Source organism: Coturnix japonica, chromosome Z (assembly GCF_054131305.1).
Source record: "Coturnix japonica strain WE chromosome Z, WE-NBRP24, whole genome shotgun sequence".
NCBI lineage: Eukaryota > Metazoa > Chordata > Aves > Galliformes > Phasianidae > Coturnix > Coturnix japonica.
The window spans coordinates 35,868,389-35,940,477 of NC_140702.1; the positions used below are offsets into that span (position 1 = coordinate 35,868,389).

General features: G+C 39.6%; 1 protein-coding gene across 2 annotated transcripts; it reads left to right on the forward strand.

The window, feature by feature from the left end:
- Nucleotides 1-3,588: 3,588 nt before the first annotated feature.
- Nucleotides 3,589-45,042, forward strand: SLC28A3 (solute carrier family 28 member 3). 2 transcript variants are annotated; one of them, XM_085530322.1, is made up of 18 exons: nucleotides 3,589-3,758; nucleotides 9,533-9,634; nucleotides 15,145-15,227; nucleotides 19,959-20,050; nucleotides 21,509-21,698; nucleotides 23,623-23,767; nucleotides 24,934-25,047; nucleotides 26,461-26,538; nucleotides 30,344-30,424; nucleotides 31,580-31,660; nucleotides 32,642-32,767; nucleotides 34,144-34,274; nucleotides 35,081-35,249; nucleotides 37,190-37,387; nucleotides 40,439-40,520; nucleotides 41,550-41,648; nucleotides 43,286-43,409; nucleotides 43,535-45,042. In XM_085530322.1, the coding sequence occupies exons 1-18, from the start codon at nucleotides 3,702-3,704 to the stop codon at nucleotides 43,635-43,637; spliced, it is 2,055 nt and encodes a 684-aa protein (XP_085386448.1). In that variant the 5' UTR covers nucleotides 3,589-3,701; the 3' UTR covers nucleotides 43,638-45,042. The 2 variants fall into 2 exon arrangements, with proteins under 2 accessions (XP_085386448.1, XP_085386449.1); XM_085530323.1 differs by lacking the exon at nucleotides 15,145-15,227 and having other exon boundaries at nucleotides 3,625-3,758.
- Nucleotides 45,043-72,089: the final 27,047 nt, after the last annotated feature.

Below are 72,089 nucleotides of genomic sequence, written 5' to 3' on the forward strand. Positions count from 1 at the left end.
GAAAGGATACTAATGAACCACAAGCACACATAACCTGCTGTGTGAAAACATAATAAACATGGAAGATGAGAGCTCTGGATTTTTTTGAAGCAGAATAGAACAAGATGTGCAAAATAGAGTTTGCAAATCTAAACTACCCATGGAAAGATTAGCTGTGGAAACACAGGTTCTGCTGGCAGAAGGATTAATCCTCTGGGTGATTATATGCTGTTGATTTTCCAAATCCACTTATGTTCTACTACATCATTCACCTTGACAGGTGAAATACTTAATGTGTGGCAGGAAGTGGCAGCTCCTTATAGTAAATTGTGATTGGAATATATATTTATGCTTTTTTTTTTTTTTTTTTTTTTTTTTTTTTTTTAACTCTTAGGCATAGATACAAGTTTGGCATCTCAGAAAAGACAGAAGACAGGCAGAAAAGTGAGATAGGTGAAACAGTGCTTTGTTGGAGCCTCCACAGTGCTTTGTCGGAGCCTCCAGTCTCCAATGTAAGTTTCATTTTAGCTGACAAAACTGGTCCAGCAGCAGTGCTGAGAATCTGAGGCACCTGCAGCTGCCCTACAAATGTGCTCCAGGCCAAACCCTCCCCAGAAAGCCATACTCAGCTTCTTATCAGGATGATAACAGCTTTTGCTGTGTTAAGAGCAGTGTGTTAACAGTGGAATTTAGCCACTGTTGGCTTCTTCCTCTCATCAGCCTCTGCAAAGACTCGAATTTCTAAACAGCTATTAAAAATTGAAAAGAACATTCTAAATGGTGCCTCTCCCTCCCCAGGCATTGGTAGTTAAATAAATAAATAAATAAATAAATAAATAAATAAATGAAAATCCCTGGAGTTCTGACTGAGTGAACATGTTGTTCTTGGCTGGTGTAGAATTTTACAACCCTGGGAATTCTCTTTTCTTCTGAGGCATATTTTACTTCAACTCTGCATCTGGTCAAAATGCGTAAAGCATACAAATATGGAAAATACCAAATTATTCTTTATCATGCCTAGGTGTTTCAGTGAATTGATTCTCTGATATTTGTAGGAAAAGGTTCTTTCTTTCTTTTAAAAAGTTTTTATGTTCATCCTATTTCTTTTAAGTTGCCTTCAGCACTTTATTTAAAAGAGATGACCTTTAACAGGATCATACCAGATGTTCTCATTACATCATGCTGAGAGACACTACATTTTTCTCTAGTAGATCTAGAGAACCAATACAGGCAAGAGATTTAGCTCAGTCAATTCAAGTAAATAGGTTATATTCAAACTCATTTGTCTTCAAGACTTCATTTCCTCACTGGGCTTATTTGCTCTTGCTGTAGACACACGGAATATCTATTAAAAACTACAACAAATGCATATTCTTTTTCAAATTTATTCATCATATTGATCTTGTGACATGTAATTAAAGCAAGACTGCTAATGAAGATATATGAGAAATAAATAAATAAATAAATAAATAAATAAAGAAAGAAAGAAAGAAAGAAAGAAAGAAAGAAAGACAAGTGGGTAAGTAATTTGCCCCAAAATAACTTTCACTGTTTTGGTTCTATAGCCTTATTAAAGATCTTCTTCTACTTCCTCTTTGAAAGCACACACAACTCAAGTCTTTTTGCAGGCCTAGTTGGATGTATTAGATGAAAAATATTTCTTATAGCAGTATGTTATATGAAGAGTACTGTACTTAAAGAAAAATACTTTGGGTAAGATACATTCCATTCCTTTTTTCCCTACTAAATTTATTATGATAGTAAGAAGGCTGTGAGGCAAGAGGACTGGAAGCTGGGGGTCCTGGTCTAAGAAGTAAATCAGGGCACAATCCAGAGCTTTACTGTGCTGAAAACATAAGCCTGAGTAAGCAAAAATAGGTGGAACAATACAAAGATTTAAAAAAAAAAAAAAAAAAAAAAAAAAAAGTAGAGAGAGAGATAGGACATCCTTTCATCCTTTTTGCATACACTGCAAGAGTAAATCTCCCACCAGGTGCTGAGATACAAGAAGCTGGAAGATGCCTTGCAAATAAAATCATTTACACAGAGGCTTGCAAATGAGATGCCCTTGCTCTCAAGCTGAGCAGAAGCTTGCAAATTTCTTTCCACTCAGTCTGTACACTCTCACCAGATAAAATTTTAGTTACAAAAGTCTACAGACTTTTGTAAGACAACATGAACTTATGAACCTTGGATTTGCTACACAGACCTAACAGGTCACAGGCAAGTGAGAACAGGTATATTTTAGGCAGACTGGGAAACCTGTAACTTCTAAGAAATTCAGACAGTGCTACCAAGAACTTAGGACTAAAGGGAGACTGCAAAGTCTGACACTTTGAAATCTCATAGGGCTATGTTCCAGTGGACTATCCCTTTATATGAATAAAAAAAAAAAAGTTAATGACCCCTCTATCTCTTTTTGGGTTAAGGATAATTGAGCAAGCCTACTGGAGGAGAATTTTTCAAGCATACCTTATATTTAACTACAGGGTGCTTTGTCCAAAGTACACTTTGCTTTCAGTATTCTGAGAGTTTGCTAACATAAAATGTAATTTGAAGGACTAAACTTTGCACTAAAATGAACAAGTCATTGTCATCCTGACACTTTTTCAATGAAAAAAGAACCAGTTTTAAAGATGATTGAATGTGTTGCCAGAAGAAGAACAACAGCAGAAAGCAATTGTGTATTGATCTAGATACTACTGCAAGACTTTCTTCCAGCTGTGCAAGTTTAGACTTCAGATTTTAGTACTGAAGAGTGTGGATCTGAAAATGACTCAGCGCCACATTTCCTCTGTCATCTTCCTTGTGATAGTAAAAACATTTCCAAAACTAGCAGGGAGATAGAAGGCAGGAAGTAAGAGAAAAACAGCAGAGGTATGCAGTAATCAGTGGGCCATTATATCAAACTCGTTAAAGATTTTAGCAGCTATTTTTGTTGCCAAATAGTGTGCAAACAAAAAGAGGCAATTAGTCACAGAAATTGTTCTATTCACGAAATATATACAAATGGAACAAGCATTGATTCCAAAACCTGAAAGCTCAAAAGATTCTTAATTGTATATTCTGTTTTCCTGTGTTTGAACAGGGAAGAAGTACCCATCTTTTTAAGCAATAGTTAGATTCAAAGACCATATGCTGCAAATATGATTTATAGAAAAAATAAAATATATTTAGATTATTCTCAGAAAGATGCATCACCTTATTTTTCACAGAGTTCTGCTTTTCCACAGTAGTCAATTGTATTTTTATTCCTAAAACAGGACATAATTTTTTGCTCTTTCACTGGAAATGGAAAAACACATAACATTTTCAGTTTCCAAGAAGAAATTTTAAAAAATAAAAAATAAATTTAAAAAAGACAAAAACTGTACTGACATCATAAAGATCTGGGTGGAGAAAATTTTCCATTCACAATTTGCTTCCCCAAGCAAGAAGCCCTGTGAATACATGACATGCCAGAGAGACATCTACCTTTCAGAGAATGAAGAAATCCTCACTTCCTTTCTCAAGAAACACTGAATTAAATCTCCCTCACCAGCCAAAAGAGGCCGTCCAAGGGAGAGAGGAGGTGGAGCAAGAAGTAAGCAAGTGCAACCTGAGAATCCTTCCATTTAATTAGTCTTCAAGAGGTAATCACAGACCAGACTCTGGCTGCTGTTGTCCTGTGCTGGAAGTAGATTTCAAAACGCATCCAAAACTCTTGTGTCCATGCTGGGTACATGGAGCTGAAGGAGACCACACGTGATCACTCAGGAGTGCACAATTTGACTTTCCAGGTAAGCAAGGTTTCTTTTGTTCTGTTGGGAAAACACTTAGAACAATGAACAAAGCTTACTTCAGTCCCTGAACACTCTACATGCTTTGCATTGATGTCTTGCCAAAATATATGGCTTTTATACAAAAAGGCAGAGATACAACTGACATAGGCTTCTCTTGCTCCCTCCATTACTTGGTATATTGGTATCTTTGAGAAGTCTTCTGACTTGGTAACATTTGATAAGCTGACAGGTCTCACAACTAACTCATCCAGTTTTCTTCTTATACCAGTACTGCTTTTTTTCTTAAGTATGCTTGATTTTCAGTCGTGTTGAAAAGATCAGTGTTGTGCAGCAGACAGCAAAGCAAAGTACATTAATAGCATGAGAAAAATATTCATAGAATCAGAGCAGGGCATACTTTTCTTCCATTTGTAGTATAAGTGTAATGCATGTTTTGCTCCTGAGAAGAATGCAGAGTGGAGGTAAGGAGTCAACACAGAAGTTTCTGCATATCATGCCGACAAGGGAATGTTAACAGCCATTTTAAAAAGCAGATTACAAAAGCTGAAGCACAAAATAACACTAGTGTTAGTTATTGTTTCTCAGTGCTTGGCATCCTTGCACTGTCATAGGAATTTCAGAGTGGGAACAAAAAGAAACCTGTGAATCCTCAGAAAGGCCAGTTCACTGTCCTTTATTTCAGAAAGTAGAACAGGCAAGGGAAAAGTTGTAGATATAAAGACTTCTCCAATGACAAAATACTCCTTGCTCTTTCCCAGCAGCCTTCAATTCTTGCACTGTCTCAGAGCCCAGCTAACAGGAAGGGCAGCCTGCTGTGGGCGTTAATATCAGCCAGCAGTATCCAGTACAGAAGAATATTTGCAGATGCTAAATATGACGTAGCACCAGTGACATACAAGCATTTTATACTAATAAATATTAATTGGGCTATATGATACACACACACAAGAGGCTGACTTGATAATGTGCCAGCTGAGGAATATCTGGGATGTAAGGGAGCTAGGGGCAATTCCCTACTCCCATCAGTAGTTAGTAATTCACAGTAAGTGGGACTGCTTCAAGAGGAGAGAGTGGTAACTCTTAAAACATGATAGCCTGGTAGTCAGGGAATTCTCCTGGGTAATCACAGTGCTCTCATCACATCTCTGCTTCAGAGCAGGTAGATGAGCAATGTGAACCTGGGTTTCTCTCAATTTAAATTGTTGAGGTAAGAGAGAGCATCATCCTGGCTTCATTTTCACATAAAACAGGGGCCTGAACCAACTTGTAAAATCTGTGCATACAAACCCATGGAGGAGAGGAGTCCCTCCATAGGTGCAGAAGCCCAGTGCCAAGTACTCTTGATCTTCCCAAATCCCAAATCAATACATTCTTCAGCAGTCTCTGTGGTGTGACTCTGGTAAACCTCTGTTTTGTGCAGCTACCTCACATGGTCAGTGTGCACGTAACCCAGGTGCCTCTTTTCCTCCTCACAGCAGAAGTTTGCAAGAGCCTGGAAATCTCTGATTTAGATAATCTAAGTGCCAGACTATTGAGACCATCCATTAGTGAATACTGGGCTTTGAGTCAGATTTTCTGGTGGTTTGAATTTGTTTGATTTTTTCCCCCTCACTTGGGACACCAGAAGGAGTAAATGTTTATGTTGTTCATCTCTGACTCAACATGTAACTTACTCTGAGGAAAATAAGATAGAGAAGGAAATAGGTAAGTACTCTTTACAATTATCCACAATAACGTCATAATATATAGAAAAACTAGTGTATCCCTTGCATTCAGCCTGGGTCAGTTTACTTCTCTGATAGCACCAGCAGGAGGATCACCATCAACATAGAATCATAGAATGTCTTGGATCTAGTTCCAATCTTCTTGCTGTAGGCAGGAACACCTCTCACTAGATTAGGTTCACTGTAGCTGCCCTAAGGATTTCCCACTGATAAGCCTAGTAATGCTAACAGTAACCTTGAAACTTAGATTTTTTATACCTAGTTTGTGTTCATCGTCTATTTAAAACACAAAGGTTTTACTTAATTAGTTCTGATGATTCAGATCGCTGGTAATGATGTTAAACAAAAAGTCATAAATCCCTCAAGGAACAGTAAAAGCTGGCTCATACAAAAAAAAGGTAGGTGAAATTAAAAAACAAACAAACAAACAAACAAAAAAACCCAACACCCTGACTCATGGAGGAACTTGGAGTTACAGCATAAACTAAATACTATGCAAAGAGCTGACCTGCAGCCTGTAAATATTTATTGTTCACTGGCCTTGATTGATGGTGTTAAGATGCATTATGCAGTCAGAACCGGTTTCTGTAGCCTTGTGCATCGTGCTTTCAAGAAGCTTACCGGAGGAAAGATCCCTCTTATAACTGCCTTTTACTGATAAGGACATTAGTACTTCCATGACATAGCAAGCTTTTATAATCTATTCCATTCAAGCATACATCCTTACAATATATCTTAAAAAACGCCTTTGATAAATCTCTGTATTTATTGCTATCAAAGTCTCCTGAATATTTTCATGTCCTTGGTTAATGAAGAGTAAATGAACTATTAAATATTTCCATTTCTTGGACATCATTGTTTAAATTTTCCTGGAAAATTATGAAGGCATTGTACTGTATACCACCACTAGACCCGGGTAGGAAAGCATTTGATGTTGGCCCACATTTTTTCAAACTTGCTTCTCAAAGCTATATTTGTTTTAACGAAAAATGCTTAGAAGTTTTCCTCCTGTGAGATGCTGCTCTGTTCCTTGTGGGAAGTAGTAAAAGGTGGCCATACCTCTAGGGTCTTTTGTGCTCACACAAAATTTTTAGGACTTTTGTCCCTGTGTTTTTCTTTGTGTGCTTGTTTAACACAGTGCCACAACTAGAGTGGTCATACACACCTCATCATCTTCTCAAGAATGTGAAGATGTTTTCCCCTCTTCCATTTTTTCCAGATTTTGCTTTCTGTTTTTCACACACTTAATTGTTCTGTTTCTTTTTAATGGCTGCCACTTGTGCCAGTCTGTCATTATAACTTGTTCATCCAGCATTTCAAGATGCCATTCAACTGCCCTACTCAGTGCAGACAACTTGAGCTTTTAAAGAAAACTCTAACATACTCAGAGGTCGATGAGCTTAATTTACAACACATTTCAACACGTGAACTCTGTGATTATTGATTAGAAATGGTTCCCCTCGGTATTCAAGATTCATTTCATATCTTTTACAGTGGTGACAATGGCTAATCAAAAACAGTTCACGGGGGCGACGAGGTGGGGGAGGGAGGGAGAGGGGCGTAGAAAGCTCAGGCAAATGGTCTTAAACTGCACTGAATGCTAAAAGATTAGCAAAGGTTTGAGCTGTAAACTAGGTGCTTTCGTTTCAATTTACTGAAAACAATCCAAACAAAAACATTTGCTTCTGGAGGACCTCATGCACTGAGTTCCTTAAGCACTCTGATTCTAATCTCAAAAGCTAATTTGATGATTCACCTTTAAATGCAAAATAGTTAAAGCAAGTGCCTTGGACGCGCTGACGGCCAATCTGTTGTAATCGCTAACTGGCAGGGTAGAAAACCATCTGGAGTGGACATAGTTGTTAAAAGCGCAACCGAAAGCGAGTTTGTTTGAACTCTTTTTAGGAACTACTCTTCTTTGGAAAATCAAGGAGGAGATAGGAAGGGACCTCGAAGAATGTAGCTATTCAAAATGCTTGGTGAGCGAACAGCTTATCTGTGGAACAGAATGCTGACGCTGAAAGAGCACATTGCGTATAAGTACAAGATAAATCCATGCTTTTGCTATTTAATCAAATGTCCTACAAATGGGAAACTCCCATCAGGAAGGTTTAGTAGAATGTGAAATTTGTGCGATGCTGGTCATACTTGCTACTATTCAAAGTAAATGAAGCAAATCTGTGACCTTTTCCTTGTATGTTACCGGAAAGAGGATTTTCACATTCACTTACAGTAACTTGTTTTTAACTTCCTGCTTCCTTGTGTCGCTGAATATCGAGTTAATTCAGAAATGGCTCTGCATTTCCTCCTGTTTTATGTTTTATTCTTTTAATGGGGAAGTGGATGGAAGTAAACACAAGCAAATTAAGCAGATGCTTCTCTGTGATGGGTACTCTGGAAGCCGTCTATAGTACCTGTTGATAAACACACATACTGGTATACATACTCTGAAGAGTAGTAGGGGGAGAGAACATGGTGGGGTATTTTTTGTCACTTGAAAATTGCTAGTTTGATAAGAAATTTGTTAAATTCTTTTCCTTCAAGGCCTGGGGTCAAATAACATTAAAATAATGTGCTTTTCTCCAAATAGTATAACAAAATTTAAAATGGGAAGGAGAAAAGACGATTATTTTCCAATACATTAAAACTGCTGTTTCATGGGACTCATTCAAAAACTCTTCTTAGTCTGTTACTAAAACTCTCTGACCTAATCTTGCTATTAATAGAAATTAATCAGTTCGTACTAAATTTGGAATATGCCAGAAATGTGGTGTGATCCATTGAAGTGAGCACTTCTTATGCTTGCAGAAAGTAATACATTGCTATCATCCAATGTGCAGATTATTTAGTTTCAGCAACAAGGTCATCTACTATATTGCTCATACATTCATATATTTTAGTCACTCTAAAAATGAAACTCAAATGTAATTGTTGTGGTTGAGAACAAGGTTGTACAAAGCAACCTCTGGAGGTGTTTTTTTTTCCCAACACATTATTCAGTGCTTCTTGTCAGAAGACAGCAATCAGCATGCTTTCTGTTTTTCACATGTTCTTGAGCAAAAATCCTAAGAAATCTCTGCCCTTTCTTGCTCTCAGTAACAAGTGCTGAAATCTTCAGGGAGAACATTGTCCTTTGTGTTTATCAATTTTAGAACTGGATCGATTCAACTTCACTATTCTACGTAGAATCTCTTATATGTTAAATGTAATTCCCATAGTTAAGCATTGCTCTTGCTTATTTTGAACTGTGTGGAGTGTTCAGTAGAGGCTTGGGTTCTACTCCCATGCTTTAGAAGCATGGGCTGCAGGGCTAGCTATAGGAAATGTTTAAGACAGCATAGTTGGAAAATAGATGAGTAACAGGAGAAGGAATGGAAACTGTATTGGCATTTGGTTTATCAAGGCTACACCAGGTGAACAGACAGCTTTTGTGATGCCTCCCTCTTCTCTCAGTCCAAGAAACACTGTTCCTGACACTGAAATTAGAGCATCTTTAAGAATTACATTACTGAAATGTGTTCTGCATGATAAAAGAAAAAACTAATTTATATAGAAATATTATAGCAATACAGCTAACTGCTGCCTTTAAAGACACTCCTGAGTTTTATTCCAGAAGCAACTGAAGTACGTGTTGAAGCATTATACACTTATGCTGAGCATTAATAGATAGCATTATCTTGGGAAAAAAAAGATGCTAACAGCATGAGAAAGACACAAATAATCCATTTTGTTGTAATGGGAAGAATGGGCACAACTTTATTAGTGTGTTAAGCAAGTTCGGAGGCAAAGAATTGAAAATGCTGCTTTAGATTGAGAAAACAACAGATTGGCATTAGCTGAGTTCTGTTTGTGATCACCACAGCTTTGTGTAAAAGTGCAAGGACATGAACCTGTGCATTTTGTATACTGAGTTTGGGGCTCTTCTGTACTAGTAAAGTGAAACATGGAAGCTCAGGAATCATAGAATAAAACAGTTCTTACTCAACATAAGAAAAGGTTTCATTTTTGATTTAAACTGACACTATTTCTGGTCTTCTTGTATCCCAGAATGACAATGAAGGCATTGATACTGTAAACCAGGAAGATCTTCGAAGCAATTCACAGAGAATCAAAAATTCAGAACATGAGAAAAATGTACACACTAATCAGGTATGCTTCCAACTTTTTCTTTCTTTTGATGGGTGAAAAAAAACAAAGTACAGCTTTTAAAACAGCCTGATGTAAATTCATTAACACCAAATTCAGTGTGAGCAGCTGTTAAAACATATCCAAAGCAGATATTTTAACAAAACATGAATTTGATTTAAATTTGTAAGCTATCAGGGAAGCCAGTTTTGTTCCCTGAAATATGTTAAGGGAAAATAAAATAAAATAAAATAAAATAAAATAAAATAAAATAAAATAATAGAAAATTAACAGGATTCTGAAAAACTAATTTTTCTAGTATTGCAGTGGCTTTGTGCAAGATGCAAAACAGGTATCAGAAATGGTGTTCGGGGGAAATACTGTTGATAAAGAGTCAATACAGAAGTATTTTCTCCTGAAAACTTGAAAACAGAGGACCTGGAAACATTATTTGTTATTGATGCTCTCTTTCAGTCTTCATATATGTTCCTGTTTTGTGATCATGTCCACTTAACAAGTTTGATGATACTATCTGTAGCCAAATATAAGAAATAGAGCATTCCTGGTGTTTGATTTTTCCTTTCTTTTGATAAGTTCTGCATATGACCAGAGGCAGAAAATGCATGTTGCCAAAGAAATAACTCTGCTTTCCTCCTGCCTCTCAATGCTGAAGCAATTCTAGATTTTTAATGATGGAAGGGATCACCCACATTATTCTGGTACACAGACCTGGAAGCTGGACTGGGATGTGGGATCTTAGGAATGTGGCAGACAACGTCTGTATCTGCCTCTTCAAAAAAATCATCAAGAAGGAAAGCATCCAACGAATGGAGTAAAATAATTTTCAGAATTGCTGGAAACTGTTTAAAAACCCAGAAAAGTAGTGGCAGTCCATGAAAGCTCGATTTCTGTAAGTTACTCTGAAAGTGATGCCTTCTATTTATGCAGTGGCACTTGAAGAATGATCAGTCTTCAGTCCCTCCAGGAGTCCACAGAAAAATGGGAAGCTTTATGCATGTGAAGAATTTTGGAAGTAATATGAGCCTAAAGATGTACATATTTGATTAGATCCTTGAGTCACTGTCCCTGGAAGCGTTCAAGATACATGTAGATGTTGTACAAAGGGATGACATGGTTTAGTGGGGAATTGGTGGTGGTAGGTAGATGGTTGGACTGGAAAATCTTGGAGGTCTTTTCCAACCTTGGTGATTCCATGATTCTATTTATTTCCATGCAAAATACAACAGCTACAAAGTGTACGGTTAAATATGTTTGATAAAGGAAAGTCTGAACTACAAAACACTATTTCTCAACATAGTCATCACCATAAGCTATGCATTTTTGCTGGTAATGAACAAGAGCCTGCATGCTGCGCTTGTAAATATCTGCACCAGTGGAACTGAATGTCTGTTTAACAACTGCTACAATGGCATAATTGCTAGGAATATGTTGCCCGCATATCCCATCCTTCATTGGATTGAATAAATGGAACTCAGAAGATGACAAACCCAGACAGTATGGAGGGGGTGACAGGTCAGTCCAACCAAGATTGGCAATGTGCTTCATGATGCTTCAGCTGATATGGGGCCTGGCTGTAACACATTGCAAGAGAAAAGTTGTCTTCTCTGGACAGACTGTGGAAGTTTGAGCCTTCTGCTTATCTAGGATCACAATGTAGTGATCAGTGTCTTTGGTTTGTCTAGTTTGCAGGAAATCCAGAAAGATTACCCCTTTCCTATACCAGAACATAGTGCACATCACTCTATCCACTGAGACCTGTGTCTTGAACTTTTTCTCTGATGGGGAATTTACATGTCACCACCCCTCCCTCAGGCTGCTGTTTGAACTCCAACTCATTGTGATGACAGCACATCTTGTCACCAGTGATTACATGATTCAGGAAACTGTCACCTTGTACTGGCCCTATAGGTCCTAACAAACTTGCATACAGTGTTCTTTCTGTTCCTGTGTTCCCATCTGTGGGAACTGCATGGCACAAATTTTTTGATATTCCAAAGCTGCTGCCATCATTTCCAAAGCACTGGAGCCAATATTCAGCTCTGTACACAGTTCCCTGATTGTAATTCATTAATTTGTGCAAATGAGTTGGTGGAGACTCTTCATTTCATGGTGTGACTTCTGTGCATGGCTATCTGGAACATGGCTTGTCTTTCACATCTCTGACACCACTGCTGAAATGCAACACCCACTGACTCACTGAGCTCACTTCCATTGTTTGGACTCCTTAAACCTTCAGTAAATCTTGATTAATGTCAGTGGGTGCAATTTTTTTCCATGTGCAGGAGTTTAATGACACACCTTTGCTTCATATACACTTCCATGTCAGGCACCATATTCTCAGAGTGCCTCTCTGCTGCCATCTGTCACACAGCAATAACACGTAACAAAATACTGGTGGGAAGGTTCAGCCTCTACTGCCATGCCACCAACATGTACCTCTGTCAGCAAGGACCAACATAAAAGAAATAAACAAGGTTCTACTTTCAGAGCAGCCCTTGTAAAACAAAACAAAACAAAACAAAAACAAACAACAAACAAACAAACAAAGTTTCCCACTGAAACAGTTCAGCTAACAGTGTTGAGTCAGTACTTTGCACCAGAGATATGTATATCTACACAGGCTTATAAGCACAGCATTTCTTTGTAAGGAAAGAGCTTATATGGCAGTTTTGGAGCAAATTAGAACATGATTTATGTGCCCCTAGTGGCAGAAGTCTATGTCTTTCACATAGGCCTTGGGTTAACCCCAACAAGTTAGTGTGCCCCAGTGGCGCAATGTGTGCCCCGGTGGCGCAGTGGTTAAAGACGCCGCCTTGCAACACTGGGGTCCGGAGTTCGAATCCCCCCTGTGGCGCAAGTGGTAGAAGTGCCGCTCTGCTGCACAGAGGCTCGAATCCCGGGGGCTGGACTCGATGATCTCTAAGGTCCCTTCCAACCCGCACGAAACTATGAAACTATGAAACAAGGACCTCAACCTCCCCAAATCTGGTATTATGTTTGGCCAAACTAAAAAGAAAGAAATGGTTTGGTTCCATTCACTTTTTCCCTTGAGCCTCTGCACAGAGTTGGACGCAATATGACCTTTGATTTCAGATCTTTTTAATACATATTTAAGACGGTATTTATGACGATAAGGATTAACATAATATTCAGGATCTGTTAAGATGTATTGTAAACAATTTAAAAAGTTAGAATGATACTTTTATGAACCTAAAGATCACTGAATTAAAACAAAAAGGTGATATTCTCAGGATGAATACTTGAAAACAAACTTTCCCAGATTTTACTTCCTGGAATCTTTATTGTACCAGTGTATTTCATGGATTTAAAGAATTGTGGTGCAGGTGGTGGGTGATCTAGGGGAACTCCTGGCCTTAGGATGACACAGCAGCATGGGGGAAAGGGACAGGGAGGTACAGTTTAGCTTTGGCCACATGTGAAGCGGATGTGTTGAGGACAGTGGTGGAGAGAGAAGTGGGAGGTGTGGGACACTGGTATCACTTGTAACCTGGGGAAAGGACACAGTTACCTACAAAATTGGAAGCATAGCTCTTCAACACAGAATGCAATCCACTCCTGATTTATAAGGTAGGCCTGAGATTTTTTTCCCTGCAGATTCAAAAACTAGCAAGAACTTGAAGTTGAGCTCAGAAAAAAAATGATATTTCTGTAGCCTTTGCACTCACTGTCCCTTAGAGGAGAAGGCAACTTTTTGCAGCCACTAGGAGGACTTATGCCAGCTACAAAAAAAAAAAAAGCACTTCAGCAGGTGGCAGGATCTGCATTTTCACATTTCTTTATTTCATAGTAGATATCAAAGAAAGAAAGAAGTTTATGGAAAATATGTCCATACCTTAGTGCACAGCTTCGCACTGCTTCACAACATCTGCACTGCTGTGTGATTTGTTATAGGGGAGTGAATAGCAATTTCCATGCATGTTTCCATGTTTCTACATGCCATTTTAATCACTGGCCACATGTCCATCCTTTGTCAGCTCTGCCCATGAGATTTTCTTGCCAGATGCTAATGGAGGGCTCACCAGAACTCTCAGTTGAGTGGCAAAATCTCAGAATGGGCAGGGTCATGCTCCAGGGCATACTCTGATATACAAAAAACAGCCCGGGGAAGAAAGCTGCTATAAATATTTGTAACAAAGAAAGGTTGAACTCATTAACAGGACAGCCCTGTAGGGACATTTCCTCCCTAGAGGAGGAGTCCATTATGTACCCAGGTCCATTATGGTCCATTATGTACCCAGAAACACAATGTTTGCCTTTGTGGAAGTTTCTAGACACCACGGAGCACATGACCTGTCAAGTTGGTCAGGGTGGGTGTTAAAACCAGCAGGCAGGAGGGCAGCTAGGCCACATGGCAGCATTCAGTTGCTGTGCTGCCTTTCAATGCCAAGGAGACTCAGCAGCAACTGGTGCCTGGGTGCCAGTTCCGCCTTAGTCCCTGGCATGAGCACCAAGGTACATACAGGTGGGATGGGCACCTGGTGGGCCTCTGAGTGGCACTGAGCCAGTTCCCAGAGGCATCTGAGAAGCCACATGCCTCCCAGACACTGTGAGAATGGCCACAGAGTGTGACAGACCTGAGTGCATGCTGCAGCACTGGAACAAAGCTTCTTGTCATTTTGGCAGTGAAATGGGGACTAACCAGAACATGCAAGAGCACAAAATGAGATGAAAAGAGGAGCTTCATAGTGTTCCAGATAATAAACTGCCTTGTTAGACTGCATTTAGACATACACAGTACAAGGTAAGATTAGCAGTCTAAAGCGAGCAGTGAGGTACAGGCAGAAACATCAATTTCCATGATAACAGAAAATCCAGGTATGAAACAGAAACAGGTTCTGGATTTCATGCTAAGCCTGTTGGCTGTAATGAAATATGCTTCTGGGTAAAGACAAGGTGTCAGCACAAGCACCTGTTTTTACAAATCACATGAACCCAGTACTCTGCCCTCCTGCCCACAGGCTTGGTGCCAGCTTGTGCCCAGCCCACAGGCCATGGCAGGAGCACAGCAACACCAGCAGGATGAGAAGGGTGCAGATATTGGATGTGTCCCTGTGGACAAGATCACACTGTTGTTCTAAGTGCTGAGTGAGCTGGTGCTCAGGCAGCTATTCAATCCCCACCTGTAGCATTCACACTTCAGTAGGCATGCAGAGCTGCTTTATATGGGTGCCTCTTCAGCTCTAAATAACTCTGGAAGGTGGGTTTTTTTTTCCTTTATTTTCTCTTTCGAAATCATGTGGAAGACTTGGGAAAGTCGGTAAGTCTGTAACTCTCATAACAGTCATGAGTTGGCAGTCACAGCTTAACTACTTCATTTGCCTACTAGTTATCACAGTGTTGGTGGCAGACAGGAGAACTGTAGCTGTGCACTCAGCACAGAAGGGGAAAGTCTTGTGACTGTTTCAGCCATCTGCCCGTGGGGATCTCAGTTTTTCATGTTACTTACCAAGCATGAGTCCCTCTTACAGTGTTGGTACTGATCTGTTTTCCAGGAGGATGAATTCATCAATATTGAGAGTGATCTGCATGAAAACAAACATGACTCAGCAGATGATGAGAAACTACGCTTAAAAGGGTAATGTCTTCTGGATGGGCAAATAATCCACTCACAGCCTAAGCAGTCATCTACCAGTGTTCCAGCTTCTGGAGCAAGAGCTGAAAACATTGCTGCCATACCCTTATGCAGTGCAGACCTTTGTATCACAATTCAAGTAATACAGAAACACAGTGTTTTTAAAATCACTTTACCTTTCAGCCAAAATGTGTGTGAAATTATGATTCTAAAGCCTCACAAATTGAGCCAGAAATGTGCATTTGCATCCCAGAAAGCCAATGGTACCCTAGGTTCCATCAGAACAGGGGCAGTCAGAAGACTGAAGAAGGTGATTTTCCCCCTCTGCCCTTGTGGGACTCCAGCTGAAGTACTGCATCCAGGTGTGGGGCCCCCAGTGCAGGAAAGACTTAGAGCTGTTGGTGAGGGTCCTGAGGAGGTCCAAAGGCTGGAGGGCTGGAGCACCTCTCCTATGAAGACAGGCTGTGAGGGAGCCTGGAAAAGTTCCGCCTGGAAAAGAAAATGCTGTGGGGAGACCTCACTGTGTCCTCCAATATTTAAAGGGAGATTATAAACTGGAGAGAAATCAAGTTTTTGCAATGGTAGATAATGACAGGACAAGAGGGAATAGTTTTAAACTAAAGGAGGAGAGATTTAGATTAGATGTCAGAGAAGTTTTTTACTGAAAAAGTGGTGAGGTGCTGGTTGTGGATGCTTTGTCCCTGAAAGTGTTTAAGAACAGCCTGGATGGGGCCCAGGACAACCTGATCTAGTGCTTGATTTAGTGGCTGTCAACTGTGCTTTTGGCAGGGGATTGCAACTTGATGAACTTTGAGAGCTCTTCCAACCCAAGCCATTCTACAACTCTAAGAAACTAAAGGAGTGTTTTTTGTTTTTTGTTTTTTTTTCCATTTTTAAATAAGCTACATTTCCAATATTCTGAAAGGGGCTTTTTAGAAGAAAGGCCTTAAAACACTGAACTTTTGCAGAAGGTCAAAGATTCAACATTGTTCTTCATTTTACGTAGCCTGGTTATCCCACTGCAAGTTGAGAGTAGATGCTAAAACAAAAATCATTTTGCTCTAGCAGAATTTCTGCTACTCATTCAGTGTCATTAAATCTACACAGTGAAAGTACACACTAATAGTTATTCATGGGTTAGTGTTCTGATGAGAACTATAAATCCTGTGTAAGACATCAAAAAAAGTGAGACAGGACACTTAAAATAATAATTTATGTCTTAATACTTTTCCATCAGACTGATGCATTGTTTAAAACCTTATAGAAATCATACTGTAATTTTTCTGCTAACCTACATTTCTGCGCTCTAATATACATCATGCCATTTCAGCTTTGAGTCTCTGTTTTTATCAGCTGATTCTAGATATTGACTTGCTGAATGTTCCAAACAGAAGTTTTTCTAACTCAGTCTGAAGAACTTGAAATGATCTCCTCTGAAGAACTTGAAATGACCTCCTGCCTGTACAAATGGCACAGTTGTATACAGAAGCAGTAACTGTAGAATTAATGCTTTTGAGCTGTGCATGAAGAACTTTCAAGAATATGTTTAGGCTTTCTGATGCCACTATATTATTAAAATCCTGCTTTGAAGAGCCAGCAAAATTTTCTAGATGTCCTTAAAGTCTTTAAATTTTCTCTTATTTCTTTTCTCTGTTCTTTGGAGATTTTGTATTTCCTATAGCAGTGCATAACAAGAAACATTTTCATAGCTAAACATTTTCAGTCTTTTTTACCAAAACAAAAGCTGAGATTTGATAGATCAAATGTCAGTGATATGTATCCAGTACATATTCAGAAATAAACTAATTGGACCATAAGTGTTGGTACACAAGTGCATGAATGAGATTAGTAGGATATGCCTCCGCAGACCCAAGCCCAGAGCCTCACTGGACCAGAAGGAGCTCGGCCCAGATAGGCACTTGGGCAGAGGTGAGGTTCTATATTTGTCACTAGTTCTTGTTTATTTGTACTCCCATGGAGAGCCAAGAGCTAAGTAGCTTTTAATTCACAGGGCTTTACCATTCTCTAGGTTATCTTGTTCTTCCAGCAATACCTGGTATCGTGCCCTTGGGCAGTGAGAGCTCCTTTGCAGACTGGAAGCTGAAGAGCACTTTGCCCTGTTCTAATTATATTCAGGCTGAGGCTTCTCCTATATTGCTGGGCAGTGCTTTAATGTGATCTAGTGTTTCATTTCTAGCTGCTCAAAAGGAGTATTCACAGTGTCCCTTAATTTTGAATGCATTGTTGATTTCTTTCAATAGATGGCACTGAACAGACTGTGATCTGAGACACAAAACCTTTGAAAGGTCTGATTGTAGATAACAAAATATGAGCACATTCACTCACAGAGTACATGCAGATCAGAACAAGTAAAATACAAACAGTAACAGAGTTGGTATGTGAAAATGTATCACATTAAATCTCTCATTTAAGTCTGTTTAAAATGCATTTGCTTTTCCAACGTCTTCAGTTAAGTAAAAGCCATCAGCACAGTGCTGCAGTATAAATCAATGGTCAGCCTTTAGCAAACAGTGTTTACTTAGCAAGAGAACCAAACATAATAAGGGAGATCATTTTCTTCTGCTACCTTTCAGAAACAGAGTTGTATATTTATAACATATATGTTGATATATTTAAGATATACTGCTATCAAAGGGATAATCACTGAACAGTTAAAGTAACAAGACAGAGAAAGATGCCAGATTAAATAAGAAATTGCAAGGAGTTGTAATTTTAAATAGTGATTTAAAATTCCAGGTGACTCATAATATATAGTAAGAAACCAAAGCTAATATTTTTTCCCTTTTATGTTGGTGGTGGTGGAAGAAAGATAAGTTTGATAAAATCACTCTGGATTATTTATGCATCTGTCTTTCCCCTTTTATTTCTTCTCTTGTATCTAATCTCGCTGTTGAGACTGAGTCGATAACATAATTTTCTAACAAATAAAAGCAAAGGACTGTGATCTGTGAGGCAACAGGAATTTTTAGGGGGAAAAAAAGTGGAATATTAAGATTTCTCATCTTAATGTTCTAAAAGTTACATTTTGAACTAATGAACAAGAATGTTCCTTCTCTGCTGAAAACTGAGTATACAGTGAGGCAAAAAAGTAGGGTATTCATGCTGAATGTCAGCACGTATCTGACTCCAGATGCATCTGATTTTTCAACATGTACAGTCTGGACAATTAGCAGCTCTAAACATATTGTTGCTTTTATAAGCTGTAAGAGTGGGAGACATGACTTTACAAGGACACAAGCTATAGCTGTGATTTCATTTTCAGCTTGTGCAATACTAATGGATTTATTAAGCTACAGCTTTTGTGACTAAAATACACCTACATCATCAAACATTTAACATCAGAAATCTATGCTGAATTATTATCTAAAATGCTGTTTCCCTTAACCTCAGCCTTCCTCATGAAATCACTTGGTGTTACCACTAGTAAGATGAGAAAAGAAAAACAAAATCAAGTATTTAATAATTGCAAGAACAGACACTAGAAAAAAATGTATTAGAAATCATTTTACCTCCCATGAACTGAAGAGTCTTAGGTGAATGCTTAGTGTAAGAGAGCTGCTCCTAAAGTAATGCCTTCTATTTCTTTATGTTGGCCCACAGCATCAGAGGTGGATATTGGTGGTACGGCAGCAGAGGCTGAACCTTCCCACCAATATTCTATTACTTTTTGTTGCCATGTGACAGATGGCAGCAGAGAGACAGTCTCGGAAAATGGCATCTGACATGGAAGTACTGATGTAGCCAAGATGTAGAACTGAATTCCTACATACTAAAAAATCGAACCCATTGGCATTCACTGATGCTTGCTGAAGGTTTATGGAGACCAAACAATGGATGTGAGGCAGTGGTTGATACATTTCAGCACTGGTGACAGTATTGTGAAAGACAAGCCATTTTCCGAATAGCCAGCAGATATCTACAAGCACAGCATGCAGACTTGTTCATCACTGGTTAAATGCATCACTGGCTGATGGTGGTGACTATGTTGAAAAACACTGTTTTATAGCTGAGAATTTACTCTATTAGAAAGATCTATTGTGCTCCTGTAGCTGTTGTAGTTTCTGTAGAAATAAATGACAGGCATTACTTCCAGACCAGCACAGGTAAGTAACAAATTTTAAAATCCAGAAACATCTGTGCTCACTATACTAAGATTTTTGCTTTATATCGATTATTTTGCATCCATAAGTGCAGGTGGAAGCTACAAGCCTTGAGGCAAATTATTACTGTCAAATTGTCACAGGAAATTTTCCTCTAACCTTGGGCCTTCACAACTACAGCAAAACAGCCACTCCATGTAGCAATAACTGACTACACTAACAATCTCTGTGGGTCTAGTAATGGGCACTGAATCTTTATCTAGTTTACACAAACCTTGTAAACAGAGCTCCTCACAAGTAGAGCTGGCAGAACTGGCCTGCTAACTTTGGCTCATCATGTAGATACCTGCTGGACTGGCCTATTAGATAACTGATTGATTTTCCTTTTTACTTGTCCAGCAGCAAAGCAGACAATAATCACAAAAACCTTAGTAGATATCAGAATGATTTTTCCTTGGCACTTATGAATCCAAATTCAGCTTTTACTCCAGTTAAAAATATTCCAGTAGATAAATTTACACCAGTAGTCAATTTAAACTGTTAAATCTGTGGAAACCACTTTTTTATCTGCAGCTCAAGTTTTCTGATCTGTTTGTTTTTTATGTTTTTCTAGGCTTTTAGAAAAGAAATACGATAAAGCCTGCAATTTTTTCAAGAAACATAGAACCAGAATTAACTATGTGATGTATAGCATTTTAATCACAGGTACAGTATATTACACCCAGTGTTTGTGAACCCTTATCTATTTACCTATTTGAGACTGTAGACTGTGCTTGTCTGACACACACACACCCACAAAAGAAATAATAAAATAATAATTTTTTAAAAAAATACTCTTGACTACCTTAAAAATGCATATGAAACAAGGTTAAAATGAATTTAGTCCCAAAGAAAGCTCTAACGTGGAAACCTCCGTTCATTTCCAAACATAACAAGAGCATACATTGCTCCTTCAGCATGTCTTAACTTTGACTAGCTGTTATTCAGGGCATAAAGGGTAGTTTAGTCTCTGTGTCTAGTCAGTTAGCAGCCGAGACCACGTGGCTTGCTAAATTACAATGTCAGGAACTGCTCAAAACCATGAAATAACCTAGCAAGTTTCAGGAACCAACCTGGATAAGACTTAAGTCCATAGGAAATGAAAGCTTTTTGTTCTGACCTTTCTTAAGCAAACAGCAAATGTTTTCTGTAGGAAATATTCTGATGTATGTCAGCGTGCACTGCAAAGTAATTCAGATATTCTTGCTTGTTGCTTTCCTAATTATCCAGTAGGTTGGTTTGTTTCCTTCCACTTCACCAAGCTTCTTTTTGAGATCTTTCTTTCTACTTGAACACTTACTGAGAACATGTAGACCTAAATCATGTCTGTGAGACAAGCATCAGCATAATATAAAGTGGTTATAAGAGAGACTCTTGTGTAGTGAATGTCCTGTCCTAGTATCAGCTCATCTTTGTCATAGTATGAACGCACCTTGGCTCGAGAAAGGAGGTGAGGTCCAACACTATGTCAGGGATTTATAGATTAACTCAATGAAAACTGCCTACAAAAATCCGTAGTTCTTTCTTACCTGACATAGAAAAAAAACAGATTATTATTTAGAAGCATTGAAAGTTTCATTAGCAATGAAATAACAGATGACAAAGTATTTCCTTGCTACTTTATGAAATAGATAAACTTCTTTTAAGCTTCCCAGTTATTTCAGAGGCCCATCAGATTAGGAAATTGGCAAATTTTTCTATGCATTGCTTCTGATCTTACTGGATAAACTCATCCTCTTGTGAAAGAAAGAAGATGAATTATTTGTAATTCACTGATTTTAATACAGGACAGAGCATTTCTATAGGTGGTTTTATTTTCTCAAGCAATGAATATATTTGATATGAACTTGACTTGGTGAAATTGTACATATTCTGCTTCCACAGAAGAATGCCACTGAAGAACAACCCCACCATTTCCAGCAGTACAGTTTATATCAATGAACATACATACAGTACTATCCACAAAAGCAAAATTTCTCAATATTTAGAAGAGTCAGAAAAGCACCAAAGCACTCAAAGATAAGATTAGACCTGACTTTAAACCTTATCACTGAATTTAATATTTGATTCTCTCTATAAAGAATCAAGACATAACTGACATGTATACTTACGTTTCTGTGGCAGCTTACTTGGCAGCAGTTATTGCAGCCTGCAGCTTGGATTTTCAGAGAGCCTTGACACTCTTCATCATTACCATCCTAGCCATCTTCTTCATCTGCTGGGATTTTTTAGTAGCGAAGTATGAAGACAGAATTGCTGCATTTTTTTCTCCTGGAGAAAGATATTTGGAGAAACACTGGTTTTGGCTGAAATGGTAAATATGAATGACTACTTAAGCAAAAGAACAAAGTGTTAATTTACTCTTACAGATTTTTTAAAACTTAAGGTCCATAAGCAATGAAAGATAGATTAATCATCAAAAGTACAACATGATTAGATACTATACACAGACTAGTAAATTATTTCCACTTAAAGCACATCAGAAATATCTTTAATACTGCAGTGCAAAAAGCTTTCTTAGCAGAAAGAGTAAAAAATTTCTCAAATTAAGGTATGTTGGGATTGTTGCTGTGAAAAAATACATTCAGAGAAGTTCAGGGATGTTGTAGCCTTCTGTATTCATTCTACAAGTCAAAAATGTCATTGTCAGTCACTCAGAGAACTGTGAAATTTGTGAAAAACAAACAACAACAACAAAAACACCTTAACTCTAACTTTAGTAGACTGCTGAATACTGAAATGTGTTATTGAAGAACTACTTGTTTACATATCCCCATAGCAATGAGCTAAGAACTTTTTTGATTTAATCTTCAGAAGTTGGATCATAGCCATGTTTGGTGTTGTAATAACATCATGCAATCTTATTTGGAGTGGTAGATAAACTGTATATGCTTATATATGGTAGATTTTTAGTCCAAATACTTCTTAGCAACTATTAGGAGTATTTAACTTATTCCTGGGAAAATTAGGGGTGAAAGGAGGCTCACCAAGATTCTGAAGACCAAGTGAAATATCTTTAAAATAAAAAAAGATTGTACAATATCCTTCATTCTCTGTTGTGTCACCTCACCTCAGGGGGAGACTGAGCTATAAAGAGAAATCATTCCAGGTTCTGCAAATAACCATGAATTAGTCCTTCTCTTAAGATTTTTAATTGGTTTGTCCCAGGAGTATAAATTTCAAAGATGCTATAAAGATTGTGGTCCTTCTTCTCACATCAGTCACATCAGGTAGCAGCTGCATACAAATACCTACCTTAGGCAATTTGTCAGGGGAAGAAACAAAGAGAGTGGGAGAGTCCTGACAGGCAGATGGAACAACTCAGAGGAAGTAAGTGCATGTTCCATTAAATAGCATGTTCCAGATCAAGTGGTTAACTGTGGGTCGCAGATCACCAAGAGAAAGAAAGTCAGGTGCAGAAAGTGTTATTCAGCATTGCAATGGACAATTTTGCAAAGATGGACAATTAGCCTGTGGTACTTGTGATTTATATCAAAGGGAAATTTACACAGGTAAATGTAGCTAAACACCACTCAAATCAGTGGAAGCTAAACAGCAGTTGGACATAATTAACATGAAATAAATGGAACTGTTTAGTTTTCCCCTCTGTAACCCAGATGCCATGTTCCTCTACCTTTCAGGCTGTTATTAGAATAGTCACCCTAATATGGAACCACAAGTAGTTCTTTGTTAGTGGAGACTGATGGATACATTGCTTTCGTCATTGTTTCTAGAGTAATAAAAATTGTTGCAACTAAAAGTTATTATTCTAAACAGGCTACAGTAAATTGCAAAGAAGTAAGCAGTTTGCAGCCTGCTCTTCAGTGCTACGCATTTTGTGCGTCAGTTAATCTGCACAGTGCAGTTTGAAATGAAGCTCCTGCCCAGATCTAAGAAACTAGTCAATGGGGAAGACAGAAAGGGAGAAGAAGATGGAGTAGGAAAGGATGGGAAGTTTTCACATTTCACTTAGTAAACATAATGCCTAGGCAACAGTCACTTGTATTTTACTGAATGTTCCCAACCCTTTTACTCTGGGAGCACAGGATGACACTGAGGGGTGTGACTGTGACAGCAGCACAAAGACAGGATCCCGTTTGTGTACAAATAAATGTTTCAGCTTAATACTGGTGCTCAGAGATCTTTTTTACAGAGAGGTAAATGTCAGGGACAGACTGGAGGGAAGGAGTATCTGAACTCCTCCACAATGTAATGCCTGGCACTTTTTTATCTTGCAGGGTACTACGTGCAGTTCTTATTATAGCTATCATTTTCTGGCTCATCCTCGACACAGCAAAACAAGGATCTCATCAGCTGATCTCCTTTGGTGGGCTTGTGATGTATATTCTCTTGATGTTTATATTCTCCAAATATCCAATGAGAGTGAGTATTTAGTCTGTTTTGGATCTTTCTTATTTTAAGTGTAATATCTCAAAAACTATTTCCCTGTTCTAGGGCTAAGATCAGTAGCAGAAAACTCATTAAAACTAGAATTTAATCTTGTCAGAATATGTGTTTCACTTTGGAGGAAAGCCAGTCTACTCTGACATCTTGGGAAACACTCATGGGGCTGTATGAGCAGCTGGCCCTTACTTGTTCAGGCCATTTCCTGTCCTTTGAACTTGCAGAGCTGTGGGTGGGAATGCATTTACTTGGAGACCACGAGTGAAAGTCTGAGCAGGTTGCTCCTTGCCTCTCAACCTCAGCAGGCTCACCACCGCTTCCAGAATGACAGATGTATCTGACAATGTACATTATTGTCATGTCAAAGCACACTGCATGGAACTGGAGCTCTTGTTCTCTCATAAATTTGATTCCCACTGCAAATGCCAAACAGATTTCACTAAGAGATTGTTATAGGATCCTTGATGCCATTCATGTTAACTTTCCAACCGAGATTTCCACTGTAATTCTCTGCACCCCTGTGATATCACAAAAACCATGGCAACTCACCTCAGCTTCCAAAAGCTTTGTGCTCTCCAATGGGTCCTCGTTATACTTACTTTGTTCATATTATTACAATACCAACTGAATGAATTAACAAGAGCCATCTCAGAAATTTGTCTTGTTAATTATCAGATTCTCACCAATAAAAAAATAAATTAAAAAAAATTAAAAATATATATTAAAAAAAAAAAAAAGGAGAAGAGAGAAAGGGAGAGAGAAAGGAAGAGAGTCAGGAAGAACCCTGTCAAAGTAACACTTGCCTGCTGCCATCAAGTGTGTTTATTTCAGCTTTAAACTGTAACACAGGAAGAACTGTCTCCTTTTCTTTCTACTTGCTCGCTTGCAGACTGTATTGGTGAAATGGGCATGTTGACACCTATATAGCCAGATTTTTCACGCTTATCACAGAGGGAGATAGCCACATCCCAGAGTTTTCCCATTAGGAGAGACTTATGCTCTGAGAGCCTTCCTTTGGCAGCTGCTGCTATCCTGCAGACTAGCCAAACAATCCATAAAGCATTATCTCAAGAAATAACTAAAGTACATTGTTATATATTTAAATAACAAGTAATTTCACTGTTTTTATTTTCCTGTCCATCTAGGTAGCTTGGAGACCTGTGCTTTCAGGCATAGTAATGCAGTTTCTTCTTGGGCTTCTTATCCTGAGGACAAAAGTAGGGTTCAATGTATTTAACTGGCTAGGCATTCAGATCCAGGTAAGCTACCGGAAATAACTGTTTATTTATTATATCATTTTGTGTCTCGAGTCTCTTACCTAACAGTCAGGCAGTGCAACAAACCTTTTGCCCCTAAATGTTTTCCCCTCATGAGGAAAACTGAGTAGTTACTGACAACCTGCATTCAAGTCTTCTCATTTCTGTTCCATCCAGATACCACAAGACCTCATGCAACAGATTGATAAAGAGTGACCAGAATAACCCTATTAATGTCTTTACCTTCCATGGGATAAAATAATATCTTGCATCTCTCCAAATGCAAAACTACTTTTGCCCCAGTGCCCCCATCGAAATACCTAAGACCTTGTCCAATATCAGAATACCCTCTCAAAGCTGAAAAGCTTATAAATTTAGTAAGGTGGAAGTACCATTATCTTCAGAACAGTCCTAATTCCAGGGGCTTGTAATACTTACCACAGTATATAAGAAAGTAAAGAACAAGTAGAAGAATCCACCACTGAGACAAGGCAAAACAGCTAGCTCACTGCAATGAGTAAGAGATCTTTAGAGTAGGGGAGAATCTTACCATAGGTATCTATCTGTACAGGTAGTCTGCACTCACAAGGGTTGTATAAAAGTTCACTGTTGTAAAGTACTAAATAAGAAAAATCCAAAAATCAAATTAGAGAGTACTCACTGGAGGACACTGAGACTTCATCACAGAGATACTATTCATACGACTGTTCTTCACACTACAGATATCTAACTGCATCTAAAGTAAGACAGAGCAGAATGTACAGGCGCACATCTGACATCTGTTTGCTGCTAACCCACAAGCAACAGAAATTACCTGGGTTTTGTTATCAGATTCTCAGCCTCCCCTTTCAGTTCCTACAGAAGTGCATTAAATGCCCCCTCTCATTAGCTCCATTAGCAGCTTATGGCCACTGCCATTGTAACTAGCCACTACATGTCCCTTTTACGTTTTATCATTGATAGCACATGTTGGCATCAGGAACATAAAAATAAACCACAATACCTGAATTAAAAAAGTAAAATCTTTTATGCCAGCTTTTGGCTGTTCCTTTTACAACTCATTACTTCAGCCATTATATCATCCTTTCAGACTGTATCATTTATTGTACATATTTACATTACAGGGAATGTAGAGATGTATCGCAGTGTCAGAATTAAAAAACATATTCTCCTCTTAGTAAAGCAGGAAAACTTGCCCTGTGTTGTTCACCTACACAGCTGGAAACAATCTGCACTCATGGCAGAACTGAGCAGAGACCCTTGACAGACACAGGTCAGTTAAGCCTTGACCCATAAAGAGCATAGCACAAGGTCCTTGAACTGCACAAAATCGCTGCAAGAAGTCTAGCAGTATTGGCATGCTTTTTGTCAGTGACACAGAGCCTGTGACTAATTTCACTTTATATCTGCCTTTAGACTTTTCTGGAGTACTCTGACACAGGTGCTAAGTTTGTGTTTGGTGAAAAATACACAGATCACTTCTTTGCTTTTAAGGTAAGGCAGCTTTTATAAATATAGTATGGGAAGATAGGCTGCTGAAAGGAACAGAATGTTTGGGAAATATATGCATTATATATCTTATGATAAGAGTGTTGTAACCAGAAAGATCAGCTATGAGGCAAACTCTTCTGTATTCTACTCTGCATAGAAGATCTGAGAACCTCATGTATAATGGACTGTAGTTAGAGATCATGTTCTAATGGCTTTAAGATAGAACAGTGTAGATTTCTGTTAGATATTAGGGAAAAATTCTTTACCAAGAGCATGGCAAGGCACAGGCACAGGCTCATCAGCACAGGCTCATTAAGGATGTGAATGCCTGATCTGTGGAGGTGTTTAAGGCCAGGTTGGATGGGGACACAGGCAGCCTGATCTGGTGAAAGGTGTCCTTTCCACTGTAAAGAAACATTATCTCCTGCCTATCTTCATGTCTTCACAAGTAAAGGTTCTATACTGTGTTATACTGTCATATCCTGATTTGCTGTCAAGACCACTAATTGACAGACATTGCCTATGTAAAAGTGGAAGGCCTAAGTGTATTTTTAAACCAAAGAGAAGGTGCCCATGCAGAAGCAGGGAAAACTGCATGAGTCACATCTGCCATTAATGTGATCCCCAGGATATTCTCCATCTCTCCCTTAGAATTTGTTGGGAAAATACTGAAATACAGTTCAAGTGCACTATGCTCCCTAGTTTGGGTCAACATTCTGCGTGGTTTTGTTCCCACACGTAGTTCCTGTCATGGCACTTGTTTAGTTTGGAATTAAGAGCATTTATATGTTCAAAATAACAACAACAAAAACACACTAAGTGTATCAGGATTCTGATTGGGGCTGTTTCTTAGTCTAGCACTTTAGACATCTGATTATGGACTTACACAGCTTTTATCTTCTTTCTTACCTGGAGATATCAAAACAGGATATTCTTATATTCTTCACAGTTCGCTCTATCACTTCTTATAAGTAATTTAAAAAAAAAAAAAAAAAAAAAAAGATTCTACCTGTAAAATATGTTGTTACTAAGAATGCTCTTAATAATTTCGGGGGGGGTGAGGAGGGGGCAGAGAGAGAAGCGTTTCAGCAAGAAATAAAAATTATATTTTATTATGTTATGTGAGTGTAACAAGTCAGGAAAGGAAGGCAAGAGACTGGTATGGTTGAACCAGGACCTGCTTTTCAAACTGAAGAGCAAGAAAATGCAGAGGCAGTGGAAACAGGGGCACTTAATGTGAGAAGAGTATAAGGAAGCTCCAAGGCTGTGTAGGGATAGGGTTAGGAAAAATAAGGTCTAGCTTAATCTAAGCTTTGCAAGGGATGCCGAGAAGAATGAATTCTACAGATACCTCAACCAGAAAAGTCAAGTCTAGGAGGGTATACAAGCCCTAGTGAGTGACACAGGCAAACTGGTAGCAACAGACAAAGAGAGGGCTGATGTACTTACCAACTTTTTTGCCTCAGTCTTCTCTGATAACTGTGTGCCACACAGAACTCAGATGTTTGGTTTGGTAGGAGGGGATCAGGGAAGCAATGTCCCTCTCTCTGTTAGCGAAAATCAGGTTCATGACTGCCTGAGGAACCTGAATATCCACAAGTTTACAGGTCCTAGTGGATGCATCTCAGAGTCCTGAGGGAACTGGCTGATGTAGTCACCAAGCCTCTCTCAATGTTATTTGAAAAGTTGTGTCATCCAGGTAAAATCCCTGGTGATTAGAAAAAAAGCAATATCACACACATTTTAAAGAAAGATAATAAGGATGACTCCAGGAACCACCAACCTGCCAGTCTCCCCTCTGTTCTGGCAAAGATAATGGAGCAGATCCTCCTGGGAGCTCTGCTGAGGCACATGGAAAGCAGTGAGATGATACAGGAGAATTATGGTGGCTTCACCAAGGGGAAGTCCTGTTTGACCAACCTAGTGGCTTTTTGTAATCTGCTTTTCTTGGCACTAATATATTCCTCATCTACAGTTTCTACTTGTGTGTATACCCAAGCTTCATTGATGAACAGGTTTGGCTTTCAGTTGAATTAGTCATTTGACATTAAGTGTTTTACATTGCATTTATTTCTGCAGACAGTGTAATTGAAAATCCATTGTAGTGCACTATGTTGCAAGTAGCCGATTTCCATGTGCTTATATTAATGATTTGCAAATATTTTCCATGTGATTTTATTACACCCTAGATGACTGCTAGCCTGAACAGATCATTAAAATAGCTATTTACCTATGAAATGGTTGCTGCTATTTTCTGGTGAAGATGTGACATAGTAGGTACAACGTTAAGTCACTCGGGATTCAGGAAGAAGAGTTTAGTTTTAAAATAGTCTCCAACTTTTTATGCAGTCAAGGCAGAAATTGTCACAACCGGAAAATAACCTATCTGTTTCATAAAGAGTAAGCTACATCCAGAATTGCCTGCAACCCAAAAATGAAGAAGCATGACTTAGAGTTCTCCAAGTTATTTTCACAGGAAGGTGTGATTGAAGTGAGGTAAAGGGATGTCAGCTGTCACCTACCACAGAGAGCACTGGCTCTTCTCTCCTTCAGCCAAGGAACATTCTGCTGTATCAACTGATGGCTCTTCTCATCCAATTGAAGTGAAAGACACTTATGATCTTAACATCTGACATACACAGCTGACTTCTGGTTATCTGAATTGAGTTTCTAGAGTTCATCAAAACTGCTGATTGTGCTAACTCCCATCTGGAGAGGAATAACTTTAGTCTGCTGGAAAGTTCTGAAATAACAACATGTTTTGGTTTTACTTCATTCCGTATACTGCTTTTATTTATGATATATTATGACCTCAGATAAGCACACATAATATCTTACTAGTGTTAGTGGCATTGCTTTAACCATAATTAATTAGCCTGACTAATCCTGGAGACTTCTGAGTGATTTTTTTTTTTTTTTTTACCTTTTATATATTGACATAGAAATGGTGTGATCCTGTGTGTTTAGCAACTTGATAATTAAGTGACACTCATTTTATTCAGCATGAAAAACCAAGACACTAAATAACTTATCACATAGGGGGTTAGACATTCTTGGAATTGTTCTAAATCATATGTTTAAGGAAAACATTCCTTCCACTTCCACTGAAGGGTACATATTTAATTCTCCTTATATTTAATAACTATACACACATGAATTTGTTCTTAAGCAGAATGTGTCTGTGCTTGCAGTTACAGAGTTCTTCAATATGCCACACTCAGTCTTACCAATATAATGGAATAATGAAAAAATATATGCTATATTGTGTCATTAAGAGGCAGCTACGCTTCTTGAGCTTTCTAAGCAAGCTGCCATTTATTGTGGGAAATCAAGGCAGTTACAATTCCCTTTAGAATCTCTCCGTCTTCTGAAAGATTTCTGTCCCTTCTGTCTAATCAGGATTTTTTCAGAAATAAACACAGAGGAGCTAAGTTCTGAATTCTATGCCATTCTATATATTTCATGGCTTACAAAGTCTGTACATGCCTTAGAAAGTGCTAATGCTCAGGAAATGTTTGAACTCACATAAGTACATCTATGAACAAATACTTCACACATACACAATAAATAATTCCAGCACAATACAAACATAATTCAAGAAGGTTAAAAGTTTTACAGTATAAATGTAAACTGTATGATTAGTTTTCAAGACTTCTAAGTGTATCTCAAAAAACATGATCTTTTTTTTTTTTTCTTTTTTTTTTTTTTCTTTTTTTTTTTTTTTCCTTCTAAAATTAAATGGCCTACAGAATCCAGGTCGGGAAAATCATTCTAGAAGTTGAATAATGATTTTATGCTTCCCAACCAGGTACTGCCAATTGTGGTTTTCTTCAGCACAGTAATGTCTATGCTTTATCACACTGGATTCATGCAGTGGCTCGTTGGAAAGGTAGGAATTTCTGACAGTAGGTTCTTATTTGCCTAATATGAGACACTTCTTGAACACCTGCATCATTTCAGGGAGAGACATATGGAAAGTAGTTTATTTTTAACCCGGCCGTAGTTTTGAATGTTAACAATACAAAATCCCAACTGACATCACCAAGCACACTATCCTCCCCAGACTGTACTGTTAACACCACAGTAGCTAATGACTTTGCACGGCTGCTTCAGTGTCCCTCTGATGCCACATTTACGTAAATCTTCCTTTGCACCTGTCCCATGTCTGTTGACCATCCCACAAAATGCAGGATTAAGGCTACATCACAGCCAGTGATGTACTGCCTACTGCTAAGTATTGCAGGAGTGACTGTGGACACCACTCACACACAGGCTCCCCAGGGAACCTGTCTCCCTGAATAAGATAATGGAATCACAGAATCCCAGAACTTTCTGAGTTGGAAGGAGCCACAAGGATCTAGTCCCAACTCTTGGATCCACACAATACCACTCCAAAATCAAAGATCAGAGACTGTTTCCTCACCTCGTACTTTAAGTCTTAATTTCTGTCAGGTCTTAGGTCCTGAGTCCAGTCTGGAAAGACTGTTAGAAAGTCAACAATTAATCTTTCTACCTATATGCCCAGTGAATTTATCAGATGAGGTAAAAGATCTTTTTGTTGGTGACAGTTAAAGCTTATTTCTGGATAAACATGAAAAGTCCTTTGTCATTCACATACACAGGATTGTTACATATTAACCACAAATCTGACCAAGATGAAATACTGTGTACTAAATTTTTAGCTGTAATAAAATTCTGCATTATTTCCCATTCATATGGTCAAAATCCCTCTAGAAAGGTAATAATACATAAGTAATAATGATGTAATAAAATATCTACTTCAGTTAATTTAGTTCAGCACTTAGTGCCCAGGAGGAGCCTGATGTCTTTCAGCATTTTACTCTAAATTCTGTTAAATTATTCCTTCTTGTCTTATTTGAGCATGCTACTCCTAAACGAATGCACATTATCTTGATGTTTAAACCATTAATTAAATATGGAGTCTCAGAGAACTGACGCTGACATGATTAATTCAAGGAGTTAATGGATCAGGCACACCAATGTGTTTATTTGTTCTTTCTTTTTTCATTTTTAATCACTTTAGGTTGGTTGGATAATGCAAATTTTTATGGGGACAACTCCTGTTGAGTCTCTTGTAGCTGCTGGTAACATATTTGTGGGACAGGTGAGTTTAAGCATGGAAAAACATGCTAAAATGGGATTATTGAATATTGTGACATTGGACTACTCAACATCTGTTTATAAAAATAATCCTCAATTCATATGAAGGTAGGACAAATAGTACAGAAAGTCTGGTGGTTGATTTTCTGGAAGATACAATTCTGCTAAGTTTGTATGTTGGCTGTGATACACAACAGGACATGTTTTGGGAAACACATCTGTTCCCAAAAGGAATTTGGATATAAATGTAGGTAGTAGGTCTTCCATATGAGACTACTCTAGGGCAATATATATATATATATATATTTAAATTTCCTTAAATTAAGGAGAAAAGAAAAATGGGATGAAAAGGGGGCCCATGAGGAAGATAGACAGTGGTTGAGAGAATAGGACCCTGGTTCATCTGCACAAGGCCTTAGCCAAGAGCACATAGCACATAGTTCACTTAATGGAAAATTTAGTAAAATAACACTACAGCAGTATCCGTCCATGTCTTCAGAGAAGAGTGAAAAGATGAATGAGTAGTGTCCAATTCCAGAAACACATTGAACAGGTCATACTTATTTTGCAACAGTGCCTTACTCTTTCATACTTCTAGTATGTCCATTTAACATTACCCTCAGTTCCCACTCATGCCAGAAGGCCTGACATGCCTATAAATACTGGCTGGTATGATGTACAGCCGTACCTGCAGCTCAGATCCATGGCTGTTTCTGGCTCACTTAGAATTAGATTTGGATTTCTTGGCAGTTTCACTTGGCATTTGGAGGAGAGTTAAAATCTGCAAAAATTATCAGCAATATACATGCTGGCATAATTTTCCCTCCCACAGAAAAGAGCAAGCCCTTACTAGCACTAATATTGACTAGCAAAAAACACATAGGAAAGTGCAACACAGCCAGTGATTTTCCTGCCCATTTAGTAAGAGAAATTTCTGAGGACTTATTGGGAAGTTCTGAATTTGTTGTTTGTTTTTCAATTTCAGACAGAATCTCCTCTCTTGGTACGGCCGTACTTACCATACATCACCAAATCTGAACTCCATGCAGTCATGACAGCAGGATTCTCAACTATTGCTGGAAGCGTCTTAGGAGCATATATTTCTTTTGGGGTAAGTGAGGAGGGAGAACTGAAAACATACAGCTTAGGTTAAATCATTAAAACCAGAAACCCAGCTAAAATATTGAGAAGTACACCTGAGTTACTCCTCTAACTCCTTTTTTTTTTTTTTTTCTTCCTGAAAGAAGTAATCACAAAAAAATTTCTTGTCTCCTGATGGTAGAAGATAACATGGTCTGATCTTAAGTAGAGCAATACCCCTTAGGTGTACAGAGAATCTTGCCATAGCTGTGAGGAAATTACTGATTTCTGTACACTTCTACAGTCCAGATGAACTAACATGGAATATGCTAGCTGGTCAATGCCTGCTGCAGTGACACAGATGAAGTCCCTCAGGAGTGGCTGCTAGCCATATGATCCCAAAGACTCTGTTTGTGACCAATGTTCTAATAGTGCTGGCTAAGCACAAGTAATGAATGCCTTGTCTGCCATGAGGCTAGCAGCACAAGGCTAAACAGAAAAGCAAGGCCAAAGATGTGATTTCTATCAAAGTCACCAGGAGATGGATGATAAATATGTTCCATATCTGAATAAAACACAATGGAGAGACAGAAGCAAGAAGGGAGGACTGACTGGAAAGACCAGGAAGCAAGAGAGGAAGAGATAAAAATACTGCAAAAGCTAGCAAAGAGGAAATTTTTTGTGTAGAAATTTGTGAAAGAAGGGTTGAAAGGGTAATGGAGGAATTAAGCCATGTAATTTATTTTCTAACTACACTTTCAAAGGACAGAAACAATATTTGGCTATCAAGGAACACACACACAGTATTATAGAAGCTAGCTCTGACTACCCTGTTCTTCTAATAGTAATAGTAATAGTAATAGTAATAGTAATAGTAATAGTAATAGTAATAGTAATAGTAATAGTAATAGTAATAGTAATAGTAATAGTCTCGTGCGGGTTGGAAGGGACCTTAGAGATCATCGAGTCCAACCCCCGGGATTCGATGTGCTGCAGAGCAGCACTTCTACCACTTGTGCCACAGGGGGATTCAAATACCCGGGCCCCAGTGTTGCAGCGCAGCATTCGTACCACTGCGCCACTGGGGCACACATCTTCTAATGCTACATCCAGGACCTAGATTTGGTTTTGGTATGCTGTGCATCTGGCTTTTTTGTTTCTTTCTTTCTTTCTCTTAAGCAGCTCTCCTCATGGAATGAGTACAATTATACTTTTTACTTCTTAGGCTTCCCCTGTCTCCAATTTTTCCCATTTTCTTTCTTTCCCTGTAAGTAATGTGATATTTTTAATGACTCCCTGTAGAAAAATTATCCAGTCATCTAATGATTTTAATTGCTTTCTGCATGCTTGTTTATGATGTTCATGATGCAGTTATCACAGTATATTTTCTGTTGCTCAAAATTCTAGGTTTCTGCCTCCCATCTACTGACTGCTTCTGTCATGTCTGCACCAGCATCATTAGCCACCTCCAAACTGTTCTGGCCTGAAACTGAAAAGCCTAAAGTAACTTTGAAGAGTGGCCTAAAAATGGCAAAAGGGTAAGCTCATCTAGGTTCTGGGTTAATAGTAATAATCTTGTGGAAACACAATTCAGAGAAGCAATTAACTCCTCACACATAAGATTTAGGGGCAGCACATGATGAATGGGCAGGCAATAAATCAAGTACATGCTGCTATATGCCAAGCTAAAAGTTTCTGAATTCAAGTGCAGCATGCCCAACTATATCTGTCTGGAGGTACCACCACTCACGTGAACAGGTGAAGAGCTGCCATGGACCTGGGACTGAAATGCCTGTCCAAAGTGAATCACCAAAATATTTTTCCCATTTGTCTTTGCAACAAATCTATAACTAAAAGGAAACAAAAACAAAGGTAGAGCAATCATTTCAGTGATGGCAGCGGCAGCAAAATTTTTGCCCATCTGCAGGAAGGTTCACTTGCCTCAGGAATGACAGACAAAGCAGATAGTCTTGGAAAGAGCTGTTTCTGAATAGTACAAGCATCTCTGCAAGGGCTGCCTGCAAAACAATCAGTGCCTACTCCCTCATCCCAGCAGTGTCTCAAGCAGTGCGATACATAGCTTGCCCAACCTTCACTTCCAAAACACTTGCACTCTCAACCACAACAGAATTTGCCCTCAGGTTACAAAAGACACACCCTCCCACTACCTCCCAAGAGGATGGGCACAAACCTACTTCATCTGACCATTATTTTCCCTATGACTGCATAAGCAGCTCTAGGAGCTGATTCTTAATCACATTCATGCAACTTTTAGATCTGTGATTTTTCTTGAGTTACAAAATGTTCACACTCTGTTGTCTTATTTTTTCTTCCACCGATAAAGTGAATCAAATAACCTGCTGGAGGCAGCCAGTCAAGGTGCATCCAGCTCTATTCTGTTAGTGGCTAACATCGCTGTGAATCTCATCTCATTCCTTGCCCTGCTGGCTTTCGTTGACTCAGCCCTCTCGTGGGTAGGCAGTCTGTTTGACTATCCACAGCTGAATTTTGAGGTATGGTCTTCAAGTCCTTAATACAGCTTATATCTGTACATAATTTGCCTTTCTTCCATTATAGATCTGTGTGGTTTGTTGTTGTTAATTGTTCTGTTGTGTTTTTTTGTTTTTTTTTTTTTAATATGATCTGAAAATTTATACTTTTGAAAACGTATTCTTCAAAAATGTCTTTACTATCAAAGGGAACTTGTTGCCATGTATTTCTGCTCATTATTACATGTAAAGTTTCCCTGTGGATTGTTTTTGATGAGCAGCAGTGCACCTTATTGAGTAATGTGTGCTAATACTTGCCTCCTCTGGCTTAGCTGTGTACTGCCAAACATCTCCTTTAAACGAACACTGAAGTGCCTTCTGCTTTAGACAGCTTCAGCTAGTCCTTAATGCTCACCAGCTTCACCTAAATAAGGACAGTGATACAAGACTAGACTTGTTACCAGCACAAATGTAGAACTGCCCAGTGAGGTTGTGGATGCCCCGTCCTTGGAGGTGTTCAAGACCAGGTTGGACGGGGTCCTGGGCAACCTGATCTAGTAAATGTGTATGTTTGGTGGCCCTGCTAGGCAGGGGGGTTGGAACTACATGATCCTTGAGGTCCCTTCCAACCCGGGTAATTCTGAAAAAAAAAAAAAAAAAACCAAAAAACTACACCCGAATCAACCAGCTGAGAAAACAGACTTTAAACGGGGCTTAGTTTTTTAGGTTGTTGTTTTTTGTTGGTGGTGGTGGTGGTTGTTTGTTTGTTTTTAGCTTAGGATGATAAATCATTTTTGACTCAACAGAACAATGATTCAATGGATTTGGACTTTATGTTTTCCAAGTTCCTTATATAGCAGCAGTGTGAAACATGGATATAGCACTGTGATACAGGTGCTGAAGAAGTGGCTAAACACTCACACAGAATTTAGCAATACTAAGATACTACCCTACAGAACTTCCGCAGATTATCCCACCACACAGGCAACCACAGCAGAGGTAATGCATGTATATGCATTCCTCAGCCATGTTTATTGTAAGGGTGGTGCTTCAGTAACTACTGGATGTAGCAGGATTTGGATGAACGGATAAATCATAAGAAGATGCAGCACACAAGCATGTTTTCATTCAGCCATTCCTTTTGAGAGTCACTAACTTCTGTTGTGTTCTGTTCTGCTCTTGAAGAAGGTCCAGTTTGGTCTGTAAGCCTAGTGGGACTGTGCTGTGGACATACAGACCTCGCTGTGCATTCCTGTCTTGAATGGAAAAGAAAGATGTTGGTGTGAGGACATACTTTTGGGGGGGCAGAGAGACATGCAAGAACAGTAACTGCTTAAACATCTCCATTAGTTTCACAAAAGACAATCTGATAAAATGCTTTCATTGCTGGACCTCTGTTCTTTCACTGGCAAAAATAAACTATACTGGAATATAAGATTTGTTTTCTCTTGCATAGTTTTTATGCTAGGAAAAATATGTATTGTCATAATTATGTCAGGAGTACAGCTTTTATGCAGATATAAGCCCTTTTTTAATACCAGTTGGAGTTCAATAACTGGATTAGTAAAGCCTGTTCATTAAAACACCTGACTTAGACAGCATATGAACCAGACTTCTCTATTCTTTTGCCAACACTGATAACTCAACACTTTATTTTCTTCAAATGCTCTGTCCATTCTGAAGTCATTGTTGGGGGAAAAAAAAAAAAAAAAATGGCACAGAGAATTATTTTAAGTGTAAAACTAAGGACATATCCAGTTACTTTTTTTGATCTAAACTTTGGGTTGGTCTTTTAAAAATTATTCAGTAATTCCCAGTCTCTCAGATCTGCTGACAGTAAGAAGACCAATGTTCCTATGCTGAAATAAATCTACCTTTACTTTCATTTTATGGAACTTAACCAGATGTCATTGTTCTTTGGTGAATTATCACTTTTGACCAGTTTTGTCTTACATATTTTGCAGAACATTTGTGCATATGTTTTTATGCCATTCTCATTTATGATGGGAGTAGACTGGGAAGACAGCTTTATTGTTGGTGGACTTCTGGGTTACAAAACTTTCTTCAATGAATTTGTGGCTTATGAACGTCTCTCAAAACTGATTCACAATCGAGAAAAGGGTGGGAGCATGTACATAAATGATGTGAAACAATATATGACTGTAAGTAACATTTTCTTTTATGAATATTTGATCAAACTCTTTTTTGCTGCAATGTAAGTTATCTTTTAGAATAGTCTCATAGTGACTATTGGTGACATATTGGTTTAAACTGTGCCTTTCAGCAGCAGGTCATAATTATTAAAATACAGCATTGTCTTGTGAGTCTGCCATGACTTTTATCACACTATATCTCAGACAAGCATAGTCTGGGCAAGAACTTGAGGATATTCCTGTCCATAAAGATTTATTCAAGCATTATGCTTCAGGAGACGAATCCAGGAAGCTCTACCTCATACCATTTAAAATATTATCATCTTGTTGTCCATACCACACCTCTACTGGAAGTTATTATCCCCATGCAGAAGGCAGTAGTACAAGGCATATTACATGGCATACACCATATATTTTTATGCCATATAATTTGCACTTATTTGCACAGGGGCAAAGAACACAGTGACCAAGACTGATTTTTGCAGCTGTGACTCCAGCATCTCCACTTGGTGAGCTTTGCCACCTCCACTGGTCCTTACTATTCCAGTCAAGATAAGCTGTCAGTGTAGAGGACCTTTAATTAGGAAACCTACTTAGGTACAAGCTTCAATTTTCATTTACTTTAGTATGATACTTCGGATACCTGCTTTGATACAAAACGAAAACCTTGTTCCTTAGCACTTGCATTCCTTATTCCTGGAACATATTTCAGAAATTGAGGTATAAAGCCAGTTACTCTGATCAAACTCACACACTCTTGCCCATGTTGCCATTATCTGTTGTCTTGGAGAAAGATCTCTGAGCTAGATGGAACTTTGATCACCCTTACTATAGTCATACTGTGTTCTACAAAGGGAAAATGGCTGTGAATTCAATGAATGCTTAGATTTAGTCTGATTTAGATCCCATCACCTGTATTTTACTTGCTTTCCTTTTTTTTTCTTTTCAGTAAAATGCAGTGTAAGACTTCTTTGTTCATATTTAATACCTTCAAAGAGCTGTATTAGCTTCCACAATAAAAACCTCTGAGATGTAAAAGCAATTTTGATTCATAACAGTTGTAAAAATGGCCAAGTAATCATTTTAATTGGCACAACCATTCATCTGAGAGTAGTGTAGCTTCCAGTTCTAATTTCTGTTCCACATAAACACTCTCTAGTATATCCAGTCACAGATATTCAGAGAGAGAAAGCAAACAACCAGTCCTTTTTACTGCCTCATCTGAGTAACTAATAACAAACCTTCCAGTTTTTTTTTTGAGCTGGAAGAATGCAAGTGAAAGCAGGGAAGTCATAGTACACAAAGCCTCTTCTAGGAAGAGCAGGTAGAATGTGCACTTGAAAAACATTTTCCCACATATATGCAGGCTGAAAATTTCTACAAATTTGTTTTCATAAAACAGGAAGGGAAACAGAGAAACCTAATAAATAGGAAAGCTACTAGAACACTCATTCAGCTGCCATGCACATAAAATACAGTAAATAGAATTTCTGAGCTGCCTGGGGGAGAAAGTCTATTTGCTGAGAAATGCTGCATTTTTCCCAAGTGTTGGAACTACATTTGTCTGGAAGTTTCTAGCTTGATTCCACTCAAAGCCGTTCTGCGTCCTGTAACGGTTCATCCATGTTGGCAAAGGGCAACCCATGCTTGTGTGTTGCCCAAGAGAAGGAAGATTGCTAAAGTCAGGAAGCAAATAAATTACTAATAGGGATTCATAAATCATAACATTCATCTGCCTTGTATCATGTGAAAGCACCCACCCTGAAGGAAATACATTTCCATTATTTCTTCCATACACAGGGTGGAGTGTACACAGAGCAGCTGTGTTCATAAATCTCTGCTTGTTAGGGACAACATAACAAAACTTGAGATTTCAGCAGTGTTACAATGGCAGGACAGCTATGAACAGCAAGATGAATTAAAGCTCTCTGACTCATGATATGAGGTTCAACAAAGCCAAGTGAAAGGTGTTGCACTTGGATCAGGGCAATCCCAAACATGTATACAGTCTGGGAGAACTCATCTCAGTGAGCAACCCTGCAGGGAAAAACCTGGTGAATGAAATGCTGGTTGTCAGCCAGGAGTGCGTGCTTGCAACCTGGAAGGCCAACGATCTCCTTGGCTGCAGCAAAAGAAGGATGGCTAGCAGAGAGAGGAAGGGGATTGTCCCCCACTATTCTGCCCTTGTGAGGCTGCATCCAGAATACTACAACCAGGCCTGGGGCCCCCAGCACAAGAAATATAGTACTGTTGGAGCAGGTCCAGAGGCATGCCACAAAGTTGATCAGTGCTGGAGCACCTCCCCAAACTCAAGCAGAGGAAGCTGGAATTTTTTCACTTTAAAATGAAAAGGCCCCAAGGAGACCTCACTGCAGCCCTCCAATAAAAAAAAAAAAACAGGGCTTATAAAAAAGATGTGGGCTGACTTTTTAAATAGTCTGATAGTGATAGGAAAAGAGGAACAGTTTTGAACTAGAAGAGGGGAGATTTAAGTTAGATGTCAGGAGGAAATTCTTCACTCAGAGGGTGGTATGAGACAGTATGGTAATACTTTACTCTGTAAAGTCCTTCTTGTATTCCCACAAGACAGAAACAGACAACTCAAAGAACATGTGGTCTCTGGGGGTGTTCAAGGCGAGGCTGGATGGGGACCTCAGCAGTCTGATCCAGTGGGTGGCAGCCCTGCCCATGGCAGAGGGGTTGGAACTGGCTGGGCCTTGAGGTCTCTTTCAAACCACATCATTCTATGAGTCTGTGAGTCTGTGGCACTCTGAAATTAAGAGTTAAGAATAATTTTTGTCTTTAATTACTTGTACTTATCAATATACACTAAGAGGAAATTCACCACACGGTCTGTGAGTCCTCAGATATGAAAGCCTGCATACCTGCAGGAAGAGAATGAGCTAACCTTGTTGCAAGTCACACACTGGGATAACAACCATGTGAAATTTAATGTGATTTCAGTTCTCAGAGCCCTGGGCCACAGTGCCTTGCATTCAGACTTCTAAAGCAGCACAAGCTGCCTCAATTCATTCAGTTGAGTATTTGTTTGTTTTTCAGGTCCGTTCTGAAACCATTGCCACCTATGCTCTTTGTGGATTTGCCAACTTTGGCTCCCTGGGAATGGTAATAGGAAGTCTAAGTAAGAATGCCATTCATGGATTATTTATTTAGCAAGCAAATAACAAGGAAACACCCAGAGGGATGGGCTGTGGGTGAAGCTTGGCAGTTTTAGCGGCCGAGTCTCTCTTTGGAGAGAACCAGTACCCAGCTGGGCATGGGTGGGGGATGTACATGTTGAGGTACAGGAAATGAGCTGGGAACAAGGTGAGGGGACCAAGCCCTGTCCACAGGTCTCCCTGTCAAGAACTCATGCTGCCAACCACTGCAGCTACTGCAGATCTTAGGCACTGGGGTTAAACAAACTGTGGCTGTAGCCTACTAGTATGAAAGACAAAATCAGTGTTTTTCTCTAAAAACGCTACACATATGTAACTGACTGAAAAGACAAAGAAAAAAAGAGAGAAAGAAATAGAAAAGGAGAAAGAGATAAGAGAAAGAGAAAGAGAAAGAGAAAGAGAAAGAGAAAGAGAAAGAGAAAGAGAAAGAGAAAGAGAAAGAGAGAGAAAGAGAAAGAGGCACCGACTTCTCAGATTAAAAAAAAAATAATAATAAAAAATCAATCTAACTTTCTTACTGAGAACCAGAATTGCTATTAGGTCTCTTTAACATGGAGCCCAGATGGGCTCTGCAATGCCAGTGTGTAAAAGCAGGATTCTGCTGTGGAGCCAGATCCCAGTATAATGACCAAGGTTCACTTCTGAAAGCATCTGTTGGCTGGCAGAGATGTGCAAATTGCTGAAGCAAACATAATTTGCCTTTTTATGCTCAAGCCAACTTCTTAACAGTGTAAGCAAACCTTGCCACAAGGCTTTTGAATGTTCCTTATTTTCCTTCCTGATTTCTTCTGGTTAGAGCCACAGGGTGGGGCTTTTCTCAGATGAAGGGAAAGCTTGCAGGTCAATTTTTCTTTTGTATCTACATGTATTTATCACAGAATTGCAGGGTTGGACAAGACCAGATGTTCCAGTGCTGGAATAATCTGTTAGTGAAGAGTTTTTTTCCCGATATCCAACGTTTTATTTTATGCACACTTTGCTTTTCTTCCTAGCAAGCATGGCTCCCTCCAAAAAAAAGGAAATCGCTAGTGGTGCTTTCAGAGCAATGATTGCTGGAACTGTTGCATGTTTCATGACAGCATGCATTGCAGGTACTGTTCAGGAGTTTGGTGCATTTGGTGAAAGTGACCACAGGGCGGCAGTGCATCAGCACAATAAACTTGGGGGGGGGGGGGGGGAAGTTCCTGTTACTTAAAACTTGTATTTTTTGTGTCAAGAGATTAAAAGTCAGTGTTGAATTAAAAGCTGCTGAAAAGTGGAGTATATGAAATATATATTTCTTCAGTTTCAACTTTTTTGTTTGTGTAATACCCAACAAGAAAAATAGATGTTAGCAAGTTATAGTTAAAATAAAATCTCTTCCTTACACTGCTATCTGTAGAAATAAAGGAGTAATTACAGATCAGAAACAGAGAACTAGACAGGAAGTAGTACACAAGAGAGAAGTGAGAGAAGCTGCAAAATTTTTATCTTAGTGCTATAAAGAATGTTTGAGGCTAATAGTATTCCCATTGTGTATTTAAGTTAAGACAACTGTCTTAAGGTGGGACTGAACAGGAGACCCTTGTTTTCAAGTTCTCACATTCATATTGAGTGAAGAATCACAAGGAAACAGACACTCTAGAGAGTATATGAAAAATAACATGTTAGTCTCACAGGAGATATGCCCAGGTATGATTCTGCAGGCAGAACTCATCACTAGTATATAATGATGCATTTCACAGCTTTCTTTCTGGGGCATGTGATAAGCACTGGTATTTATTCAATGAAGAATAAAATTGTTTGTTTATTTAGCTGAAAAAGAAATCTATCTATAGGAATCAGAGCTTTCTTGTCCCTATGTGATCACAGCAGCAGCAAAAACATACATGTTGTAAGAATAATTCTGCTCTATTTTCTGAAGGTTATAGTACTAGACTACCTGAAATTTCATTAGGCACAGTGCCCCCATAATGTTTCAATACATGACACTGCTGCATATAACTGAGGAATCAGGAAGTCTTACTGAAAGTTGTTATTTCACAAACTTGGCCTTAAGAATATAGTTGTGAACAGCTGCTGGGTAATCTTTCCAAAACAACAAAATCTGCTGTGGAAAGAAAATTACATTCTACCCACTTCTGGCATGGCAAATGCTTTCATTACATCCAGAAGGTGAAAGAGTCAAAGAATTTTTACTGTCTCATGTAAGACAACATACTAAAAACATGGCCATGTTTCACAGCACTAAGTAGAAGGAAGAGCTGTTATTTTCACACTGTTGTGTCTGCATCCCTACACTGGATGTTACTGCTTGTACTTTTGGAGAACATCTAGCAAAGCAGGTAGATAAACCACACACATTCTTTTAAAACAGAAAAAAGGCCTGCATATATATTTGTGTTGCTATAAGTGTAGCATAGCTCCATTTTATTTATTGAAAGCACCCTGACCCAGCACTAGTGTACATTTTTAGAAGCATGAAAAAGCATAAAAAGACCAAATGTTCTTAGTGCAGTGGGTCACTAAAAAAAAAAAAAAAAAAAAAAGTGATTCCTTAATTCAGTTCTGTAAAATTTTTGAAAATTCCTAAAATTTTTGTGGATTTTTGTGGATTTTAAACTGGCAGGATTTTATAGTACTGTCACGAGGGATGATTTCAAATCAGCCAGAACATTTTATCCAACCTTGCTCCAGCAACTGACACTCCCTAATCTTACAATTACCAGAATTGTTCCTTACTTAACAGGAATGCTGGCCGCCCCTGATGTGGAAATTCCATGCCACATTTTATTACAAAATGCCTTCAACTCCACAAGTTCTCTTGCCAACAGCACAGAGCTGGTTGAATGCTGCCAGCAGATCTTCATCAGGTAATGAATTTTAATGCATTTACAGTCCCTTTCTAAAAATCACATGCCCATGTGTATGTGTATGTGTGTGTGCTTGCACACAAAAGAGGAATAAATCTGATTACTGCTTTTCCCTTCTTCTCTAGGGCAAACAGTTCTCACAAGAGTTTCTCTGGAGGAAACTACACCCTGAGTTTCGGGAAAAAATGTTGCCAAATACTGAATCAAACAACTTTTGATTGCACTTGAATTAAGCCTTAGTCTGGAGTGGGATATTCATAACTAAGAGCTGTGTTTGTTGGCAGAAAGGCAGTAAAAACCTTTCTTTTCTGTGATTGTGAATGATATGGACCTTTGTTTCCTATCTCCCGCAAGCCTATTTCTTTTGACATACATAGAATTAGTTCCAAAATTAAACTGGGATGAAAGCAAGGGACTTCCTGCTATAGATCTGTTCTCCCATTAAACATCAGAAAAGGAGGAGAACATTTCTGATTTCATTTCTACCCTGAAACTGATGAATCTGTAGTGTAAAACTACTCTAGGCATGAAGAAAATCATGCTCAGATGATGCAATTATAGAAAGTTGTGAACTCCAAACAGTATTTTTAGAATTACCATCCCTTCTGCTCTTTTTTGATACTTCAGAAGTGATTTAACTGCACCAAGGTAAATGCCTCTGTTTTCAGAAATCTCTGTACATTTCTTCTGGTAACTATGGCTACATGTGAACTGAGTTTCTAGCATGGGATGCACCTCATCCCCTTGGTCACAAACTACCCAAACCAAGGACTAACCACAGTATGCCCTAGTTCATCTCTTTCTGCCCTCCACAGAAGGTAGGAGGCATCCTGTCTGTATCTGGATTCAGGAGGCTGATTCCTGGTTACAGGTAACTCACATGATTTGGAAACGTCCAAATCCCAAAGGAAGTTTTCCACATCAATTCTTCTCAACCTTTGTTGCCAAAGGTTGATCCCACAGTCACCACGTGAGTACTCACTGTCATATTCCCGGCAGAATCAACACAGCATCAACAGCACATGTATAAGATCAAGCCAGAATCCAGCTCTCTGTTGAAGCGTCATTAGTGGATCTCAAATACCAGACACTACAAAGAAGGATGTGTTATCAAACAAAATATGTTAAACAAACAGGTGCAGGATTGTTTCCAAATTTCACTAAGACAAGCCCTGTAGTAAGTTGCATAATAGAATAGATGTTTTAATAAGGTACGGAAAACAAACAAACAAAAAAAAAACAAAACAGGAATTTTGGTAGTGAGTAAATTTGACATCCTCTCAGGTGCCAGGAGTCCTGATTTCACACAGGACTGAATTTTCCCACAGTGATCTGTGCAGTTCTCAACCATGGAGAGGTCCTTCAGGGGTCTGTTTGTTGCTGCCTAGAAGCAAGGTTCCCAGCACATAAAGGAACATGAGATTTATTTGCTATATTCCTTTTTTTTTTTTTTTTTTATTCTAGGGTGTAAGATTTACTTGTTATGTTCCTTTATTATTGTCTTCAAGCAGCTGTACTACCTTCTTTACCTCTCCCCATGCAGAACACTGTGTTTGTGTGTGTAAATATAATAAAAGATTACTTACATTTAGGTAATGAAATAATTTTAATAAAATTTATGTATGTTTTTGAATCTTTCTGATGGATGAGGTGTTATTTGCCACAAGTGAAGAATTCCTATTTAAAAAAAAAAAAAAAAAAAAAAAAGGTATGTGTGTTATGTCTTCAAGTTCTGCTCTTGTCTTGGGCTTAAGAATTGAAAAATTATGTATGGATTGTTTTGCAAAATATTTGTATATATATTCCTATCCATGGCACTGGCAATGCCAGAAAGTTGGGGGGAAATAAATAAAACAAATAAATAAATTAAATTAAAAGGGCTAAATTCTGAAGTACAGGAATGTCAGATAGCCTGAACACACCCTCTAGAGCATAACTCACACTGATAGAGATGAATCTGTCCATTCCGACAAAACAATATGCAACTAACTTCTCATCTTTCCATTAATTCTTGCAGAGTCTGCTCTGGGAAAATGGAATTAATAAATTTAAACAGCTGCCAATATAGCTGTTTTCAGTGGGCATTGATTTGGATTTATCCTAAAAGGTCTGAGTTTCCTGTAAAATTCAGTTTATTGACTTAATTCTCCAAAATGCTAATATCACTACTGTTTCTGAATTTCAGTACTGGTTTCCTGTTGTTAGGTGTTTTTCTTTGGCCTCATTCTCTAAGATTTAGGAAACTGCGTGACAACCTCTGTTTTCAGTGCTCTTAAAGTGTATTCTACTCCTGTTAACTGCAGATCATGCTCAAATGCTTGATGCGAATGTGTCTTAGAGATTAAAACAGAGTGAGTTTCATGCACAGTTTTTATTGATCGTTATCACTATAGCGCAGCATAGCTTTCAAATAAATTCTGAGTTAGCTGACGTGAAATACAGAATTACATGTATTCAAGAGAAATGTAGCAGAAACAATAACTGTCAAACAGGTTGTCTGACAGTTTTGCAGCTATCTCAGTCAAAAGGTAATACAGATGGTGCATTGCATCCTAAACGTAACAAATGAAGCAGAGGTAGCTGGATAGACTGCTGAGTACCACCATGGTTCCAGGTGAATATTTTGCCCCCTTCTTTGTGATGGTGTCAGGAATGCAGGCTCTATCAACAACAGAAAGGGAGCCATATGTTTTGAGTTAACCTGGCAGCTTGGTCCCAGGGTTATAAGTGCTCAGGAACACATTTCCAGCAACACAGTTATCAATAACAACAGACACAGAACGCATAGCTACAAAGACGCTCTGCTTAATCAAATGTTTGCTAGCACTCCATTCTTGTATAGATTCAAACTTCGCAAACTTTTAGGGTTAAGCAATGGGCAAAGCCTGTGTAGTGATTAAAAAAGTGAGCGTGGTACCTGCTTTGCAGTTACTGGCTCAGCAGCATACACTGCATTGTAGCCAAGACAGATGATAGACTAACCCGTACGTGCCTCGATCCACAGGATGTCGCTATCTGTCCGAAAGCATTGTGAAGCTCTGTACTGAAACATTAACTGGGTGTTAATCTAGTCACTAAAAATCCCTGGTAACAATTCCAGGAAGTGTTTTACATAGGTGTACAACAATTCTAGGAAATGTAACATGCAACCTTTATTATGCTAAAAACATAAACTATCAAAACCTAAATATAAGACTGCTTTTTTCTGGCCTTAAACTAGAAAAGCACCAAAATATGCAAATAAGGAAAAATGGTAGGGAACGGGAATATTTCTATTTTAACTGACTGAAAGGCTGTTGGAAAAAAAACAACACTTTTAGGAACATTTTTTTTTCCAATTCTAATATCTCAAAACAGTCCTTGAAACAGAGCCTATCAAATCTTCTCCAAAAGAGGTCCAACATTATTATCACCTCTCTCTGAGAAAATATGTGAGTAGTGAGGGGGAAGTTTGCTAAGGAGGCAGAATATTAATAGTAATTCATTTATTCTGCAGAATGAGGTCATCCTCAATAAGTTTGTGGACAACACCAAGGTGACTGCTCCAGCTGATAATTTACTGGGATGGGAAACCACGCAGAGTTACCTTACTGGGTCTGGGAGATGGGCTCATGCAAACTTCATGAAGTTCAGCAAAGCCAAGTGCAAGGTCCTTCACATGGGTAAAGGCAGATCTAAACATCATTACAGATTGACTGACAGATGGATTGAGAGTAGCTCTACAGAGGACTTAGGGATTCCTGGTGGCTGAGAAACTTGACATGAACCTGCCATACATGCTTTCAGCCTGGATGACCAACAGAATCCTAAGCTACATCGAAAGAAGGATGAGGTTTGTACCCTCCTCAGCCCTTGTAAGGCCCAATCCGCATCCAGGTCTGGAGGCACCAGCTCAACATTTGGAGCAATTGGACAGGTCCAGAGGAGGACTATAAAGATTAGCAGAGGGCTGGAGCATCTCTCTTGTGGCTGAGAAAGTTCGGCTTGTTCAGCCTGGAGAAGAGAGCTCTGGGGAGACCTTGTAGTGGCCTACCAGTACTTAAAGGGAGGCTAAAGGAATGACGAGGGAGTACTTTTTACAAGGGTGTGTAGTGATAGGTCAAGGTGTAACAGCTTTGATACAGAAAAGGGTAGGTATTAGATATAATCTATGAGTGTGGAGGAAATACAATAGCAAAGGCTGCCTGGAGAATTTATGTATGCCCCATCCCTGGAGATGCTCAAGGGCAAGTTGGACAGGGCCCTTGGCAGCCTGGTCTAGTGGCTTGCTCATGACAGGTTGCTTGGTACCAAATGATATTTAAGGTCCCTACCAATTCAAGCCAGAATTTCATCGTTCCTTGACACAGATAGTGCTATGCAGACTGCTATGTTAGACTGCTTTTCAGAATGTAGTGCAACAAGTCCATGGTTCCCCCATTATGTGATTCTGTCCAAAGCAAAGGTTGCTTCTTCTCCTGGTGCAGTGCTTGGTACAGAAAGTACAGAGCCCTGACTGTCTTCTATTAGCACAGAGGAATATGCCCAGAGACAGCTGGCATTTGTCCCCATATTCACTGAGAGCTTAGGGCACTGTTCACGCATGCAGCACCATCCTTTCTTTGCAATCAGGCTCACAGAATAAGTAAGGGTGCTAGCATCCTCAGCTGTTACCTGGTTTGAAACATGAAAATAATGAGAGCCTAAAAATATTTATGTTTGAAATTCGGTATCAAAATATTTTCTCATTTATTTCTGTTTAACCTTGGGGAATGATCTCTGAAATTTGAATTGTTATTCATTTAAACCAAGATAACCAAGATAAGAACTTATTTCCTTGGATTTTGTTCAGATTTTGAGCTAGTTTTAAAGTCATATCAGTTCATGAGCCAATGGAAGTATTTTAATTATGACAACATTGCGATAGTGATCAGTACTCAAGTTTTTTGTTTCCCTACTGGAGATCTGAATCAGAAACCTGAGAATATTTATGAAAATGTACTGATGAAAACCAGCTCACAACTACTTCATGATGGATTAAAGCATTTTCTTGTTGCTATGGCATAGAGATTCACTATAGCAACCAGTGCTTTAACTCAAAAGGCGTTGATCAGAAAGGATGAGTTGTTTTTGTAAAAACATGTATTTTCTTTTATGTATATTGATTACTGACTTTGGAATCAGGTGGCTAGCAATGTCAGAAAGGTGTGAGCTTGTACACTGTTGGCAAGTGTAGACTGGAGCTCAGCTCCAGGTTAGGTTGGGGGAAATGAGAAAATCTTGTATGTTTACTTACATAACAGCGCATGTTGCTGGGATTAACTGTATTTAAGAAATACTACACCTGAGTGGTGTTGTTTGTTTTCCACATGCTAAAGAAGTGTTCCTACCTCAGCAGCAATTGCATAACAATGTTTAGAGTCCTCCTGGTAGGGAGAGCACATCTGTGCTTAGAGGAATAAATGTGGAATTTGTCCAGCTGCTAGTTCTTCTGCAGACCCCATATATCCTTTGGATTTTTTCCTGTAACTCTGCAGTATCTCTGCTCCTGATATACAAAATGAAGCCAAAGCCTAGGGAAGCTCGTAGCAAACCTGATACAGTAAAAATAGTTTGACAGCAGAAATTGGAGAGCTAGGTCTTTGCAGCTGTGGGACGACACACTCACTCTCCCTCCAGCCTAATTCTATATTAGGAAGTAATGGGAAACTTTGCATTGACTTGACTGTTTTCTGTCAGAGTGTCACGGAGTTCTCTCTAGAGCTCACTCCGGGACAGTGGGCACAAACCCGGGGCAGCAGGAACAAAAGCCCCCCCCCCTTTTCTCTCACGGCACGGTACGGCACAGTGCGGCGTGGCCCGGCCCGGCCACGTGCGTTTCAGAAGAGGGGAAGGGAAGGGAGATTGCGATTAGGTCTAACAAAAAATGAGGGGGAAAAAAGGCGATCTGAGAACGAACGGCAGTTTAATAACCCAATAATGCTAAACAAACAACAAGAGAGTTTCAACAAAGAGAATACCAAGTCCCCAATCTCACCGATGGCGCTGTGGAAGGCAGGAAGCTCTGACCACGTTGTCTCCTCGCAGGGAGCCGAGCCAGCAACCCCGTCCCCTTCCTCACTTCCCTTCCGGTGCCCCACCCCACATGCCCATTAAGGCAGCCCACAGAAAAAAAAATTTGTCCCCTTTACTCCCATTATGAGGCATGGTGTTCTGATGTGGAATACCAACACCAACCAAATTGCAAAACCATAACATTCCACCCCTTATTACACATCATCACATTATGCCTAACTTTTATCAACATATAAACAGAACAGTAGTTAACATGCGTTACATATGTACATACAGATATATATATATATATACACACATGGAATCACAGGCTGCACTCCCCCAGCATCAAATTTCCCTGTGGCACACACTGAACATCCCCATCCTTCTGCATCACCCACCAGGTGCACCCAGGTCCCTGTGCAAAGACAGTTCCGCGGAGGGGCCTCCCTTTTCCAGAGGCTGGGAGGACCCAAACCACTTTTCCCAGCATATTCTTTACATGCACCACAGGAACCTTGTCTCCCTCCACTGTACGCAGGGAGTTGGACTGTGTAGTGCCGTCTCGGTTGGCTGATCCTCGGGTGTTTACCAGCCAGGTGGCTTCTGCTAGATGTTTCTCCCAGTTCTTAAATGTTCCACCACCCATTGCTTTCAGCGTGGTTTTCAGCAAACCGTTGTGGCGCTCGATCTTACCAGCGGCTGGTGCGTGATAGGGGATGTGGTAGATCCACTCAATGCATGTTCTTTGGCCCAAGTGCTCACCAGTGAATTTTTGAAATGAGTCCCATTGTCTGATTCGATCCTCTCTGGGGTGCTATGTCGCCACAGGATTTGTGTCTCTAGGCCTAATATGGTGTTTCTGGCAGTGGCATGGGGTACCGCATATGTCTCAAGCCACCCGGTGGTTACCTCCACCATGGTGAGTACATAATGCTTACCATTACGAGTCTTTGGCAGGGTGATATAATCAATCTGCCATGCCTCCCCATATTTATACTTCTCCCATCGCCCTTCCTCCCAGAGAGGTCTCATCCTCTTGGCCTGTTTGATCATGGCACAGGTGTCACAATCATGGATGATCTGCGCAATAGCGTCCATAGTTATGTCCACCCCTCGGTCTCTAGCCCACTTATGTGTTCCATCTCTGCCTTGATGGCCTGAGGTCTCATGGGCCCACCGAGCTAGGAATAACTCTCCCTTATTCTGCCAATCCAGGTCTATCTCAGCCACCTCAATTCTGGCAGCTCGATCTACCTGGTGGTTATTTTGTTGCTCCTCTGTTGCTCGACTCTTGGGCACGTGGGCATCTACGTGACGCACCTTTAGGACCATGTTCTTTATTCAGGCAGCAATGTTCTTCCATAGTTCAGCGGCCCAAATAGGTTTACCTTTCCGCTGCCAGTTGTTTTGCTCCCATTGCTGCAACCACCCCCACAAGGCATTGGCCACCATCCATGAGTCAGTATAGAGGTAAAGCACTGGCCATTTCTCCCGCTCAGCAATGTCTAGGGCCAGCTGGACAGCCTTTACCTCCGCAAATTGACTCGATTCTCCTCTTCCTTCCGTGGCCTCTGCAACTTGTCGTGTGGGGCTCCACACTGCAGCCTTCCATCTGCGATGTTTCCCAACAATGCGGCACGATCCATCAGTGAACAGGGCGAACTTCTTTTCGTTATCCGGAAGTTCATTGTATGGGGGAGCCTCTTTGGCGCGTGACACCTCTTCTGCTGGTGGTGCTTCAAACTTTTTACCTTCGGGCCAGTCCATGATCACTTCTAGGATCCCTGGACGGCTGAGGTTCCCCATCCGGGCCCGCTGTGTGATTAGTGCAACCCACTTACTCCATGTGGCATCTGTGGCATGGTGAGTGGAGGGAACCTGCCCTTTAAATATCCAATTCAGCACTGGAAGTCGAGGTGCCAGGAGAAGCTGTGTTTCGGTGCCAATTACCTCAGAGGCAGCCCGGACCCCTTCATATGCGGCTAAGATCTCCTTTTCAGTTGGAGTGTAGCCCTCTTCCGACCCCCTGTATGCTCTACTCCAGAATCCTAGGGGTCGGCCTCGTGTCTCATCTGAGCTTCTCTGCCACAAGCTCCAAGTGGGACCTTTCTCCCCAGCAGCCGTGTAAAGGATGTTCTTCACATCCTGTCCCATCCGTACTGGCCCCAGGGCCACAGCACGGGCTATCTCTTGCTTGATTTGCTCAATAGCTTCACGCGAAGCTATTCTTCTTTCGGGTCACCTGATAGAGGGGGCTCACAATGAGGCTATAATTTGGGATGTGCATCCTCCAGAAGCCTACCACACCCAGGAAGGACTGTGTCTCTTTTTTGTCAGTGGGCGCAGACATTGCAGTAATTTTGTTGATTACATCAGTTGGGATGTGGCAACGCCCATCTTGCCATTTCACCCCTAGAAACTGGATTTCTTGGGCAGGGCCCTTCACTTTGTCTCGCTTAATAGCGAAACCAGCAGACAGGAGGATTTGGATTATCCGTTCTCCTTTTTTAAAAACCTCCGTCGCTGTATCACCCCACACAACAATATCATCTATATACTGCAGGTGCTCTGGAGCACCGCCCTGTTCCAACGTGGCTTGGATCAGCCCATGGCAGATGGTTGGGCTGTGTTTCCACCCCTGGGGCAAACGATTCCAAGTGTACTGAACACCCCTCCAAGTAAAGGCAAACTGTGGCCTACACTCTGTGGCCAAAGGGACAGAGAAGAATGCATTGGCAATATCAATGGTGGCATAACATTTTGCCTCTTTCGATTCCAGTTCATACTGGAGTTCCAACATGTCTGGCACTGCAGCATTCAATGGGGGTGTGACCTCATTAAGGCCACGATAGTCCACTGTCAGCCTCCATTCTCCACTGGCTTTGCGCACTGGCCATATGGGGCTATTGAAAGGTGAATGGGTCTTACTAATTACTCCCTGACTTTCTAGTTGTTGAATGAGCTTATGGATAGGGAGCAAGGAATCCCTATTAGTACGGTACTGTCGTCTGTGTACTGTTCTCGTGGCAATTGGTACCCGTTGTTCTTCCACCCGCAGTAACCCCACAGCAGATGGGTCCCCTGATAGGCCAGGCAAATCAGACAGCTGCTTAATGTTGTCTGTTTCTATAGCAGCTATTCCAAAAGCCCATCTGTATCCTTTGGAGTCCTTGAAATGTCCCCTTCTTAGGTAATCTATTCCAAGTATGCAAGGAGCCCCCTGGCCAGTCACTATACGATGTCTCTGCCAGTCTCTACCAGTGAGGCTTATCTCGGCCTCCAACACAGATAGTTCCTGCGAACCCCCAGTCACCCCATGTATATGTATCCGTTCTGTCCCTTTGAAACCTGAGGGTATCAGAGTGCACTGGGCACCAGTATCCACCAGTGCTTTATATTTTTGTGGTTCTGATGTGCCAGGCCACTGAATTCACACCGTCCAATACACTCTATTATCCCTCTCCCCCACCTGGCTGAGGGCAGGGCCCCTCTATTGGTTGTCTGAAGCGGTAGAGGCAACCTCAGTAGTGGCTGACCTCTTTTGTAATTTTCTTACCCGTGCTCGCAGTACAAAATTGGGTTAGTCATGCCACTTCCTCATATCCTCTCCATGGTCATGCAGGTAGTTCCACATGGCACCACGTGACATAGGCTCACTGCGGTCCTTCACTCGGACAGGTGTGCGTTTGCGTCTGACAGCTGAGACTGCCACAGGTTCACTGTGGTTCCTTGCCGCAGACCAGCTCTTCTGCATGTTGTCCTGTTTTCTCTCCATTCGGTCCATTCTATCCACCATTTTACAGATGGCTGCGATGGTGGTACGGTGTGGCAGTAGTGAGTATTCGATATTTTGCAGTGAAAGGATGAGCTCAAAAATTTCAGGTCTCCTATTCAGCTCATCATACCTGTTACAGTTCGTTAATAGTATACTGGAATACTTCCCTGGTGCTGACCGTATGAGTTTCTTGCATATTTCCGGAGTACCGCTCACCTTTTCTGGGTCATGGCAATCCTCTGGGTCCCCAGGGACAAACGTGGGATCGAACAGCATTTCTGCCACAGCCATTTCTCTCAGATACTGGATACCTTCCTCAGCTGTACTCCATTTTTCCAGTACAGGCTCCAAATCACTTTTGAGAAGACAGGTTGCCTTTACAGCTGATAGAATCCTCTCCCAGAGATTGGCGACTCCATCAAGACATCTGCTGATCCCTCTATCAATAGATGAGTCTCGAGCAATATTTCCTAATTGACGAGCCTCATCGCAGCTTAGGGACATGCAGGAGGCCCCATTGTCCCAACACCGGAGCAGCCAAGTGACAAGGCGTTCACCTGGGAGTCGGGCAAACTCCTTTCTCGCACTTTGGATTTCAGTAATTTTCAGAGGTTTACGAGTAGAGGAAGCAGTGACTTTTCCCTCATCATCACTATCTTCTCCGCGTCTGTTAGTCTTCTGGGTTGCCTTTCTCAGTGGTTTTGGGGAGGGTCCCTCACCAGGATCTTCCTCTACTTCCTCCATCCGTTCCAGACGTGAGGACACACGTTCCCATCTCTGGCCTTCCACTGGGGCGACTGACACTGATGCTGGTGCTTCCTGTGGTCGGCTGGGATTAACTTGCTGCCTTCCCCTTAGGGTTTGGATCTCATTCTCGAGACTCTCTATCTTTTTCATAAGCCATTTGTTCTGAGATCCCCCTGATCTCCCACCCTCACTCAGAAGTTCTATTAATTTCCCTCTGGTGGGAAATTAATAGAACTCTGGTCCCTCTGGTGTTCAGGGGTGAGATTACATGATACTGGGGGTCCCAATGCTTCTGGCCCTTTTCCTGAGTCTCTCTGCATTATTCTTTGCAAGTCTCTCCGCACGTTATAAACTACTACAATTAGAGAGACTAACAACACAGTATCCCATTTGACACCCCAGTCATACTTAAGGAATTCAGAGCATTCGTGAGCCAGTTCAAGCACAGTGCCTGTGATGTTCGTTAGTCTGGAAGGGAGCCAGGCAGATATCTCTATCCCTGCCAGCCGTCGGATTAATAGATCTACCCCCATCATCATCATCAGGATGTCCTTAAGCCAGGACCACAGGAACCTAGGGACTATCAGTCCTACATACAGGGCTGCTGAAAAAAACCACCTAATTACTGCCCAAAACATTGCCCAGAGCCTTGCCCGCATTCTCCACCAAAAATGTCACGGAGTTCTCTCTAGAGCTCACTCTGGGACAGTGGGCACAAACCCGGGGCAGCAGGAACAAAAGCCCCCCCCCTTTTCGCTCACGGCACGGTACTGCACAGTGCGGCGTGGCCCGGCCCGGCCACGTGCGTTTCAGAAGAGGGGAAGGGAAGGGAGATTGCGATTAGGTCTAACAAAAAATGAGGGGGAAAAAAGGCGATCTGAGAACGAACGGCAGTTTAGTAACCCAGTAATGCTAAACAAACAACAAGAGAGTTTCAACAAAGAGAATACCAAGTCCCCAATCTCACCGATGGCGCTGTGGAAGGCAGGAAGCTCTGACCACGTTGTCTCCTCACAGGGAGCCGGGCCAGCAACCCCGTCCCCTTCCTCACTTCCCTTCCGGTGCCCCACCCCACATGCCCATTAAGGCAGCCCACAGAAAAAAAAACTTGTCCCCTTTACTCCCATTATGAGGCATGGTGTTCTGATGTGGAATACCAACACCAACCAAATTGCAAAACCATAACATTCCACCCCTTATTACACATCATCACATCATGCCTAACTTTTATCAACATATAAACAGAACAGTAGTTAACATGCATTACATATGTACATACAGATATATATATATATATATATACACACATGGAATCAAAGGCCCAAAATGAAATGCAGGAAGTCCTGACTGCGCGTGATGAAAATTTTCTTTCCATTGAGGATGATGGATTACTGCAACAGGCTGCCCAGGGAGTCTGTGGGATCTTCTTCCCTGCAGATACTCAGAAACCACTGGTACACAGTCCTGGGTAATGTACTCTGTGTATCCCAGCCTGGGCAGGAAGTTGAACAGGATAATCTTCAGAGGTCCTTTCCAATCTCAACCATTCTGCAACTCTGCAATATATCAATAAACATAGACATAGATGCTACAGCAGCTGGTGTTGTGGGGAGAATGTTGTGCATACTTCCACAGTAACCCTCTGTTACCTGGCTATAGGTAATACAGAGACAAGAAGTTTCTGAGTGGCTACACAGCTCACGTATAACCCTGAATATCAGTGCCCAGGAACAGTATCAAAGCCTGTTTTACTTTTATCTCCACCACAAGCTCAGCTGTCATCATGTTGTCTTCCTTGATGTTTGTGAGCTGACCTCACATTCTGGTGGAGTTTTCCTTTGATGCATTGTAGTGATGAGGGGGAGCAGGAGATGTCAGCTCACTGTGTAAAGTGAGTAAAGAAAAAACACATTAACAATAATAATTTCCATTATTAGCAGCTCCAGAAAATCATGCTCTTGGATAGGAGAGAGAAATGTTACTTTTTGGAGAAAGAAATGATAAGATTCATTCTTAAGAGGTGTAACTCAGGTAGGTGACTGTTTCTGAAGTGGTTGCAGTGTCTGGCACACTCTTATTTACAGGGAGTAGGGAAGCACAGTCTTTCTTGCCTTCCAAATATTAAAAACACTACTCAAGAGATTAAAATTTATCACTAAAAATGCCCAAGTAATCCACTTTGTAGAACAGTAAACTGTTCATAGTGAATTTAAAGAGCTTATGTCGTATGTTAAAAGCTCTTTAAAAGAGGCTAGATGGGTATAGTCTTCTCAAAATCCAAATGAGGACAGTCTCTTCTTCATTTTCAATCCGTTTGAGAAATGTTTTATCAAATAACATGAGGCAAAACACTTGCTACCTACTTTGGGCAGTTCCCAGCTCTCAGAGCTGTGACTTAAAAGGAGCGTTCAGGAAAGGCAAGGGGATGCGATCACCATCCTTCAGAAACCTTAACTGAGCCACCCTCAGAACACTCCTGAAAAACCTGAAAGGCTCAAAGGTAGAGACAGCATGCTGTTGAGACAAGATCAGTTAGATTTTTACTTTCTTACACCAGCTTTTCTTCATTTTTCCTATTGCAATTCTACAAGGTCTGTAATGAATATTTACAGTCAGTCAACTGAAGTCTTGGAAGGGAATGGAGAAGATCTTACCAGCTAGGTCCTGAATAGAAAGTTTGTATTTTCTGTAACCTTACTCATAAAAGTATTTCCACTTGAGTATGAGATATCCTTATATGTATGTAACACATACATCCAAAGCTACTTTTAGCCAGTTTCAAAGGTGCATTTCCACCATGCAGTCTTTAAGATGACAGTTTTCACTGGAAAAGTTGTCAAATAAAGACCACAAGGAAAAGATAAGAATGTTGATCTTGTTCGTGATAGTATTTTCTCTATATTCCTTTTCTTTCAGGGATATACAAGAAAAAAAATAGTCATATCTTTCCCTTCTGTAAAGGCTGTTGTCTAAAGTTCCTTCAAAAATATTGGCTTCAAATGGGAGTATTTTCTTTTCCACATCTGAGTATATCTCAACAACTAGAATAATATAATTCTTCAGCTAATCATTGCACTCAGTTCTTTGCAGTTCCTTGAGGGTTCAGCAGGTTGCTAACATTATGCAGAATTTGCTCCCACATTAGGGGTCACTCTCAGAACTTTCTTGTTCTTTAAACAGTCTCTACAAAAGCAATCAAAAACTGCTTTCAACTACATCTAGATTTGTTTCTTCTGTAAGACAGGGACTTTGGTCTCTGCAAACATCTCCTGTAATTCTACACCAGAAAAATCCATTGATGTTGATATCTGGCAAAAATGGCTTCTGCACTTTGTATATTCTCATGTATGTGTGCTTAATCCTGTGACAAAAATGTTCTTCAGTGTATTTGACCCCCAGTAGAACCACTTGTGGCACTGACAGTGAACTTGATTTCTTTTGTGTTTCCTACTTGTTCACATGTAACTGTTCTAGTTTAAGTTCTGTGCGTATCCAGTCAGGTTAACTTTTTAACCACTGAACAGAGGACCAGCTTGATTCCTAGGACCTATGTGACTTTGCAGCAATAACAGTGAAGGAAAAAAATAAAACTAAAAAAAAAAATCTGACAAATTTGAATCTACCAAAGAATGTTCCAGCTGAGTCTGACCTCTAGTGCTGCCCAAAGCAGGGGAAAATGGCAAATCTTTCCCTTTTCTATTTAAAGAGAGGACACTTGAAGGCTTTACGATCATTAATGATCGCAGCTAGACCAATTACTGAAGTGACACCAAGGTGGTGGGCAGTAAAATGGCGATTTATTGAAGCAAACACACACTTATATAAACTATGCCTTTCGTGTACACCTACTACATTGCACGTCACTGAGATTCTTCCAGAAATGAGGAAGGGCCTGCCACGTAACATCCTGATAAGCTCCCCATATTTCGCCTAATACAACAGACACTGAGGACACTGTTTTTCAAAAGATAAAAAGCCTTCCTTTGTAGATTGCCTTAACCTATATGGACATTCCACGGAGACAAGGTCAGATCTTGAGTTCTTGGTACAATTGACCCAGGAACTGGTCTGCTATTGTAAATTTTCACTGTTCTTTCTCAAATAATGACCTTATTTAAGATTCTTGGAAGAGCCTCTTACATTCATATGCCCCAGAACAAATGCTGCTAGAAGTCTTTTCCTGCAAATGACAAAATGACTGCCTTACTTGACACACCAACTGTAGCAAAGTATTCGGAGTCACAGTAGGTATACATCTGAATCTGTTAGTTTCTTAGGACCCTGAAAGGCATTAATCTCTATTTTATTCTGTATTGTACAAATAAGTAGGCTAAGAATCTACAGAGGGCTTCTAATTAATTTTTTATGAAATAGAAGAACAAAACATTTAGAAATCAAGGCAAAAAAAAAGAAACTGTTGCACAGAATAGTAATCAGGGTAATGGTATCTTGGATAAAATAAAGGCAGTGAAAATGAAGGATGTAATATAGAGCAAATCCAAAATCTAGTTAATTTCCTATACAAGGGTGTGCATGCACTGCACTTTTATTATAGTATAGCATAGCCCTCCACTTCGCATGAAGCAGTGCAAATCAATCAGGTGATCTCTCCCTTTTGCTGCTGTGATCCATGTTTATTATTACCATGCTAAGGTCTGTGTTGGTTGGCTACACCACTGGACAGTAGTAGGACCAATGTTCTCACTTGGCGTCACAGATGAATCAATGAGGCTTTGTTTCTGCCACGGACATCCAGCTGCCTATCAGTGGCTTGGCATCTGAGTTTGTAGAGTTTATAGAGTTTTCTGAACAGACTCCTCAATCATTTTAGTAAGAATAGTTCAGAGGAACTTTTGTTGTAACTACTGTTAATGCCAGCTTCTTCATCACAAGTCTAGACAGACTAAGGCTGAAAATGCATATGACTGGCATTGAAAGTAAAAAGGGGAGCAATCACTATTTATTCACAAATGAAAAGTTTGTTAAAACAGCAACTTTGTTAGTTCATATCTTTTGTTTGCTTAGCTTATAAATGTTCAGCTTTATGTTCAAGAGTGAAAGAAGGTGTAAGTTATGTAACCTAATCATAAAAGCATAGAATCATAGAGAGCCTTCATGTTATTTGTGTTCTGGTACATGTAGCCAGAATATCCAGAGAGATCAACATCCAGAACCTTAAACATTTTAAGAATTTGCTTCTTTTTTGATATTGAAATGGGAACTGAATCTCTTTGAAATTTACTATATACCAGCTGCTGGTATGTTCTTCAGATCATATTCTACAGAATACATAGGCTTGCAAGCCACTGTGGGCTTTGGTGACCATGCCAGGCAGAGAGGCTGGAACTTCGTGATCCTTGAGGTCCCTCCCAATCCAGGTCATTCTGTGATTCTGTGTGATTCTATGTGCACTTGCAACCTGGAAGGCCAACTGTTTCCTGAGCTGTAGCAAAAGAGGGGTGGCCAGCACAGAGAGAGAGGGGATTGTGCTCCTCTACCCTGCCCTTGTGAGGACCCATCTGGAGTACTATGTCCAGGCCTGAGGCCCCCAGCACAAAAAAGATGTGGAACTGTTGGAGCTGGTCCAGAAGAAGGCCACAAAGGGCTGCAGCTTTTCTCTTATGAAGGAAGGCTGAGGGAATTGAGCTTTTTTAGCTTCGATAAGAGAAATCTCCAGGAAGACTTCATTGAGGCCTTCCAGTACTTCGAAGAGAGTTTATAAGCAGGAATGGGAGTAACATTTTACACAGTCCAGTAGAATCACAGAATCACAGAATGACCCAGGTTGGAAGGGACCTCAAGGATCATGTAGTTCCAACACCCCTGCCTGGCAGGGCCACCAAACATACACCTTTACTAGATCAGGTTGCCCAGAGCCCTGTCCAACCTGGTCTTGAACACCTCCAAGGACGGGGCATCCACAACCTCCATGGGCAGCCTATTCCAGGACCTAACCACTCTCCTAGTAAAGAACTTCCCCTAACATCCAACCTAAATCTTCCCTCTTTTAACTTAAAACCATTTCCCCGTGTCCTGCTATTATCAGCCCTTTCGAAGAGTTTACTCCCCTCCTGGGAGTAAGTTCCCTTCAGGTATTGAAAGGCTGCAATGAGGTCACCCCGCAACCTTCTCTTCTCCACGCCGCACAAACCCAACTCCCTCAGCCTGTCCTCATAGGGGAGGTGCTCCAGCCCCCTGATCATCTTTGTGGCCCTCCTCTGGACCCTTTCCAAAATCTCCATGTCTTTTTTGTACTGAGGGCAAGGAGGAATGGTTTCAAACTAGAAGAGTGTAGATTCAGATTAGCTATTATGAAGAAATTCTTTACTCAAACAGTGGTGAGGCACTGGCACAGACAGCCCAGCAAGGCTGTGTATTCCCCATCCCTGGATGTGTTTAAGGCCACACTGGACTGGATTCTGGGCAGCGTGGTCTAGTGGCTGGCCACCCTGTTCATGACAGATAAGCAGGACCTCAGTGATCTTTATGGTTCCTTTCAGCCAAAGCCATTCTGTGATTCTATGACTCTATTATCTTTTAGAATTATGATAAGAACTGGGATGACAGCACACTGATGTTTTAGTTGCTGCCTAGAAGTGCTTGCAGAGATCCAAGGTCTTTGTTTCTTACACTTCACCACAAGGAAGGAGACTGGGGGTGCACAAGTGTCTGGGAGGGCACACAGTCTGTGCTGTTTTTCATTTGAGCTGACTCAAATGAACCAAAGGGATATCTCAAATTGTATGGTGTCATGTTCAGCAATAAAAATGTAGATAAAGAATGAGAACGGGTTGTAGATGTTCAGAGTAAAAGCATTTCTCTTTACATGTAACAGATATGAATTACGAGCTCTACTTTCCGGCAAACAGTTAAAAATCTGCCTATCCATGGAAAATACTGAGCTTATGTGTACAGCTTTTGTTTTACCTTTTCTGTATCTCAACACACGATTTTTCTCACTTCTACCTTACTGTCTTCACTATACCTCTGGGGGTAGGAAGCGAGTAGTCCTTTGGGGCTGTGCCTTTTCCTGGAGGTTAAAATGCAGTGCTGATAATTATAAAATTTAATTTATTTTAAATGATATTTTTTTCACGATGCAAAAGAAAAAAAAAATTATTTTAAAATTAGCTTTCAGGTAACTTCAATGGTGCTTTTGTAATAAAAAATGCTACAGTTCACATAAATACTGAAAACTTCCTCCATCCCTCATTGTGAATCTCTTATACCTGTATAACTTTAAGTTTTTGCCTGACATTTTTTCCCAAGTTCAACTGTTTTCTGGTTTCAAAAATATCGTTCTTACTAGAAAAAGAGAGACTACTGGGAATGTTCTTCAGAGGTAGAATTCATTTTTCCTCTTTGAACAACTTTATTCTACAGAATTTTCTTTTGGTCCGTCACAACATCTCTTCACACTGCTACTGAGACAAGGAATGCAGGAATGCCCTAGAAATGCATGAGACTGTGAGCTCTGTGAGACTGAACCCACTTTTTGCTTCCTGCTATTTTATTGTTAACTTTCCAAGCTCAGACTCTCTAACCAGCAGAGAACTGAAAGTTACAACATCAGAGTGAAAGTGATAGAATATTAAGTACACTCGTTTTTCATCAGGTAGGTTTGCTGCTGTAATCACTCTTGAACCCAAAGAGAGAGGTTATTGAAAACACTCATCACTAGAAAACCACCAGCTTCAACAGAGCTATATAGTCTTTATGATTTGTCTAGACTTTCATAGAAGCTTCCGTGGTTTATTGTTACCTTGTCTTCTCTGTCTGGTTCAAAACTCATCTCCATCTGTTTCACTCTCTGAAAATGATGCAAAATTCACCTACTTTAGAAACTCCTAACACCTTCTGAAACTTCTTTCTTTTTTCCTATCTACGCCTATCCTGCTTCTCTGAGAAGCTCCAAGTTGTTCCACTTTTGTCCTCCTGACTCATTTAAGTGTTCTTTCTATGGCTAGATGCTTTTTCTGAACCAACTAGATCATTGCCTTCTGTTTTCTAGTCCCTTCTCACTGTTCAGTTTACAATTCAACCATCTGGACAATTAAAGAGGCATTAGTCCTTCCTCAGCTGACCTTCATAATGGCCATACAGACATATTTGTCTCTTGGTACTGAGATTTCCTCAGCTCAATATTGAATTTCCTCCTCCCTCTTCTTTCCTTGTATTAAATGCTGTTGAACAGGGAGTATTTGTTTAGCTCCCATGTAAATATATGATTCAAAGCTTATGTATCTGCTGTCTGTCAATAAAAAGGGAAGAGGGAAGGGTGCAGATCATACTGAGAATTACTAACCTTTCCAGTTTACTGCTCTATCAAAGAGTCACCAAAAGGTAGAGTTTGTTTCAAAGCCAAGTGGAGTAAGAAGATGAAGACCCATCAGTACTGCTAAGCTTTTGTGTGAAATTTGTACTTTGGATGTGGTGAGTACTTGTGAGATGTTGAAGTAATAGATTTGTATACACAGAACACTGATTTACTGGTCTGTCATATATAATGCCACAAGCACATGAGCAGAAATTGTATAAATTATGAATATGCTGGAGAAGTCACTGATAGGGAAATAGTTTGAGCTTAGATGTTTGACTTGGCCATTTTGAAGTATCTCTCTGAAGAGAGATACTGAAATACCAACAGCAAGTGTGCTTTTACAGGACTAAGAAACTAACACTTTCTGTTAATCAAACTCTGTCTAAACTTACAAATATAATCTTACATTTCTGTAATTTTTTCCTGAATATTCAGAAAACTATATCAAACTCAGAAAAATTAGACTTCCAGGGCATAAGCAGGGAGTACTCTCCATCAGTTTTCTAAGTGTAACTTTTCAACAGCCAATCACATTTTATTAAAAGATAATACCTGTCACTGGGAGCTATAGCGGTGCAGAAATGTATTGAGGATTTTATGACATGATAACCAGAAGGGTGACTCTTGAGTGGGCCACACTGTGAAATCCTGAGAGTCTGTGTTGTGTCCAGCTAGCAGTGCTGGTGGTGCAGTTCATGGATTGGTGTCTTTGGTCACGCTTTAAAAAGATATGCTGATCCTTCTTGCCTCTAGCATGTGCTTTATGTATATTCTCCACAGTCGTTACTGTAATTTGGTTTTGCTCTGCCTGCTTTTATTTTCAATTTGGTTTGTCAAGGAACCTAAAGGATTTTTTAGGGTAAAGAACAGAAAACTCCCTAATGTGATATGCATGGCATTTTTATCTGTAGAAAAAAAAAAAAAAGAAAAAAAAAGGAAAAAAAAAAAGATGCTAACAGAACATTCCTTCTAAAACAGTCAGTTAAAAAAGATAATAATTATAATGATAATGATACAAATAATTTCCTTCAGGCATCAGAGCTCACAAATTGAGGCAAACACATAGTGCCTGTTACGTGCTATCTGCTGGTATAGGTCTTGTGGCACTGGCTTAATTCAGCAGGTAGCTGCAAAGCTTTCTTCATAATCATATATACCATACTTTTTTTCAGCATTTATGTGACATTCATATTCTAGGGCGCAAGGCTTCTTCAAGCAATTTATGTTGCTACCTATCAGTACCTATCAGGTAGTATTAAGAAGAAAAATAGCTACAGATAGTATTAAAAGAAAAACCATAGTAAAATTATGTTAAACATACAGGTATTCAATACTTATAATTTTGTTCCTCTTGCAATACGCTGGTAACTAGAGGGGAAAAAATAAATGGCAAACAGAAGGATGGCTGCTGTGCAGCTTTAGATCTTATCAAGAGAAAATTATACAGGAGTGTGTGGAGAGAAAGCGACACAAGAAGTGAATCTAGAATATACAAGCAAAAAGATCTGCAAGTCAAGGAAGAGGAGGGCAACAGGGAGAAATAGAAGGGGATAAAAGAAACAAGGGAAAAGACAATAAGCAGGAAGAGGGAATGGAAAAGAGAAAGAAAAAATCAAAATGGAGCATCAGAAAGATTGAAGAAGGATTTTTTCCTATGCGTTAATCTCTTGTTGTAGTTATATTTCCATGTGAGGAAAAAAATCAGGCAAAAAGGAAGCAGACAGTCAAGGCTAAGAAAACCTTAGGACACGTATTTAAAGAAAATCTTTAGAACCATGGGCTATGGGCCATGCATAGGCATGTTTTTCAGTCCCTGTAAGAAGACCAGAAGGAGCTGATTGTCTTGGGGTATAAGGAACATGTTTGTAAAAATGTAAAGGAAAAACAGTATCCTTTGAGTATCCTTTCTTTTAGTCAGGGAAAATTCAGGTCAGTTAAAGCATTTCTGTGGCATGCTTGAACTGTCTATAAAAATTACCATTGTAAATATTTTCTATTTTGTACTCTAGTAGAACAAAAACCAAACACCTGGATTTTGCATTTTGGACAGACTGTTTTGATGATTTTGAACTGCCAAACACATTTTCAAGCACTGGAATTTGTTGAAAGAAATGCTTTTATAGTGTTCTTATTATTATTTCGAGAAATTATCTCTGTAGGACAGAAAAAAAGGTATTTCAGTGAATTCCTATTTCTTTGATCTTTGGGAACAACATTTACTCTAAAACTACTAAGGTGATATGCTGCTATAGATGGCATATTATCATTATTTAAAATATAAGGCAACAAAATATTCTATATGTTTAATGAGTAATGGTCCTTCTGTTATTTTCTCTGATTAGTATGATAAAGCCATAAATAGGTTACTAATAATCAAATAACCTCTTCACAAATTTTATCAGAATATGATTTTCTTTAGTGGGAAAACAGACTTAAGCCTTTTGGAAAAGCCTTTTCAAATAGATGAAAGGTCATCTGGATATGTGCAGGCTGAAGAAGAATTCTGGCAGATGCCTTGGCTCTTCACTGTGCTCAAACGTCACGCTGAATGTTTCGCACAAAATGAACCCCAAGTTCCTTTAAAAGCTTCATAGAATTTGTTGGGAAGCCATCCAAGCCAGCTGATTTTCTATTATTCAGTGAATTAATGGCCTCCTGAAAGAATGCTTTTTCTGAGATATCCCTTTGTGTATCTGTGCATTTGGGCATTCGGAGGTTGTTAAGGAATTCATTAATTTTTTTTATGTGTATGAGGGTAGTCATTTTCCAAGCATGTATCCTCACTAAGCTGCTTGCAGGCTTTTAAATTTTGTTTGTTTAAGGTTACTTTCCATTGTCCTGAATTTAAATTGAACTTCTTTTATTGCTTCTAAGCATACATTCCAGATTTTTTTCCTTGCCTATTCCCCACTTTCCGGCGTTGTTCCCTTCAATTAAAATGTAAATCTTACTCTGTATCAGGTCTGGGGATCATTTTTTTTCTCTGTAAAAGCTGTAAAATGGAAGATCTGTTGCTCTGCCATCATAATGTGTTTGTCTCAAGGTTGGATTTTTCACAAACCACAATTAGAAATGGATCAATAATAGTTACCATTTCTGTAACAACTTGCATCTTAGGAACTAAAAGCACTTAAAAACTGTACCAGAACTTGAGAATGCTCTGTAAAGTTTAAATAATTCTGTGGCATGTTGCTTCTCTCACTTGCTCTGCATAAACACAATACTTTAAAATAAAAGGTAACTGTCAGCTCCTCACGCTTTGGCTGCAGTACAAGGAGAGAAATAGAAAATGCTACTGTTGTTGTCACTAGTCCATGCTAAGGAGACTAGAGAGGCTCTTTGGGGGGAGCTCCAGGTTTAAAGGTCGTCAGGATCAGATGGAGGAGATGAAGGTTTTGTAACACCTATATAGTTCAACTGTAACAGAGCAAGGGAAACATAGCTATAGACTCACAAAGTCATTTGTTAGAACAGTATCACTTCAGCAAAGTCATTTCACAGAGCCTTCCTCTTTATATTAGTAGTACACCAGAGTAATATCTCTGCTTTTCCAAGATTCAGCTCCTTTAGTTTATCAATCTTAAATAAAACTTTAGGTTGTTGGACACTTCTCTTCAGGCTTTTGAGCTCCTGTGCTCCCTTTGTCTTGCTACGTAACAGCAACAGATTTCATAGGAGCTTCCACAAGAGAGCTGATTCACATCTCAGGAAAAAAACGGCTTTGTTGAAAAAAACAACTTCTGTGCTGGGCTGAACTTAGTGATTAAGTTTGGGAAATCCACACTTCTGCAGCTGAATACTCATTTCACCCTAACTCAAACTTTCCACCAACATTTGTAGCTGAGGTTTCTATACCAGTAGTTTAAGTAGCCTTTATGTTGAATTCACTTTTTCTTGGTGGGTTTACCTATGTGCTTCCAAGCAATGTAAGGTGTCCCTACACAGATCAGAGAGCAAATCTCTGATTATTTCCTTAGGGCCCAGTGTATATAAGCTCTCATTTTCTGCTCCTTCATATGCTTCTCTAAAAAGTCTCCAGCACTGACACTGACATTGCTCATATTTCTTTATGAACCCTGTGAGACTGATAGTGCATCTTTTTCATATGTGCGCATTTGTCAGATAGCAGGAGCATTTCAGCTGAAGTCTGAGCACTTTCATGCAATCACGGCACAGGGTAGCTTTGTTTTAGCAAATTAATGGGCTGAGGTGGGACTGAGAGACATAGGAATTATTCAGCAAACAATACTGCCCCAAATCAAAGGCACCTCTTTAAAATAGTCCACTGCCCAGGAAAATTCCAGCTTTTGGTCACTCTTTGTGCAATAAAATCCAATTAATGACAAACCTCTGCTCATTGTTGCTGTCTATTCCAAATGTATGGCTGACTTCCAGCAGTTTTACTGAGAGTGGGAGCCATCTGATATTTCAGCTCACATAAAGAAAGCATCAGCAGAATGCGGGGGATCACAGCACTGAGTGGTGTTCAGAGCACAGCCCATATTTTCAGTATGATTTGAGAGAGAGCAAAAATTGTACAAAAACATAATTTGTACAATAACCAGCTTTTGTTCAATTGGTCTCTTTTTAACCTCTAAACATGTAAAGGATATGCTTATTATTTACATCTTGCTAAATAAGAGCTTGAAAAGTTCCAGTTTGAGTCAATCTGTCCTTCAAGTCAAGAGTGAAAGAGAAGGACCTTTCAGATCTTCCTGATGAGGAATACAGTATGCAGGATTACTTTGTACTGTGTGATAGCCTAATGTCAGTGCTTTTCCTGATATTATTAAGACATGCTCATAATGCTTCACATTTACTGACTCGGAAATACTTTCTGAGTTCAAATACCTTCAGCTGGACTGGAGGAAAACTTCCCACCTGACTTCATTCTTGCAGTTTGCTTTAAACAGGGCATTTACTACATTCTTGATATAAATCCTCTTTCTTCCTGTTCATCAGCCAAAGCCTTCTTACTCAGCTATCTTGCTATCTAGGACCACCAAAAATTCTTTAGCCAAGTTCTGGGTCATTCTGTAAGTCCTCCACTTTTGAAATTGCAGCCTCAACCATGAGTAGCTGTCTAGTGCCTCCTATCTCATGCCCAAAGACAAATGCTCATGTACAAGGTAGCATGGAGGACTCACACAACTTCTGAGGTTATGAAGGCACCTAAATATATCTGTCTCTACATTTAAGCAACATTTACCAGCCACCACATTAGCAGCAGGCTCACTGCTCATGCCTGGGTTAGGCTGACCTGCATGCTCAAATTCAAGTGCAAAAGATCTGACTTAACTCTGCAGAGCATCCGCTCCTCTTGACATTATCACCCAGAATTCCTAAGTTTGCTCACATCTTAGAAACTTCTACACAGCTCTCCCCATCACTGGAGGAACCCTTAAAGAGCGAGTCATGTACTGCAACTCTCTTATAGTCGTTACTTAAAAATTATTGTAATGGACATCCTTAAAATGTTCAAAACCTATACACTACACTTGTACGCTCGGACTGCAAGTATTTATGAGCAACACCTGATGATTCATTGGATGTTGTATTACCAGCAGGAAAAAAGTGGGATATAAATAGAATAATGCATGATGAGTAACATTGGAGAGTTTGAAGTCTGTGTTTCTCATAGCTCATGCCATTATTACTGTACTCCACTCAGTAATAACAAAAAATTTCACCTTTTTAATACCATATATTACTGAATTTCATTGAATCATTGTTCCTGGCATTCTGCTAAGCACCCCACAGCCAATCATTCATATCCCCTCTCTTTACCTACGTTAGTGAGATCAGGGATTAGAAGAGTACAAGCGAAAAAAACTCTTAAAGAATATTTGAAAACATTAAGGAAAATTGAAAGAAAAGAAAAAGAAAGCAAAGCAAAATAAGTGGTACAAAGGTAATCATTTGCCACCTGTCCCAGGCAGTGAGTAATTAGTATAAATCATCTGCCTGGTTGTGTTCCCTCCCAAACTCTTGCATGCCTCTATATCTACTCTCTGGGGCAACAGAGTGAGAAGCAGGAGGCCTTGATTTTGCACATTCACTGTTCAGTGGCAGCTAAAACACTGATGTATTTACTTGCATTGTTTTGGTCGCAAATATAAAACACACCACTATGCAGGCTGCTATTAAGAAAATTAACGTTACTGGTGGTTGTGTCTACAGTCTCTGGGATGTATCTCCTTGACTGGATTTCTATAGCCATGATTTCTGTATGAAAGACAAATGATGTCACTCCTTCCATGACTAAGAGAAATAGATGGCTCTACAAAGCTGCCTTGATCCTTTCAGAAGCCATGGCACAAGTCCTGGCACAGTAGCAACAGGTCCAAGATTCAACACCATAAAATCCATACTGTGCTCACGCAGGAATACCAGCAGCATCACAGTGAGAGAGCACTAGAGGAACCTGATACAAATACCCTCCGGTAGAACTCATCAGCTCATCACCGAAATGTGCTTTGGCAAGGTGCATTGATAATGGTTCCTCCAGACCTGGAAAGGTCTTAATAATCTTTTAATATGTCTTTCCTTGGAGAATACAGACTTCTACTTAAGACAGTCTCTGCCAAACATTCTAGGCTATAAATAAATCTACTTTCTATTTAACATAGTGTCTGTTTTGATATGCTTCTAAACTGCAAATGTAGTACACTTCATTAATGTCAATATTATGGCTGTTTTCCAGAAAAGAAAAAAAAAAAAGAAAAAGCTGAGATAAACACTGTTCCTAACTGGAGGCCCTGCAAGATGATGGGTGAAGTGCATGAAGAAACCTGGGAATAATTCCCCGCTGGGACTGGTGAACAAATAAGGCAGCAAGGAAAGACAGTGGTGACCTGAATTCTTCAGACATTGCAGAAGAACATTCAGGGATGGAAACTTTAGCATCAGGGTGCTAAACTGTATCCTCACTGTTCTTCACACTGGTTAGATTGGTGATTCATGGAAGACGTTAATTTAGCTTATAGCCTGATAAGCCTGCAGTAGTTGCAGTTCACTTACACTTGAGATTGGATAGAGCAATGGTAGCAATGAGTCTGTCTAATTGTGTTCACTTTTATTATGTTTTCATAGATGATTGTGGCTGTTTTCTGTTTGTTTATTTGTTTGTTGAGGGGAGTTGAAATTTGGGTGGTTTTTGAAAATCTGAAATCTGAAATTAGAGATGAAGAAGTAACACTAGTAATAAAACTTGTGCCACCATGGGAACAATGAAACATACAAGAACGCAAGTTCTAGAAAGAGCTACTGGAGTAACAAATAATAATAGTAGCAATAATTACAGTTCAAGAAATTTTATCTATATACATCTTAAGCAATGGTTTGGCTTATCTGAGTTAATGGTAAAAAAAAAAAAAAAAAAAAAAAAGCATGGCATAATTTTATATTTAAATAATTAAATTTGTATACATATGTTGTGTTGAAAGAGACAGAGGTCAACAAAGGGATAAAAATATGCCTGAGCCTAATGACCATTTTTAGACACTCAAAAAATGCCTGGCCTGCCATTGTTTTAGCTGCTTGTAGGCACCTCTGGGCTTCATTTCTCTTCCTCCTTGATAAACAAACAGAATGAAGGCAGAAAGGAGAAGGCAATTTTAGAGTTTCTGTTGGTAGATAAAGATAATAGTGGTTGACAAGGGAAAAATGAGTGCGATTTCTTGAGTAAACAAACACAGTTCACTAATGATCAGGCCTTCAAATATCATATAAAGTGCTTGCATATTTTATACATAAGGCTCTTAGGAACATCACTGATTGTTAGTATGGTACAAGGGTAAAGTATTAGGGTAATAAGGATGTCTGATTTTGCAAAACAAATTGCTAACATGAGCCATGCCAAAGGTACAAGTGGTTTCAGGTGCTGAAAATTACAGTGGGATTTGGGGCTTAAAAATGGCAGAGGGATTTAGCCACAGAACTTCTGCTAAATTCAGTGTTAGCTGGTTGGCTAGATGCTCTGTATAACTTTGCAAAATTTTGGTCTTTTTAAATCAAATTCTATTAGTATAGAATATTTCATTTTTCTTGCAGATGTTAGATATCAAAAAAGAAAAACATTAGTGTCTAGCCTTTGGTTCAACTATTTTGCTTCTTCCCTATTGCCTTTTCCTATTTATGCTAATAAATTAAATACTAACACTAGCTTTTTAAGAATTATTATGTTCTTAAGAGCCAATGCAATGCCTGTTGAGTTTACCTAGCAAAGCCTTTTTTATTTGAAAACACATGTACATGCTACTTAATTCTAAAACTACTGAACTACTGAAAGAAGAATACAGAAGCCAAGCAGGCAAGGAGCCGAAATGGTCTATAACCTCTGTTTAGTCCAAATTAGCAGTGTAGGCAACAATAGTGTGCTATGTTTTCATCTTCAGTTGCATATATTAACAGCCACACATGCAAAACAAATTCCCCTTTGTAAAGAATGATTTATGTAAATGTAATTTATAACATCAATTTGGACTTGTAAATTTAATCCACTCAAACATGAAAAGGTTTTCGTGCACTGAATAATCCTGTGGTAGTTTAATATGTTTAAAATAAATGTTCAGCAACTGACAGAAAAACATGCCCTTCATATCACAAAAACTGTTTAAAAACCAATAATTTAAGTGCCTAATTAATATTTACTACCCAAGGATTAAACCACCAAATAAACTGTCTTTCTAAAATAGTCACTGTGCAATCTATACAGGTGGCAGGTATTAATGGGACTAGATGGCAAATGAGCAAGCCAAAGGCACATAATAAATGCTACTATATTGACAAGTCCTTCCATGAAATAAGAGCAGTTTTTAGAAAAGAGAGCTTGACTTTCAGGTCTTCAGCTTATGAAGTGCATTTCCCACCAGTTCATACATCCTAAGAGAGCAGAGGAAATGTAATCTCTCTCCATAAAAACTTTTGTTTAAAATGTTTTATGCTTGTAATGCACCATCAAGTGTTTGCTTACTAGAAGAGAAATGTGGGGACGCTCAACAACAAAGACAATAGTGAAGGCATTGCATGGTAGCCAGTGGGTTACCCTGTATTTGTGTCTTAATTCAATATATATCAATTAAAATTTTATACTGTACATTCAGACAAAGGCAGGTGCATCTGATGATTTCATCTGAAGGTGCAACCATCCATCGGCTCTCCATTTCTCTTCTGTAAAAAGAAAGACAAAAATTACCTGCAGATGACTGTTGTACACTGTAAGAACATTAGTATTTTGTACATAATATGATGCCAGGAGATCCAAAGTTGATGTTTCATAACGAAGGCGAGACACGTGATCTACTTTTCCAGATGAACTGATGTTGAATATGTAAACATTAATGACAAACACAGCCTCACTGTTGCTTAGCTTTCAATATACACAAATCCAAACATGAAGCTTTTCTATCTGTGAAAAAGTAAAAATAAAAATAAAAAATCTGAATCATAGAGCCACAGAATATCCTCAGTTAGAAGAGACCCATAGCGTTCATTGAGTCCAACACTTGGCTCCATTCAAGACCACCCAAAAATCAGATCACATAACTGAGAGCAGTGCCCAAACATTCCTTGAACTCCAGCAGCCTGGAGAGCTCTGGGGAGACTGTTCCATGTCCTCTGCCCACTCAGTGAAGAAACCTTCAGAATTGCTATCAAACATATTTTAAATGGGATTCATACAGTCTTGTATAGTTTACTTTTATATTTAGGAAACCTTTGAAAATTCTAGAAGAAAAAAAATAATTTTCAAATTTATAGTTTTTATGTCCACAAACATTTTTTCAACTTCTCATATCTTATA

Excerpts from the sequence above, each read along its gene's own strand:
- SLC28A3 (XM_085530322.1), top strand. The coding sequence starts at position 3,702 with ATGGAGCTGAAGGAGACCACACGTGATCACTCAGGAGTGCACAATTTG. Across the intron at positions 30,425-31,579 it reads TGCAGTGGCTCGTTGGAAAG|GTTGGTTGGATAATGCAAAT; the intron begins GTAGGAATTTCT and ends TAATCACTTTAG. Across the intron at positions 40,521-41,549 it reads AATGGTAATAGGAAGTCTAA|CAAGCATGGCTCCCTCCAAA; the intron begins GTAAGAATGCCA and ends TTTTCTTCCTAG.